Here is a 72,089-nt window from a genome sequence, read left to right as displayed (position 1 = left end):
AGCTCATTAACAGGCTAAAGTCGTAATCACCTAATCAAAAATAATACCTAAATCCACTAACTATGTAGATAGGGAAGTAGGGTCGAATCCACAGAAAAACAAGTCTTTCTATTCCTAATTAATTAATTAATATAATCTAGACTATTAAGTAACCAAAATTGTTGTTATTAAAAGGAACTAAACTAAGGAGATTAAGAGTAGGGAGAAATCAATAATTAAAGACCTAGGGTCACAGGTTCACCAATAATTAATATTTCGGGATAAAACATAACAATCAATAATTAACATTGCACAAATAACATGATTAACAGGCTCTCGCAATTTATTAATCAACATAGATCTAACAGGCTCTCGCAATTTACTAGATCTAAGTTCCTATTGAAAATAGTCTTTAATATTAAATTAACATCTGTTCGATTCATCAATTCAATATTGCTAAACTTTTACAAGCAAATCACATCTGCTCGATTCATAATTCGGTTGTAAAGCGTTAAAACAATTCAATAAGAAATTATCATGCAATATCAATAATCAATAATAACAAATTATCCCTTCATATTAATTATGGATTCCCCAAAATCCTATAAGTAAACTACTCACACAAATTAAATGTAAACTAAACAAAGCAATTAAAGGAGACATGATAAGGATCAAAGCAAAGAAAATAAGTAATAAAGGAGAGAAGAGATAGTACCAGAAGAAATAAATATAAAAATGCATAAATTAAGAGTTTATAGAGAGAAATAAGGGAGAAATAATTCTAAGAGTTTAATTAAGAGGAAAGAGGGAGAAAAGTTAGAGAGAGAAAAAGAGAAAAGAAAACTAAACTAAAACTAATAACAAATTAATAAAACTAAAACTAAACTAATGAATCCTTCCTATGTATCTACTCCTCCTTAAATAGGAAAAATCCAAAGTCACCAATCCCACTCAAACTAAAAGTACTATAAAATAATCAAAAGCTAAAGACAAAAATATCCTAAAAACAAAACTCAATCCTTCACCAAATAAATATTGGAACCGACATTGGCAAAGTAACTGGAGTGAGGCCCAAGGATTGAGCCCACTCGTTGAATCATGCAACATAGTCATCCGATCGGGGCCCGCTTCCTTTACACCCAACAACTTTCTTGCAAGCTTGGATTTGTATGCTTGAGCTAGTTAATTCTTTGGCCCAATTTCTTTCCTTGGTTGGTCCATAATAATAATAAGTTGTGAAATCTTAGGCCTTCTCATGTATCGAGCCCTTAAACACCGAACTAAATTTCTCTAAATCGGCCTTGGGCTTAAAATATACAGTCATAAAATACGATCCGATTCCAATGTCTTTGTAGTGGCTCAATAAACTCGGGAATTATCATGATTTCGCAAATTCCTACAAAATAATACCAACTCTACAAAAACGCTAGAAAACGTATATTAGTAATAAAAATAGCTCTGTAGAGCTCAAATAAACACAAATATGACCGTGGGACGGGGAATAAAAATATATATATATATATAATAGACTTATCAAACTCCCCCAAGCCAAACCTTTGCTTGTCCCTAAGAAAAGCAATGAATAAATAAATCAATACTTCACCCCAAATACAATTAAAATCAATAAATATAAAAGGTAAATTTTACAAACATGTATCAAAGTCAACCAATCAAATCCATCTAACTACCAATCTTCCCTAAATTGTCAAATAAAGCAAACCACAAGATCATATAGAATTCAAGACTAGTGCTCACACACTCGACTCTCATTTATGTGGCGAGTAAAAGATGTACTCGATCCCTCTCCATCCCAACTCCTTTATTGTGAACAATGCCCTCCCAAACTCACAACACTCGTGTGTTTAAAGAGAATAGCACTCAACCTAAATAGTCGACTCGAAACACATCAAGTCATCCCTTGCATTGACAAACAACTACTTTCACATCTACACAATTCTATGCACAAAGGTCAGAAGGTCTTTAAAGCTTGTAATGTAAGGCTAGGGTAAAAGGGTAGGAAACATTTGGGAAAATGTGATAGCAAAGCCATGCTTAAGGGAGCGAAACCTAATAAAACCAAGGTCAAAAATAAATAATGACCAATCATCTCCAACAAAAGTTCACCCAATATAACTCCAAACATAACAAACAATCCCAACGCTTACAATATCACTCACAAAAATATAATAACATAGAACTTGAGTGAATAAGAAAACTTTATTTTCCAAACTCTGATTTTCATTGAAACTCACTTTTTTTTCTTTTTTTTTTTTTCCTTTTGATCAACCTCTAACTAGAACATTTGAACATTAAACAAATTTTTTTCTTTTGCTCTTTTTTTTTCTATTGAAATTCACTTTTTTCACTTTTTTTTCTTGAACCTCTCTTTTTTTTTCATAACATCATACTTTATTTTTCTCAAGAAGATGAAACATTCAAGCTCATCAAAAATAAACTACAATCAAGAACAAAATAACTTCTCAAAACCCACCCAAATTGTGCAAATAATAAGCACACTACAAACTCCCTCACCTCACTCACTAATAGCTCCCCCCAAGCCAAACTTGGGACTGGTAACCAATGGGGCAAAATAAGCTTGTAATGTGGTTTATAAACAACAAAAAGTCAAGGCAACAACATGGGTAGCAAGAAGGGAACAAATGTATCTAAAATCATCTGAAGGCTACCTAAAAGAACAAATACCTTCGTCCTCCTCAATGTGCATAATAATGAGTCATGAAACACTACTCATAGTTGCAATTCAATACTCAAATTCATTGAGATACCAGGAACTAACACACATTCCTAACCAAATCAACTAGTCAAGCACTATATTCACAAGTAGTTGGGCAAAATTACTCATGTTAAGGCTTCAAGGCAATCAAACATCAAATCATGATCAATTAATCCACAATATTTATCATCAATAACCAAGAATCAAAACAATTTCGAAAAATTTTCATCAAGGGGCACAGGGAAGCATGATTTATAATTCATTATAAAAACTAACCTATAAAGCAATAAAATCTATACTAAGCACACCAAAAAGGAAAAAATAAATAATAAATAAATAAATAAAATAAAATAAAAAGAGAGAGGGTAAAAGATATACCAAGCGCACACGAGAACCTCCCCCCAAAGCTAAATTAAACAATGTCCTCATTTTCTTAAAGGGAAGCTAGTAGTCAAGGTGACTACTACTCATCATTACCACAATAATGTCACTAAAGCCTCAAGGATTGCAATGCATCTCTTTGGAACAAATTTGGGCAAGAATGAAACAAAGTGTTAGTAGGAAAAAGTCCAAATTTGAGTCAGGTATACTCTTTCGATCATAACTTTTGATATATAAGTGATAATGTAGTGATTCCAGTTGCATTGGAAACCAGACTTGAAGATCTTTCCAATGATAGGTCACACGCTAAAATCATTTCAAAATGATTTTCGTTTCTTTTGGCTAAGTTTCGGGTCGAAACTAATTTTAAGGGGGGTAGACTGTAATACCCCGTATTTTCATACGTATTTTCTAATTAATTAATTGAGAATTATTTTATAAAAAGGGTATTTTAGTAAATTCATTAGTTGGAGCCAAAATAATATTTGAATTTTGGCACCAAATATAAGTATTTAATCATTTGAATAATTAATTATTTTCGGATTTCTAAAATAGGTTTAATTATCCTTTTTAAGGTCGGTCTATATTTTATTATATTAACTATTTCAAGACAAATATCTAATATACATTATCTATTTAACTGATTTTATATTATCTAAAATATTTATTTATTCAATTATTTTATTATTATTTTCGTTTTTATATTAAAATAAATGGTGAAACGTGATTTGATCATGTTTTGAAGAGTGATTGTTATCACTTTAGTTTGTTAATTATTATATTTTAAATTAACCTCTAATTCTCTTGTTCATTATCTCACTTTGTTCCTATCTTTCTTCTCCCAACCATATGTATATCTATTTAAATTTTCTTATCTTTTAACCCAACTATTAATGTAGACTTAATTTGATTCAAGTACCTTAACAACCCCAAAAACTTATCACATTTTTTAGTAATCATATCACACCTTAATCTCTATCCTTTCTACACCCTCAACACTATAAATAGACCCTTAATTCTTCCCACTTATTCACACCAATTCTCTACTTTTCTTCTCCTCTTTTTACACAAATCATCCCGTTCATCTTTGAAGCCAATTTTCGGGCACTTCTGGTCAGTTTTGGGGTATTGACATTTCACAGAAAATTGTTCCTCTCAAAAAATCATTGATGTTAGGCTCAAGAATTACCCAATTTGAAGTTATATTAAAGGAGTTATGGCCTCTGCAAGTTTTGCCTATTCTTTCCAATGCAAATCCAATTCTTCTCTTTTCCTTTATTTCTTATCTTTTCTTATTCTCTTCTCTTATCCAATTATTATTATTATTATGGGGGATTTATAAATAATTATTATGAGTAGTTTTAATTATATAAAATCAGATTTTTAATAATGTTTATGTTGAAAGGTTCATGTACATATAGTTGGGAGGTTTTAATTCAATTATTTGTGATTATTTGTTAACCTTATATTGATTAAGGTTATTTTTATTTGTAGGGAGTGTTCAATCAAGGTTCTTGAGGTTCTTTTTGTGTGATTTTTCTAACAAGGATCAAGGTACGTTTAGGTGGCTAGATACCTTTGAAAGTAATTGGTTTGAGTAACATGTTTTACACGATTTGATTGGTGATTGAATTAAATTAATTTTGAAATAAATTATGTTTGAAGGTATTTATTTTAATAAAAGTATTTGAATGATTGATTTTTAAATCATGTTTTGAATGGTTTGGATTACTTATCGTGTTTAAATAATATTGGGAACTACTGAACATTAAAAGGATTTATTGAACCATTGAATTATTATTATTAATGCATTATAAGCATGTTAGTAATCCCACTATGCGGATTTGGTTTATTGATAAGGCCTTGGACTTTGTATGACCGGGTCTTTCCTCAAGAATAGCCTTGTTATATAAGGAGACTAGCTTGGGGGGTGTGCACACTTGGGTGAGTAATTGGATTAAAAGGAATTGGTTCTTAATAAAGGAATTGGTTTTATTAACTATTATTTTGAATATTGAATCATTAGAATCGGTTTTGAAATAATGAGTTTTGAATTTATTAGATTAATTATTGGAATTGGTTTTAAAAGCATGTTTGCAAATAAATTGAGTTTACACTATCTTGCACTTATCGTACTTAGCATATTTTGCTAATCCGTATTTCTTATTTATTTTGGTTCGCCCTGTTTACCGTAATGGTAAGTAGTGTTGACTATTTTCAGGTGGAGTCATGAATGAGCATATGGGAGTCCAGGGATTTGCTTCACCTAGTTTAGGAATGTTGGTCTTGTCTTTATTTTTGAGCACTTATAACAATGTTACTATTTTTATAAGTATTAATAAAAGAAAATTGAGTTTCCGCTACAAGTTTTGTAGTTGAGTTAAGTACTTTGAGTAGCCTTGCGTAATCACGCGGCGGTAATACGCCCAAGTCTATCTCTACGGTATAATTATACGTATTATACTAGTATTTCCGTAGAGGGAGATTTGGGGGTGTTATAGTTATTGCCTATTGAAGTTGACAAATTTTGCTGACGCTACGCGCGCCCGATCGGGCGAGCTCTGCCCGATTGAATACGAGTGCAGTTCTAGCGTGAATGAAGACTTCTCTAGCTCAAAATCTGCACAAAAACAAACTCCCACAAGCATAAGTTACACTCTCCTTACCTCTCTAAAAGAAAAAAATAATATAAAATAAAATAAAACACACACACAAAAATAAGAAAAAAAAACTAAAAGTAAAATAAAATACGGGTTGCCTCCCGCAAAGCACTAGTTTATTAAGGTCCCGCTTGACCATACTTCTTCTCTCAATCGGAAGAATTCAACGCCTTGAGTAACTTATCAAACGCTCATGCAAACATTTCATTAAACACTATATAGGGCTTAATTGCAAGCACATTAATCCCTACAAAGAAAAGGTTAGGAGCACATAGAGAGAACTCAAGGTAGAAGGAAAAATCAAAAGAGAGAGATGAAAATACACCACAACATTCTACTTCCTCCGTTATAAATTTAGAATTAATAGAACGAACATGGAGGTAGTCATTGTCTTTATCATCAAATAATGACTTGAAAATTTCACCCTTACGAATAACCTCCTCATCAACAAAGGAATTTTCAACCACCGTTTCTACAACTAATGATTTTTCGATCACCGATTCGTCAACTAATGATTTTTCAACCACAAATTTAGGGTTCTTCATCGTTAATAGCACTCTTATTATTATAGTGTCCATGGACTTTTTCATCAAGATCCTTCCAATAACTTTCATTAGCAACTAATCGTTTCCGAATATGATCATATGTATATAGAAAGACTCTAAAATCATCCGAGGCACACACAAAAAACTCACTATAAGGGCATTTAGGATTTTCATGACAAAGACGATATTGACAACAACAGTATTCAGGTGCTGCATAAAAATCATATAATTCTTGTAGTGGCGTACGCATGGATATTCTCAACTCATAAAAAAAATCTAGACTCTAATAATAATTAGAAATAAAACCGTTTCCCCGGCAATGGCGCCAAATTTTGACAGGCTAAAGTCGTAATCACCAAATCAAAAATAATACCTAAATCCACTAACTATGTAGATAGGGAAGTAGGGTCAAATCCACAAAGAAACAAGTCTTTCTATTCCTAATTAATTAATATAATCTAGACTATTAAGTAACCAAAATTGTTGTTATTAAAAGGAACTAAACTAAAGAGATTAAGAGTAGGGAGAAATCAATAATAAAAGGCCTAGGGTCACAGGCTCACCAATAATTAATATTCCGGGATAAAACATAACAACCAATAATTAACATTGCACAAATAACATGATTAACAGGCTCTCGCAATTTATTAATCAACATAGATCTAACAGACTCTCGCAATTTACTAGATCTAAGTTCCTATTGAAAATAGCCTTTAATATTAAATTAGCATCTGCTCGATTCATCAATTCAATATTGCTAAACTTTTACAAGCAAATCACATCTGCTTGATTCATAATTCGGTTGTAAAAGTGTTAAAACAATTCAATAAGAAATTATCATGCAATATCAATAATCAATAATAACAAATTATCCCTTCATATTAATTATGGATTCCCCAAAATCTTAGAATTAAACTACTCACACATAATTAAATGTAAACTAAACAAAGCAATTAAAGGAGACATGATAAGGATCAAAGCAAAGAAAATAAGTAATAAAGTAGAGAAGAGATAATACCAGAAGAAAGAAATATAAAATTGCATAAATTAAGAGTTTATAGAGAGAAATAAGGGAGAAATAATTCTAAGAGTTTAATTAAGAGGAAAGAGGGAGAAAAGTTAGAGAGAGAAAAAGAGAAAAGAAAACTAAACTAAAACTAATAACAAATTAATAAAACTAAAACTAAACTAATGAATCCTTCCTACGTATCTACTCCTCCTTAAATAGGAAAAACCCAAAGTCACCAATCCCACTCAAACTAAAAGTACTATAAAATAATCAAAAGCTAAAGACAAAAATATCCTAAAAACAAAACTCAATCCTTCACCAAATAAATATTGGAAGCGACATTGGTGAAGTAACTGGAGTGAGACCCATTGAGCCCACTTGTTGAATCATGCAACATAGTCATCTAATCGGGGCCCGCTTCCTTTACGCCCAACAACTTTCTTGCAAGCTTGGATTTGTACGCTTGAGCTAGTTAATTCTTTGGCCCAATTTCTTTCCTTGGTTGGTCCATAATAATAATAAGTTGTGAAATCTTGGGCCTTCTCATGTATCGAGCCCTTAAACACTAAACTAAATTTCTCTAACTCGGCCTTGGGCTTAAAATATACAGTCATAAAATACGATCCGACTCCAATGTCTTTGTAGTGGCTCAATAAACTCGGGAATTATCATGATTCTGCAAATTCCTACAAAATAATACCAACTCTACAAAAACACTAAAAAACGTATATTAGTAATAAAAATAGCTCTGTATAGCTCAAATAGCACAAATATGACCGTGGGACGGGGAATAAAAATATATATAAAATAGACTTATCACTCATCCATCAACCGGGCACTGACCTGACGACAATCCATAGCCCAATCCCGTTTACTAAATGGGGCATGGACATTCTAGGTCCGTATAAACCTGCTCTAGGAAGAAAGCGGTACATCTTGGTGGTTGTGGATTACTTCACCAAGTGGGTGGAGGCAAAGGCGGTCAAAAACATCAAGACAAATGATGTCATCTCTTTCATTTAGAAGAACATCATCACCCGGTTCGGGGTACCTATGTCTATGCTTTTTGACAATGGCCCTTATTTCGAGATGCTTCAGCTCAAGAATTGGTTAGGAGATCAAGGGATCTCACATTGGTTTGCATAAGTCAGCCGACCCCAAGCAAACGGCCAAGTTGAAGCCTTCAACAAACTTATCTCAGATGTTATAAAAAAGAAAATAGAAAGGGTAGGTGGCTTATGGGCAGAGGAATTAATTAATGTCTTGTGGGCCATCCGGACGACTGAAAAAGGGGCAACCGCTAAAATTCCATTTCTCATGGTATACAATACAGAAGCCGTCTTGCCCATCGAGCATTATGAGCCAACTTTACGAGTCATGGTATACGATGAAGAGGCAAACCGAGAGGCCATGCGGTTAGCATTGGACTCACTCCTGGAGTATAGGGGCAATGCCGCCTTGCATCATGAGATTTATCGTCTGAGAATGACAATAGCCTATAACAAAAGAGTACACAAACGACCTCTAAAAGAGGAGGACTTTGTGTTACGGAAAATGGAGGCAAATAGTGGGGCTAATGAGTAGGGCAAGCTAACTCCTAATTGGGAAGGCCCCTACCGGATCTATGAGGAAGTAAGGGGCGGCACCTACCGCCTGGAAACTCCAGACGGCAGGCGGCTGCCCAGAACTTGGAATGTAGACAACTTGAAAAAGTACTACTTCTAAGACTTGTAAAATTTTGTAAATAAAAAGCCTATAAATGAAAAGCTGCTTTTTATTTTCAATTTGGATTGGTTATTTATTTGTTTATACACATGTGTTTTGGGTGTTTTTTTCCCTCGGGAGAGTTACGTCACGAAGTCTGATCCGGCTGAGCTGTACCTGCAAAATAACGGAGACTCCGGGTGGTTGGAGCTCCGCCTCCGACGGTCAAGTTAGTAACTTGAAACGGAATAAAGAGAACGGAAATCTAGGTGGGTATCTGCTTGGATTCCAAGCTCAGGTGTTTCTCTGATGTGAGAGAATGCAAGTGTAATAAAAGGTAAAACGTGCCCTCAAAAAGAGGGACATCTCCCTATTTATAGGGTCCTTGGGAATTGTGCCCCTGATTAGGTCACTGAACCCTAATCATTGGTGGGCCGCGCCGCTTTGCGGCTTTCTCGGGATTTGGGCCTGAAGGCCGCCTTTTTTCCTTAATTTCTGGAGTGACACGTGTCAAGCGGGGATTGGTCCACTTTGGGCCATCCTGAGGCTGACACGTGTCATCCTCTGATTGGACCACGTGGCGGGGTAAAATTACCCTAAACATTTGCTCCTCACAGATGTGACATGGCACGCCACGTGGCATCTGTGACATGTGTCACGCTCCGATTGGCGGTAATTTTACCATTAAAGAGTAACCGTTCACCTTCCGGGTAAATTACGGAAATGCCCCCGTATTTACCCTCTATATATAGCCGTTTTACCCTCATAATTTTGTACGTTTACAAATACTTTCTAGAGAGAAAACTTTGAGAGAGCAGAAGTCATCCATCTGAGTCAAGCGCAAGCAAGAGAGCTCGTTTTCCACCGACCCAGCCGGATCCGCCTAGTCAGATTTCATTTCAAAAGGTACCGTCTCTGCCTCTCTCAGCTCTTTTTCTTTTTTCACCGCTTGTATGTATTTCTTGCAATAAATGGATGCATCACCAACACACATGGCACAGCCTAGGTTAGAGTCCAGCCGGTCACCAGGGACGGCTGAGTCTAGGACTGGGAGTGCCGTCTCGGGGTGTTGGGACCACCCTTTACCTTGGATTCCGACCAGTTATGTGTCTGTGCAGGACACCATGGCTCGGACAATGCAGACGACAACTGATCCAAATTACAAGAGCGAAGGCTCAGGCGGCCAAACGCCTGAGGGAGAAACGTCTGGTCAGGGAGGCCAGACGGCTCTGGAGAGATCCCCTCCGCGCGCCCCTTCAACTCCTGCTAATTCCTTCTTAGAGGAATGCGACCAAGGCGGCGATAATGTCAACTGGATATGCATCCTGCTCTTGGGGAATGTTCTCTTCTGGCTCCTGCTCTTCTCTTCCCCCTCCTTCTCCTTCCTCATCCCATTTTTTTCTCTCCTCGACTTCGATATCCTCAAGCGGGGAAAGGGGGCCATCGCTGCTATCTTCAGAGCTAGACATAGAGGCGGTGCTTCCCTTTTCTCTTCCTTGGGAAACCCCGTCATCAGAGACGGAAGCAGAGGCAGCCATTTCCTCGTCTTCATCTTCGGGCTCCATCTTTTGAAAGCCAACATTGGAGATGACCTCTTCACCGTCTCCCTCCGCAAACTCAGCTAGGATCCCATCACTTGGGGTGCTAGGGATCCTAGAAGAGAAGTCATCTTCTGGGTCAATTTGCATATCAACCCCCTAAACCAGTGTGACCTCGTTCAATGTATCGTCTCTTATTCGCCGTTTGGTGGCTGTTTGTTTGGTTCGAGCCATTGTGTCCTGCACAAACATAGAGACATTCAGTTTAGGGACGTACAATGCTGCTCTATACACCCAGAGCCGACACCTCCAGTCCTAAACTCAGCCGTACTAGGAGACCGGCTGACTACTGACCTATGCTTTTGCCGTGTGTGTTGGCGATGAATTCATTTATTGAATGTAAACGTGCAAACGGAAAAAACAAGAATGAGTTGAAAGGGGTAGAGACGGTACCTTTAGATTTGGCTCTAAAAGGTGTCATGCGTTGTCCTATTGTAACAGGCGGGCAGGAAGCGAGTTTGCTTGTATATAGCACAAGCGGACGTTGATCGGCTAGCAGGCGGACATAAATGAGCTGTTTTTAAATAACATAGACGGTTATCAGACTCTGTCTTTCTACAATCTCGACTTTCACTCTAGACTTTTTGAAAACGTCCAAAATAAGGGGGATAAAAGTCATATTTATAGAGGGGTAAATTCAGGGACATCCTTGTAATTTCCCCGGAATATGAAAGGTTAAACCTAATTCACATTTAAAATTAATCTATAAGTAATAGAGTGACAAATGTCACAGATGTCACATGTCATGCCATGTCACATCTGTGAGGAGCAAATGTTTTGGGTGAAAAATACCCATGCCAATGTAGACAAGGGAGAATTTAACCATTAGCGTGCTTCCACTACTAACCCACGCACACAAACTCTCACCTGAAATCATATAACTAATATATAAAGCTAAACTTTTAGCTAGGTCACGAGGCAACGCCACTTGGCGTTCTAACTTTTCGCCAAGTGTCGCGCCACGTTGGATAGATTAATAAACTTCATAAGATAAAAATAGTCAAAGTGTTGCGCCACCTTGAATAGATTTAGATAGACTTTATAAGATAAAAACGTTAGTTAAAAATTCCATTTTCAATCAAATTAGGTTAGAATTTTAGATTAAGATTGTTGATTAGAGTTTTATTTTCGATAAAATACCAAATAATAAACTTATAATTAGGCCACAAGACAACATCATTTAGCGTTTTAACTTTTCGCCAAGTGTTGTACCACGTTGGATAAATATAGCTAGACTTTGTAGCAAAAAAAATTAATTTAGAATTCTATTTTCAATCAAAATTGAATATAAAATAATTTTATCTTAAAAGTCCATAAAAAAAACCCGGGCATCGCACGGGACACAAAACTAATACCCAATAAAGTCCATTTATCGAGCAATTTGATGTAACACAGGACGCCAACCATTCTCCCAAAAATGCCTTTGGCGCTCTAAACGTCTCCAAATCTCTGAAAAACCTCCTCCTTCACTTCCTACTTCCCGTTAACCAAAGTCTTTCACTTCCATCTCTAAATCTTCACTTTCTCTTCCCAAATTCCACCCCAAAATCCTCCAATGTCACAACCATCTCTTCCTCCTCCCATTCCCCCTCCTCTCCCATCTCCGCCTAATGGCGGATTACTCGGTGGAGGAGCCCCGTGTCAAGTCCGATGTGCCGGTTGCCGTTTGATCTTAACCGTTGCGGCCGGTGTTGCGGAATTTGTTTGTCCTACTTGCCGGTTACCTCAGATGCTTCCTCCTGAGCTTTTGAAGAATTTCCGGCCTCCTCCTCCGATGCTCCCTCCTCTACCACCGCCAAACCCTAACCCTAACCCTAATTCGGTGGGACCATCAATTCCCACTCCTCCTATTCAGGCTCAAGGTATCGATCCGAATAAGATGCAGCTCCCTTGTGCTAACTGTAAGGCTATACTCAATGTCCCTCATGGCCTCGCTCGGTTCAAATGTCCGCAATGCGATATCGATCTCGCCGTCGATGTCTCCAAAATTAAGCAGTTTCTTCTTCCTCCTCCTCCCGAAGAAGTCAATGAGGTTCTTTTCTTCACTTAATTGGGTGCATTTTGTTAACTTTTGATTCAGCTGATTTTTAAGTTGGCTTACCATTATTGATTTGGATATTGCATATTTCGTTAGTCAATAATCATGGAAATTCATTATGCATGCTACAATGTTGGTGTTATTTTCTATTCAGCTGTTCAGGTCTTATGAGTGAATTTACAAAATTATAGCAGTAAGGTAAAATTATAGATGGAAGTTTTATTTTCATATCCAGAATACCTTTATTCGTGATGCGAGGTCCTGACACGATACAAAGACTATTTCTTTCCCACCAAAAACATGCTTGAAAGCTTTCGGGTATTCTGGCTTCATTTCTGTCAAAAGGATATGACATATCTTTTGAAATTCAATTTGTGTTTAGAACACTTTCGCGAGTGAATCAAGGAGCTAACACAGTACCAAGACTACTTCTTTCTCATCATATTGCAAAATTGCATATATCGTTAATTAACAATCATGGAGATATATTATGCATGCTACAATGTTGGTGGTAGTTACTGTTTAGCTGTTCAGATCTTATTAGAAGTAAATTTTAGCACTAGGGTAAAATGTATCTATGTAAGTTTTATTTCCATGTCTAGAATACCTGCATTTGTGACACAAGGTCAGACATGGTGCAAAGGGTATTTCTTTCCTACCAAAAAGCATCCTTGAAGACTTTTGGGTGTTCTGGCTGCATTTCTGTCAAAAGGATTTACATATTGTTTGAAATTCAATCCATGTTTAGAACACTTTCATGAATGAATCAATGAGCTAACTCAGTACTAAGACAACTTCTTTCTCATCATAGCAAATTACTTGAATAATTCCAGGTAAATGTAACACTCCCTCTTTTTGGAAATATATTGAATGAATGAATGAATGAGCTAACTCAGTACTATTGAGGTAAAAGTAATGTTTGTATTCCTATCATTGAATCAATACACTAACACTCCCTCTTTTTGGAAATATATTTTCACATAGTATCATTAATGACGAATGTTAAAGTATTTAAATAACATCTATGTGTGAAGGCTTACAGCCCCTAAGGCCATGTAGTGACGTCGAGGCCAAGGTGGCAAGGTCATGTAATTACAGGGTTATCTCAAGCTGCAACCCTATAGGCAGTGAACTTTGGCCAAGAGATCCTCTTATAAGCTTTGTCCAAGGTTGTATGGACCCGTAGCCTGTAGGGGTACTGCAGAGGTTGGGGGAAAGTGGCTTACATGCATAATTTACCAGCTACTGAAAGAATTCACCTTGTGTTCCACAGTTTTCAACTTAAGGCATCTTTGGGTACTTCTGTTTGCCATCTGGTGCCTACGGAAATAACAGCAGAGATGGTTTTGGAAGATGAGCCAGAAATAGTTCTGGAATTAAGGATATTTTGGACGTTTATTGCTATAATGGACCAACCTTCCAGTTTTAAAGTTACCTGGAAGGACCTCATTTCAGCTGCTTTATGTTTTCTTTCTTTGTACCTTAAGATTTCAGACTGGGCGAGGGGTAATGCAAAAAAAATTAACCCAGGTCCCTATCTATACATATGCTTAAAAAATATCAAGGGAAAAGAGGAGTGGGGTGGGGAGAATAATCTCTTGTGTTAGTTACAGGGCAGTTGCGAATTTACGGTTTGTTTGGATAGCAAAGAAGGAAAGAAAAGAAGGGGAGGGAGAATGGAGGAAGGGAAGGGAAAAGAAAGGGAGGGGGAGGTGAGCTCCATTTTCCCTCCAAATCTCTCCAATTTTGGAGAGATTATGGTTATTATAGAGAGAGGGAAAATAGATCCCTCCCTCTTCTTCCCCTTCCTTCCCCCAATCTTTTACCCAAACAAGAGATTTTGTCCCCCTCCATTTCTCTTCTCTTCTTTTCCTTCCATTTCTTCATATCCAAACAAAGTGTTAATAAATAAGTAATACTGCTGATAGTACTGAGCAAGTTAGTCATATACTGAATGAGTAACGAATGGTGAGGAGGGGATCATTGTGAAAGTGATAACTAATTCATAGTGTGGGATAGTTCCATTCCTCTTGAATGATTGGCTAGGCTGTAATTGATGATTATCACCTGATTCATTTCTTTGACACTTGTTCTGCTAGTGTATGCTATTCCATCTATGGTGTTTTTGCGTAGGCTCCCATTCAATAATCATCTGATAGAGGCTCTGCATCTGACACCCTAATAAATGTATTTGCTGATTTTAAATTTGTTTTTTTCTAAATTATGTATTTATGAGTGGTGAGAAGGTGATTTTTGTAGTTGGTTGTTTTGGATAGCGAGTGTGCTTTTGCATGAACTTTGCAGGTTTAGTTTTGTGTGTGTGTGTGTGTGTGTGTGTGTGTGTGTGAGTGTGTGTGTGTGAGTGTGTGTGCGCGCGCGTGTGCGTGTGTGCGTGTTAGAAAAGCTTCACTGTGGAGATTAGCACTCTTGGTCAACCTTGGATTTTTTGGCTGGAAGAGTGTGTTTTCTTCCATTTATTTTTTTTAGTGATTCTACACCCTCTTTTGGTTTTTCTCCTTGTTCTAGAAGCATCATCAGTTCCAATCAATTTCTAATTTGAAATTTGCAAAATATTACCGAGTCACAAATTTCATGGTAGACATTTCAGGTCGGATAGGAGTAATATTGTATTATTTCTGATAGGGGGTAATAATATATGATATTGAGATGCCTTGTTGTTGTGCTCTTGTTCTCCTTTATTAGGTTGTAGTGAGGTGTGCTGATTGCCGTGGAAAATTTATGTTATGACTTTGGATCTATTACATTTCACTGTTTCACAATACATAGTATTATTTTGACTTTTATTTCCCTACACATAACATTGACCACTTTATTTATTTATTTTTTAATACACCTATAAATAGAAAATTTATCTTTTTAAAATATGCATTGAAACTAATCACACAAAATTTCACATAGTTATATAAAATTTTAAAATATCAGTAAAACATAGTCAAAGCCTATGTTACTTGAACTTGGGTACCCATGTCCGACACGGATATGTGTCCAAGTGTCCAACTCATCTATTTTATGAACAAACTTCCATGATTTTGAACTAAAATGAAGTTTCTAAGTGTCCTACCCATGTTTTATTGTGTAGGTTGGATTGCGATGAACAGCTTGAATAACATAAGTCAAAGCTCATAAATGAAAAGTGTAAAAGGCCAAAATGATGAACAGCCTGAATAACATAAGTCAAAGCTCATAAATGAATAACATAAGTCAAAGCTCATAAATGAAAAGTGTAAAAGCTCATAAATGAAAAGTGTAACATAAGTCAAAGCTCATAAATGAACAGCCTGAATAACATAAGTCAAAGCTCATAGAGATGAACAGCCTGAATAACATAAGTCAAAGCTCATAAATGAAACGTGTAAAAGGCCAAAATAATGCATGCATTGTGAAACAAAGGAAGTATATTTACTTTGATCATTTTGCTTCTTGGAGTTTATGTACACATCTTGACTGCTTATTGTTTCAGGTAGCTATTGAAGTTGAACAGGAGGAAGGTGATGGTGGAACAGTGGGAGAGACGTTTACAGACTATGTGAGTGCTTTGTGAATAATTAACCTTCATCTTTTGAGTTATATTTTCTCATTACAATTTATAGCATGCGGAATCTTCTTTGTTCAGGTGTTAAAACTTGAATAGTTCAAAAGTAATTTTCTTAACATGCTCATGTTCAATCTGCAGCGACCCCCTAAATTGTCTATTGGCCCCCCTCATCCTGATCCAATCGTGGAGACATCATCCTTGTCTGCTGTGCAACCACCTGAACCAACTTATGATTTGGAGATTAAGGAAGAAATTGTGCATTCGAAGGCGCTGTCTTGCTTACAGCTTGAGACATTGGTTTACGCTTCTCAGGTTGTTTTTGTTACCAATTATACATGTAATATGCTTATAACTTGCTCCTTTTCTGATCAGAAAAATTTAGTTCTTCAACAGAGACACTTGCAGCATCTTCCAAATGGTGAGAGGGCAGGATTCTTCATTGGAGATGGTGCTGGTGTGGGCAAAGGTCGTACCATTGCAGGGTTAATATGGGAAAATTGGCAACATAGAAGGAGGAAAGCATTGTAAGTTAAAGGTTGATGTGTAATGTGTGATGATTTTAGATTGGTTTTTAGGGCCGTGTATGGGGTGAGGCTTCTTTCTTTTTTATTTTTTATTTTCTTACTGTTTGGGGGAGGGGGGCTGAGCATCATACTTCTAGAAAGATGTACATTATCTACATGAAAGAAATCAAGTACTCCGGCCATATTTATAGAGTTTTTCCACTTTAACATGTTGGATTTTGTACATTACCTACCTTGACGTTTTAACTAATACATAAAAACTAATGTTATTAATTATGAAATTATGATGTTATATTTACCTGAAATTATAATATTGAAATATCATCTTTCTATAATTTTTATTAAAAGGCAGTAAAAAATATTAATAGTTAAAGTTGTCAGTGACAAATCTGCCAACTGTCTAGTCATATTGGAACAATTACTAAAATTGAAGGGAGTAGTTTTTAAGTTCACGAATTTTGTTTTGGCGACAATTGGCAAAAACTATACTCAAGCATGACATTTGAAATTCTTAATATGGGCACTTTTAATGCTCTTGCACTATTTTTAGGTATAGCATCCATGATTTGTGTTTCATTATCAATTCCTTGGAAGAATCAACATTTTTTGGTCTGACAATTATAAAAATAATGGAGCATATACTTCAGTATTGTAATCCTAACAGTAAAAGAAATTATTATTACTGGCAAGTAGAAAGCTGATGAAGAGGGGAAGTAGACTTCACATAAGGTGTGAAAACCATGTTGGATACTTCTAAAATCACATTATTAATATTATTACTTTTACATTTTTTATTAAGTATTAAAACCCCGAGACAAGGAGCAATCTATAAGCAAAATGGTACAAGTCAATCTTAATTAAATGTTGATATTTTGGGAGAAGGGGAGAGAGAGACAGCAAGGAGGCTACAACTTCCCGTGTTTTCTGAAAAGATGTGATAGAATTGATTTATTTATTGTTTTCTGAAAATAGGGATAGATGAAAAGCAGCAAGCTCCGCAACTTTCTTTATGTGTGCTATTTGTTTTAACTTTAAGTGTTTGCTTCTTAGTTCATATATGCTTCTCAGAAGAAACAATCACATTCTGCTCATGTCCTGTATTTGTTTCCTCTGAATTTACCATACATAGGTGGATATCTGTTGGTTCTGATTTGAAGTTTGATTCGCGAAGAGACCTGGATGATGTATGTGCAACATCTGTTGAAGGTATACCATTCATTTATTTCTGATGGAGTCTTCATTATCATAAACATTCAAAACAGAGTACACTTAATTATGATGATTAGTAGTTAGATGAAATATATGTATGTACATATAGGAGATTATAGGGTCCATTCACGGTTTTTTTTTTAATGAAATTTGTTTCGAGATGTGGCTTGCCCACATTAAACCCTGGCATGACAGTAGTCCTGCTTTTTCATTATGCAATCTTTATTGCTTGAAAACAATACTAGTCAGTCTATACCAATTCATTATTTAAGGTCTAAGCCCAATTATAGGCCAAATGTTCTCCCTTCTATTTCAAGTTCTCATTCAGATATCCTCTGCCTCCAATAGAAATAAGGGAGTGGAAGTGATGACTGATGAATGATGATCAAAGTAAAGAGCAAATTGTGCGTCTTTCATTATCTTTACTTGTTGCTTCACCTTTTGATCCAGGAGGCATCATTCCCTACTCTCCCAATAGCTGTCTTACTATTTTTGCCCCCAGGAAGATTCAACTGTTTATGGGAAAAACCAGCAGATGTTTTCATAATTGGTAATTATTTTTTAGTTTCTAGATTTACCAATATCGATACATGAGATTTTATAAAATGCACTTGATTAGATACCCGTAATATATATTACATTTAAGCCCATTGAATAGTAATCAAGGGTAACTTTGGGAGTTAACTAAAAATAATTTTTATATTAAGAAAAGAGTAAATTATCTGATCATACCAAAACTAAAGAGGAAGGATTTTTATTAGTATGCAGAACCAGTAATATATTAGAAAAAAAATGATTTTTTTTTTTTAAAAAGGGTATAATCGTACCAGTCAAAGGTTAAACAAAAAGTGGAAAGCTGCAACACCTCTAATTAATAAATGTGTGGTGATCTATTTATCCCTCTGTTACACCACAAATATGTAGATTGTTATATGTGATGAGTTTTGAACAATTTCTTGATTTTTCAGGGCATTTACGTAAAATTAAATCATTGTCTGGTCTTAATATTTCGGTGTTATTTCTAATGTCTGAGAAAATTTTCAAGAACAAGTAATCTGTATTGCATCAGTATAGGGGAAGGGCACATTAAGATTTGTAATTATAATTAAATTAGAGTTAAAATGGGGAAAATCAATTAGTTTATAATTAGAGGAGGTTAAGGAAAGAGAGATCATAAAGAAAATTAATGAGTGTTCCTTAGTTTTGGTTTGTATTTGAGATAGTATCAAGCCTCTTGAAACCTTGAATTTCCTTAAATTTTCTTTATCTCTCTCTCTCTCTTCATCCTCCTCATCCTTTAATTTCTGTTCAATATAGAAACTTAATTTTTTGTCCATATTAAAATTGTTAGATCCTTTAACATTTTCATATTTTGTCACATGTTTTTCTCCTTGTTTACCGAGACTTTTCACCTTTGCTCTTTGTTGAACCTCTCAACAATTCCACTTATATTGAACCCATAGATTCTAATAAATTATAATGTATTTTCTTAACATACCTCTTTCATTCTCTTACCACTTTCACGATTACACTCTTACTTTTTTACCTTTTTGTTACACCCACCCACCTTTTTACTCTATCTTGTTTATTATATTCACCTTATTTTCTTACAACCATTTTAAAATATGGTCAAAGATAGTATATGAATAAGGTAGAAGTCAAAGTGTTGCAACTAATATAAAATGGAGGACGTATCCGTTTTCATATGCTAGTAAAACAAGGTGGTCAAGGTGTGCTATTTAAATCTTGCAAAAAGTCAGAATGGAACAAATTAAATAAATTATTGGTCTACTCGAGGAAGTAGAATGTATGTCAATTATCTAATAAAATATAGGGCATGGAATAGATGTGGTGACTCTAGTATGAATCTTACTACATGACTTCCAACATCTATACGCATGACATACTGGAAAAGCAAAGAATGAGTAGGAAGTCATGGGTGGGTGAAATGTTTGTATGATACTACCTTCGTTAACAATTATTTGCAACATTTACTAAAAATGGGTGCTAACTATTATTTGCAACATTCCCAAATCTTTCCATTTTTAGAAACTTTTTTTAAATGAAATGACAAAAACACCCTTACTTAAAACTTTATAACATCAGTTACCTACATAAAACATAATTGATTAAAAACTAATCCAATCTAATTAAGCTTATTTTATCTTTCAATAATCATCAATCCATATTCATCTATTCATGTTCTCCATTATCTTTCTCTCTCCTCCTCCATCATCTTCTTCCTCTTCCTCCTCTCCATAATCTAATATCTCCATCTTTATTTTCTTCAACATTAACTTTCTCTCTCCTCCTTCAACCACTTTTCATGAATGGAAGAAGAAACACACTCAATTAAGATTTGGGAAAATGGTCTTGGTTTTGCGGGTTTGTGATCTGAATTTGTGGGTTAGTTCGCCTTAGTGCAAGGGTGTTGGTGATTTTGGTGGTTCGTGGGGGTGATTTTTGTGGTTGGGTTCGTTGAGTTCGTGGGGTTGGTTTTGGTGGTAGTCGAAGGGTCTCGGTGGTCCTTCGTTTATTTTGGTGGTTCGTGGGGGTGGTTTTAATTTGGTGATTCGTCAAAGGGAACCAGTGAGGGGTGGTTTTTGGTGGGTCGTTAAAGGGTTTCGATGGGGGTAGTTTTGATGGATCATCGAAGAGTTTAAGGGGTTCGTTGGTGGTTTTTTTTGGGTTCGTGGTTGGATTTCGGTGGTTTTGGTGGTGGTTTTGGGTTGTGGGTTTCGATGGCTTTGGTGGTTCCGGCGGTTGGTGGTCGGTGGTTTTGGGTTTGGTGGTTCTGGGTTTTGGGTAATTGTGTTTAAATTTATTTATTTATTTTTTTTGGTAGTCGTAGGATTGATACTTAAGGCCTTAAGCTCATACCCTTATTTTTCAATAATCATACTTAAAAACTTTTGCCTAGGAGTCCGCGCAGACCCTAGGGGTGAAAGTTCGGTATTCGGTTTGGATTTTACACCAAAACCGAATTAATTCGGTTTCGTATTTTTGAAACTAAATCCAAACCGAATTTGGATTCAATCCAATCCAATCCAAACTGAAATAATTCGGTTTTGGAAATTAAATCCAAACCGAACCGAATTTTTGTTGGGCCTGTTATTTTGGGCCTAAATATTGGGCCTGATAATTGGACCTATTGTTTTGGCCTTTATGTCCTAAATTTTGTACCTTGAAATTTAAAAGAAATAGCTTAATAATTGTCATGAATTACAAACTTTTATAGTTCAGTCCATAATAAGTTTCTTTTTAAAAAAATTCAGTCCATAATAATATAATATGTCTTGAGGCTTGATATTGGCCAAATTTAAGAAATAACATAATAAAAAAAAATTGTTCAGCCATTAAAATTAAGTTACAAACATAAGAAAGGACTTAAAATTTAATAACAGTAAACATGGAAACTTCAAGCCTTCAATCAACTTGGCAGCTCCAAGCTCCTCAACTTCCTGTACAACAACAAAAAAACCAAGAAAAATAGAGTGGTCGGAGTGAGTGAGGTGATGAGGGAGGATTAGGGTTTTGGTGAGGAAGGTGGTAGCCGCATTGGGAAAAGATGAGGGAGGATTAGGGTTTTGCTATATATATATGTAAGGGAATTGGGCCGAGATTCTTTGGGCTTTAAAATTTCGGTTTGGATTTCGGTTTTCGGTTTTTTGGAACCCAAAACCGAATCCAAACTGATATATTTCGGTTTCAGTTTTTTGGAACTGATCACCGAAAACCGAAAAAAACTGAACCAAATTTCTAATTCAGTTCAATTTGGATCGGTTTTCGGTTTTTGTCCAAATTACTTGCAAATACTGTTAACGTAGGTAGTATTTATACATTTATGTTTGCGCATCCTTATGAGATTGATAATAAGATTCATTTCTTTGATTGTACATATAGTTGCATCTTTATGTAATTGTTATTTATTGTATCGACATACTAAATGCAATTTGATACATAAAGTTGTACATCCTCGCCAACGCACAAATTTAACATTAATATCTCTTATTATCGATAAGCAAAAATTATAAAAAGTTGATATTATGAAAATATATATCGTGACGAATCTAACAAGATCCCACATGACTATGTTTTTCAGTAAGTAAAAATCACAAAATACGGTAAAAGAGAATTGTGTGAGTAGTGCTTAAGTCAAGACGTGTTAACTAATAAACACTGGATATGCGGGTTCTATTTTCTTCTCTCTCTCTCTCTTATTTAATTACCAAAAATATATAATTCACTCAAATTAACCCTCTAAACATCATATTGAAGAAGAATGAGTAGGAAGTCATCAAATGTGAGTAGGTAAAGGTTACAAAGAGTGCAAACCAGTGTTTGAAAAAGCGTGTTGCTGAGGCGCAAGGCAACCCGAGGCATACCAAAAGCACCCGAGGCGCACATGAGGTGCACTTGATGCAAATTTCAGCCAAAATTTTTTAACCGCCCATACAATGTGCCTCACTTCAAAGAGGCGCACTCACCTAGGCCCAGCAGAACCCCTCTCACTTCAGTGCGCCTTAGAGCTTTTTAATACATTGAATGCAGTATGAAGCCACTTATCTCGAACTTAGCTGTTCGTACTGGAATGCGATGACTTGGATTGCTGGCTGCCTCGATCATGGTTCTTACGGGTGAGCAAACACGGTTCATGCTCTGTAACTTTAAATGGCTTGCTTCCCGACAGTTTCAATTCTTTTTTCTCCCTCTCATCTTTCACGTGCATTCATTCATTTATTATTATATATTTTTCTCTCTCTCCTCTCTTCTGTGTCTCACGTGGCAGTTCAGTGATGTTAAATTGTTATTTTAATTCTTATTTATGCTACCCTATGAAGCGTGGCAAATAGGTTTTCAGTTGGTGAGTGGCTTTAAACTCTAACATCAACGTGGGGTTTTTACATACTCTATTTTCTTTAGCAACCCACTTGCATGCCCATATTGAAAATATTCTAATAAAAATATACTATTTATTTCATGGAAAATTTGTAAATTACCACCCAAATAGTAGACTTGTTTTGAAATTACCACTCATTAATTATTTTATTTTATTTTACCCCCTCTTAAATTTAAAAATCACTGAGATTCCAACCTTTTTCAAAATTCTGGTGGGTAACCGTCTGCGGGACCCACCTAACTAAACTCTCTCCTTTTATTTTATTTTATTTTTTTTCTCTCGACTTAATCCTCTCACTAATATATTTCACTCAATCTATCATCAATCTTCTCCCTTTTTCTCAACACTCATTTCTTCAATCTCCTTCAACACCCAATTTTCTCATCCTTTCCCCTCTAAATCGTTGCCATTACATATTTCAGCAAAACTTAAAACCCTAAACCCTTTCTCTTTCCTCAAAACCCCTCTTTCAATTGTCGTTGTTGCAAAAACAATCTTTTTCTCTGGGTTGGGATACAGCAGGTCCTTAACTGCAAGAGCTGTACACCGCCTATGGTTGAGACGTCGGAGAAGGGAGAAGATGTAAGTTTCAGCGACGAGAGAGAAAAAAAGTTGGAGGAAGCTGTTGCGGCGAACCCGAATGATGTTGAAGCATTGAAATTGTTAATGGAAGCGAGAATCAAGAACAAGAAGCTTCCATGGAGGTATTAAACAGGTTCATTAGCAATAGGAACCCTTATTGTTGAAAACGCCCAATTGAATTGTCCTAAGAATCCTAATTCCCAAAACTACCTATTTACCCTAATTATAGTGGAATTTGGTGAAGGAAATGCGAATTGAAGTTGGGAGAGTTGTTTTAAAGAGAAAAATCGGGGGACAAAAGGGTCAAAATAGTGGTTAATAGCCGTTAGGTGGGGCCCATAGACGGAAAACCAACCAGAATTTTGAAAAAGGTAGGAATCTAAGTAATTTTTTAATTTAAGGGATGGTAAAAAAATAAAAAAAAAATAACAGTTGGTAATTTCAAAACAGGTCTATGGTGGTAATTTACAAATTTTCCTTATTTTATTTTCCAAAAAAAAAAATTTGTCAATGAAAAATCATCTACTTATTTTATTAATTTAATTATTTTGTGCCCAATTATACTGGATTCACCACTAGTAGCGTTCCGTGTATCCGTTTTTGTACCACGTTTCAAATCTTACCGCTTCCCATCTAATGTTGGGTGAGATGTTTGTATAGTATCTACACATTTAGGTTTGCTTATCCTTGTGAGATTGATGATAAGATTCATTTATGTAATTGTACATATAGCTGTATCTTTATATAATTGTTAGTAATATAATGATATACTACAGACAATTTGATAGTATAATTGTACATCTTCGTATGTGGGTTTTTCTTCTCTCTCTCTTTATTTTTTGCATTTTTTAATTTACGTTTCCCTTTATTTTGGCTAATAATGCTTTGTGAATTACCAAATAAATATATAATTCACTCAACTTAACCCTCTAAACGTCATAATTGAAGTTTTCTAAGCCTGCATTAGTCTTACTTATCTTCTAGGAAGAATGTTTATTTATTCTATTTTTGTATGCTTTTGTAGTACATGCTCTGAATAAGTTGCCTTATGGAAAGCTTGATTCAAAGTCCGTGGGAATCAAAGAGGGTGTTTTGTTTTCGACATATAGTAGTCTTATTGCATCTTCTGAAAAGGGGAAGTCTCGCTTGAGCCAACTTGTTCAGTGGTGTGGTGGAAGAGATTTTGATGGTCTTGTCATATTTGACGAGGTATCAGTTGTCATCCTTGCCAATATATGGAATGCAGGAAATTGATATGTGTCTTTTTACTTATAAGTGTGTTTGCTTTCTATAACAGTGCCACAAGGCTAAAAATTTGGTTCCTGAAGCTGGAGGGCAGCCTACGCGTACGGGTGAAGCAGTTCTAGAGCTTCAGGTATGTTCTTGAATTGGCAGTCAGATCACAGTATTTAATCATCATTCTCCTCTTCGCCTTATTGGCAATTTTCTACCAATAGTATTATCTTGTTTTATTTATTCCTCATGAAGTGCTTTGAGTTCAAGGTAGGTGTTATGTGATTGTGTACTACTCGAGTTATAGCTGTTGCATTTTGCTGTCTTTGCAATATTTTTCAGGACAGAGGATTATTTTGACTTGAATTTTTTTGGACTCGTGACATCTATTAATTTATTTTTTAAGAGCACTTTTCTTTTTCATTCAGCCGTTTTTAGCTTGTTGTTCACATTAGTATCACACTATCACTTTGAGGACAGAACGTTGAATGGTTGGAGGCCTTGGAGCAATATTCTTCATTATGAGAGTGAAGATGCTATTTTTATTGCTATGTAGAAAAGTTTAACTTTATTATTGCTTTGTGGACTGATTAGCTTCTCAATTTCTCATGCAGTCATACTTTTTTTTTATTTTTTATTTTATTTTTATTTGTTTTTATTGATTTAATTTTTTTTTTTAAAAAAGAAAAAAATTTAAGATTGGTTTACACCTTTTCAGGCCTAGAGAATCCTCAATTGTGAATATATCGTATATCAATGATATTCTCTTATGTTGTAGAACTGCATAAAGTTTTCCAACGTGTTTATTGAATATGGTTTATTGGTGAGCTTTCGATTGTTTAATTCTTTTGTAATGTAGGTGGATATATAACTATGAGTTGTTATTTTTCAAACACAACAGGATAAGCTTCCTGAAGCTCGTGTAGTTTATTGTTCTGCCACTGGTGCGTCTGAACCACGCAATATGGGTTACATGGTTCGTCTTGGTCTGTGGGGTGCTGGTACATCTTTTTTAAATTTCAAGGATTTTTTAGGTTGGTATCCTCCAACTCTAAATTGATTCCTGTTTTTTCCTGATTATTTTTTTTGTAGTTACAGTCTTTGTGCTCCATAGTATATGCTGTATGCAATTCAATGCTCTAAGGAGCTTAACAATGGTCAAAATCGTTTTTTCTGATAAGAATTACATCACTCAAATTTGTTTATTTGGTTTCTGAATTTAGTTTTGTCATTGATGATACTGTCTTTCCTTTTTTGTTGATCTTGTCTATGTGTCAATTATCACATTTGTTATTGTGGCTGAGCTTAATGGTATCATTTAACTTTTTATGTTGTACATGTGCAGGTGCTCTAGAGAAAGGTGGAGTTGGGGCTTTAGAACTGGTTGCCATGGACATGAAAGCAAGGTAGTGTATTTGCAACTTTGTAGTGTAGTTGTGATGTAAGTGATATTGACATTCCCTCTCTTTACCCATCAGGGGCATGTTTGTTTGTCGAACACTTAGCTATAAAGGGGCTGAGTTTGAAGTTATTGAGGCACCATTGGAACCTAAGATGATGGTATGCAAAGCTGTTATTTTATTTTAATTAACAATGTTGGTTCTAGACTGATTTGTCTCTAGTGTTCTTGAATAGTACATATATTTTTTCGTTCCACCCCCTCCCCGTTCTTTTCTTTAGTTTCTGGGAGTTGTATGCTAACTAATGTTTGCATGGAAAGGTGAAAATAATCATGTTCTTAGCCATTTTCTGGCTTGTTCAGTACTTTTTAAAGTTCTGTAGTGTTTATTGAGTCGCACGGATGTCTTACTTTAGCTAATACAATTTTAAATTTTCCACGTTAGTGCTGTTATAACTTCTAGCAGATGCCTTTGCTATGAAGCATCTCATAACCTGGGGTTTGCTTCCCTAATCTTCTGCATCTCTGTTACTTCTGAATTATTGACCTCTGGCAATTTGTTTATCAAGTGTAAAATAATCTATAAAGGCATATCCTTGGCCACCCAAATTGATTTCTTGCTCTCTTTTTTCAAAGAGTGCAAGTCATACATATGCATTATAAATGTCAGTCATTTGCTGTAAATAATTCTGCAAATAAGTTTAATGTACAGAACATGTGACTTAGTATTTCTGATTTAACAAAGCAAATAAATAAAGATGATAGTGGGATGCTTTGATTGATAATGGCGGAAAGCTTACAAAGGTAGTAGATCTAGCCTACAAAATCTCGTGTTAGCGACTTGTGGCTACTACTCTCCATTTTCAATAATCCTGTAATAGACTAACATTAACAAGGGTAGTTTGGGAATTTTAGTACTTTTAGGTTAGTAGCCCTTATTCCTAACTAAGCCTTAGTATAAATAAGGGATAGTGTATGCATTAGCTATCATGTGAATTGTGAGGAAAAATGTTGAGAGTAGTAACCTCAAGTTACTAGGAGAGTGATAACCTAAAGTTATCAAGAGAGTGATAGCCTTAAGCTATTAATCTATCCTTTTGTATCCAAATTCTGCCATTATTAATCTAAATTATCAAGCTTTTATATCTTAATTAGTCCTTAAATTAGAAAATCCTAAGTCAGTCTATAACAAATTGGTATCAGAGCAGGCGGTCTTGTGGGCTGCCGTTGACTGGAACCACCAGTCCGTACCACCGCATTTAAAAAAAAAAAAATAAAAAAAAAAAAAATGCAGTTTGCGGGAACAGATGGCGAACGACTCATGAAGAAATGGATTCATGAGGAATTTAAATACATTTCCCTTAAAAGGGAGCAAGGAATTTCAGATCCCGAGGAAGAGAAGATAATCCGGCAGGAGCTTCAAATTCACGAATTTAATGGAAGAAACTCAGATGACTGGATCTTCCAAATGGAGGATTACTTTCATTTTTTCCAGTTGAATGAAAAGGAGAAGCTCAAGGTTGCCATCATCGGGCTTTGCGGCGAAGCGTTACAGTGGTTCGAATGTGAACACAGGTGGCAGATATTGAAGGTTCAGTTGGTCCGCCAGTTCCGTTCAACGACGACACAATCTGATTACTGTTGTGGTCCCTCGTCAGCTGCGAGGTAGTACACCTGAAGAGTCAAGAAGTGCAAGACCCGGTGGCGTGTGGATCTGGCAGTGGGGTGAGAACTTTATCAGAGGGTTTCACACTCAACCCAACTGGAGTTGTATGCGAGGCAGGCCGGGATGGGAGACATGGTTGTTCAGGAAACTTTGACGGCGAATTGGGTTGCGGATTTGAGAGCTTTGCGGGAAAACATATATCTGGTGGAAGGACTGGTGATTTCGGTGATGGGTTTTCCGGTGGAGGTACGGGTGGAGTCAACAGCGAATTTGGCGGCGAAGCTCATGCAGTTTGGGTGGATTTTAGTACCGTGCAAAGGGCTGAAGTTGAGGTGTTTGTAGGCAATGGAATAGGAGGATTTTTTGAGAAGGGTGGCGCCAACAGTAGTGGATCCGGCGGTGGTTCAGGAGCGTTAACCGGAAAAGTTGAGAGTGATGGTGAGACCGCCGCTAGTGGTGGCCTGAACAGAGACGGAGCTGACTTCGTGAAAGGCGGGTCAGCCGCAAGTGGGTCAGGTGGTGGCCCGGGATGTTGGTGTCGGGCGTGTGAACAAGGGATTGCTGGTGGCCATACGAATTTGAACAATGAGCTGCAAGGTAAAGAAAGGGTAAAGAGTGGCGATTTTTCCGATGGGTTTACTGGTGGTGGTCTCTTGGTCGGAGGTGGCTTGTTCGAAAGTGGACTGGGGTACTTTGCAGGTGGTGGGATGAATGAGTTGTGGATATTTGGTGGGTTCCGTGGTCTTGCTGGTGGTGTTTGCAACGAATTTGAGGGGGGTCACAGTGGAGGCGAAAAATCTGGTGGAGGTCTGTGTGGCTGGTGTGGTGGTGGACATGGGTGGCTTGCCGGAGAAAAAGGTGGGGAATGGCGCAGGAACTTCCATGGCAGATGCGGTGTTGGTCATGGTGGCTACACGCAGCAAAAACGTGGAGATTTCGCGGGTGGTTTTACCGGCGGTGGGGGTTTGACCGGAAGTGGAGCAAGAGAAAGGATTCAAGAGGAATGGGTGATTGGTGGCTTCTTGAAGTATGCAAAAAGAGCAGCTTTTGGCAGAAATGCTTTTGGCAGAGGGTTGACTGAAATTTTCATTGCCTTGGAGCAGAAGCCAATTATACAAGATGGGGTTAGTAAGGGCAAATTGGTCAATGGGCAGCTAGTGCTACGTGCATATATGGAAAGAAAAGAGCTACAGGCTAACCCAATTCAATTTGATGAAGCAATGCAAATTATTGGGCCCACTTACCCTTCATGTTTTGGGCTTGTTAACTCTAGGCCTATCCATCCAACATCAGCTATGAAACCCAACTCTTATAACCTTATACATTCAAGCCAAATTTCACATCCTTCATCAACCTTGACAGATCATTGTTGTCGCCGAGAATCGAGTGCCGATTATTATCCACCTTGAGGACAAGGTGGAAGTTTAGGGGGCCGGTAATGTAATAGACTAACATTAACAAGGGTAGTTTGGGAATTTTAGTACTTTTAGGTTAGTAGCCCTTATTCCTAACTAAGCCTTAGTATAAATAAGGGATAGTGTATGCATTAGCTATCATATGAATTGTGAGGAAAAATGTTGAGAGTAGTAACCTCAAGTTACTAGGAGAGTGATAACCTAAAGTTATCAAGAGAGTGATAGCCTTAAGCTATTAATCTATCCTTTTGTATCCAAATTCTGCCATTATTAATCTAAATTATCAAGCTTTTATATCTTAATTAGTCCTTAAATTAGAAAATCCTTAGTCAGTCTATAACAAATCCAATTCATGCCTACCTCTTCCTTTCCCCCTCTTTATTTATACTAAGCTTAAGACTACTAACCTGATAATACTAGACAACCAATAATGCCCCTCCTTATGCTAGTCTATTATATAAGTATGCTATAAACTTTATGCTTAGCGCTTGTCTTCCAGCAAGCTTTATTAGCGAACTTTTCTCCCTGTCAAATCCCTGGACTGGTGTATCACATTGGAGCAACTGCAGAATTCTGTGCCAAATAGCAGCACTAAAAAAGCAACTGAAAAATAGGTGCTGTACAGGTTTTGCTCGCACACCACATAAGAACATACACTAAAGCACTTATCTTTTCTGCTTATGCTTTTAGTAATTACTCCCTACATACTTTTTTTTAAATTTCTCCAGTTCGACTATTGTCCTATTCACGTACAATAGTTTGACTAATGTTTATGCTATATACATAAGATCAAACATTCATATAGATACTTGTTGAATTTTCTCAATATTTTGAAATATCAACTTTATATAACTTATGCTTATTGCTAATTAAAGATATTATTGGTCAAAGTTCCGTGTAGACAAATACGGTCAGACTGGGGCATTTTAAAAAATAGAGGGGGAGTATATTGTTATTTGTTTGCTAAATAATAATGCCGACATGACACTACATATGATTAAGCTATGAATCAGAAAAAAAAAGTGCTACATTTTAATGATTTTAAGAGGAATAGACTACGAGATTAAATGGCCATTGAAAATATTGTTGCCAGTGTCGAAATATTATCCAAGATATTTAATGGTCGTGACAGCACTAATCACTCGTTGATTGTGGATCTTGTCGCGGTTTTTGCGTAATGAATTTGATTTCAAAATATGTTTTTTTTTTTAAATAGTAGTTGGATTTACTCTGTAAAGTGGTAAATTATTTTATTAGTTTAACTAAAGTATTATAGATATGGTCAACATCTAGTTAATGTTAACATGTGGGGTGATGGGTGATTTGTAGTTGGAACATGTGATTTGACGAGATCATGGGTTTTTAAAAAAAATCGTCAATTGAAAATTCTGTTTGTTATGGCCCAACCGAAACAATGCAGCCATATTGTTGTACCATGACTTTGGTAAGAGAATAGATAGTTTGGTGATCCAGGTAATTCTTGTGGATGAGAAAACGAGAAATAGAGGCAGCATTCTTTGATTGATAATAATTGGTAGGTAGTGGGGGCAGAAGGGAAGTTTGGATTTTTCTTTTATCAAGTAAATTCGTAGGATTATGTTTTCTACAATTGGAAATCTCTACCTTATGACAATTTTGAATATCTGGGTGTAAATAGGAAATAGCTTAGAAACTATCCGATCAAATTAGTATACCACTTCCGTTAATAAATGATTTAAATCCTTTTTTGTTTGTTTATGGAAGCATGTTTGTGGTTTAGAGTAGATCACACTTGTATCGTCCAACATTAATTTTATTGTTGAAAATTAATAATTTATCCAAGCCTTGTAGCTTTGTTGAGCTACGGTTTCTTACTAGCAGATCAATTATTTTGATTTCCGATAGTTAAACTACAGCGATATTCTTAATATAACTGCAATCAAGTCCTTAAAAATCAACCATTGGAGATGCTCTTAGGAGTTCATGCAATCAAGAGAGGGATAAAATAGAGGAATCCATGTGATGAGGAGTGCATAAGTTATTGAATAATGGATTTATTCGTATATATCATATTAATATATTTCTAGTCTGAGTCGATGACTGTGCGTGTCTGTGTCTGTGTCTCTGTGTGTGTGTGTATTTCTTGGGTCAGTTACTCCATAACAATTGTACAGTAGCAATCATTAGCCCTATCCATAAGGCTCCGTTATTTCTTGGGATATAGATTGCCTTAATCTGCATTTGCTTTTTAATTTTGCAGGAAATGTATAAGAAGGCAGCTGAATTTTGGGCTGAATTGCGTGTTGAGCTACTTACAGCTAGTGCATTTCATGCTGAAGAGAAGCCTAATTCTAGTCAACTGTGGCGATTATATTGGGCCAGTCATCAGGTCTTGGAAGCTATCTATGCTTTTGTGGTTTGATTGCTGTTCCAAAATTCTTGTATTATCATCATATTTATATTGTGCTTATCTATGTATGATTGTCAACTTTAGCGATTCTTCAGACACCTGTGCATGTCAGCTAAAGTTCCTACAGTTGTAAAACTTGCTAAGAAAGCATTGAAGGAGAATAAATGCGTGGTCGTTGGCCTTCAAAGCACAGGAGAGGCACGCACTGAGGAAGCTATTTCGAAATATGTCAGTGATCGTTTATGGCATTTATTTACCTTGCTATTGATTATAATTAATCTAATTTTTCTATTTGTACTATTTCTTAAATAGGGCCTTGAACTTGATGACTTTGTTTCTGGGCCACGTGAGCTGCTACTCAAATTTGTTGAAGAAAATTATCCTTTGCCTGAAAAGCCTGAACCACTTCCAGGTCTTTTGATGTACATTGCTTTTTTTTTTTTTGGTCTTTCTGTGTTTAGTAATCTTTATGTGGGGCAGTAATTTGATTCGTAAATGAATCATTTTCAGTAGATGATGAAGGTGTGAAGGAACTTCCACGAAAGAGACACTCAGCAGATCCTGATGTTTCATTCAAAGGGCGAGTGAGAAAAGCTGCCAAATGGAAGGCTGAAAGTGACGAAGATAGTTTTGGTGAATCTGAATGTGAGCTTTTAAAACCTAAACCTTAAACTGTAATGTTTTATACTCCGTCCTTTTTTTTTTTCACTTTGTCAAGACTTGGGCCAAAAAAAAAAATTAATTGAGTTGGGCTTTTATCTTTTTTCTTCAATAATTAATTATGTATGGAGGAGAAACATGTGAGGATCACAGGCCAAAAAGGTTTGGGGCAAGCTCAAAGGGATGAATCGAAAAAGAAATTGGTCGCATACTACGAGGGATGGAGGGAAATGGAGATGGTTACCTTGTTACTCATCAGCCCTTTTTCATGCTTTGATCTGCTCATCATTATTCATTTCTTCTAAAAGGGAAATTTAAATGAATGACAGTATTATGAGAAACTGTTGAGTGATTACTTTATTACCCCGTTTGATTTTGTAGACATTTTTATTTGGGAGGTGAGGATATTTGTCTAAGCTAGTAGATTACATGACGGTCAAGGTCTATGTGGTAGAGTGTGCATATTTTTACTTTTCTATTTGTTTACAGCAGCTAGATTTTTATTTTATTGTTTGTTGTGAGCTTGTGCCACCTGAATATTATATGGTGTTATTCAAAAGATCTCTACTAATTCACAGTGGAGAAAAAGTTGGGTTTTGGGAAGGATTGGGTGGCAGAGGTTGAAGAAAGAAGAGAATGAAAAAGGATTGGGGCATAGCAGGAGCTCATAGCCTAGCCACCTGCCGTACTTTCCCCAGTATGGCGCTGCAGTGTACAACAGCCCGCAACGGAGAGAAAAGGAAAAATAGTGAGAGGAAGAGGGCAGCTGGACATTTAAGTAATTTACGTAGGTTAACCATGGTTAGCATTTTGATGAAAACAAATCAATTAGGTCTCATGAATGCCATAAACTATGGTAATCGGACATGGCTAATATCGCGAAGTGTCCGTGTCAACACGACACTTCACAGACACATGACACGTGTCCGATCCTTAACTGTGCTCTCGGACACTTCCATTTAGAGAGTAGAGGAAAAAAGAGAAGAAACATGAAAGAAAAATATATCTTGTTCGAAAATGACCTTTGATATAGAGAAGATGGAGATAAGCAGATTGCCATTTATTAGGAAAATTTTCCGAGGAATGAATTAAAAATAAAATAAAATAGGGGTAGACATAATGAATATTTAAAGCTTTTGTAATAAATAATATATTTATATAAATTTAATTAACGTATTGACGTGTCCCTGTACCCGTGTCCAAATATCGGACAGATTCCCCGTGTCCTAAAATTTTGGAACTTGCCGGATTGGAAACTTGGACATGTGTCTGTGTCCGACACCCGTTCCCAAGTCCATGTAACATAGGCCACAAGTCAGATCAACTTTTGTTTTTGGGCTGTATTTCATAAAAAATGTGAATTAAATCAGGGTAGCAAAAATAGTAGATCATTGCTCAAAGAATTTTATTTTCATCTGTCCATACTATAATAATTACCCTACTTTGTACTAGTTCCAAGCAGATTCATCTTTACTTGTATTAATATTCTGTATGAACTGGGGTGATGGAAGGAATATCTGTTTAAACACCAGTACTATCTTATATGGTTGGCAAACAACTATTTGTATAGTCCTTTTGTTATTATTTTTGTATTTCATTCCTAGTTTAATTGAGTCTTGAGTGGACACTTTTTCAGTTTGATCTTACTCCAATTACATTTTTATCTCTTCTCTAGTATTAGTGATTCATGGGAGGAGACACTTTCAGTTAGTTCTTAATTTGTCTGCTTTGTTACATGCAGCTGATAATGATAATGAATCTACTGAATCTGATGATGAGTTTCAGATCTGTGACATTTGTAATGGTGAAGAGGTGAATCACATTAAATTCTTATATATTATGCAATTTTGTGAATATTGTTTACTCATTTGAATTATTTGAAACAGGATAGAAAGAAATTACTTAAATGTGCCTGCTGTGGCAAGTTAGTACATCCTTCTTGTTTAGACCCACCTGTACCAGATGTATCTGAGGAGTGGACATGCAATTCATGCCATCAAAAAACAGAAGAATTTTTGCAAGCAAAACGTGCTTACATAGAAGAGCTCACAAAGAGGTATTTAAATTCATCTGTCTTTCCTGCTGCTGTTTTTTTTCCTTCTGCTTCAATGGTCCTTGCATATATGTCTTCCATTTTGACAGCCCCTCCTTATTGTAGTGTAATTTCTGTACTTTGGATATGCATTTAGGTACGAAGAAGCTGTTGAACGGAAGATAAAAATTATGGAAATTATTCGCTCTTTGGATCTTCCAAACAATCCACTAGATGACATTATTGATCAGGTAATCTCAACGTATTTCCCTTATTGTTCTTTGAGCATTTTCTTATCTCTGTTATTTTCATAATTTTATTTCCCCTTTTAGCTTTTTGTTAGTGCAACTTCCATTTTTTCCTTGGCCTAATGGCTCATAGCTTGCTATCTACTAATATATTTTGTTAAATTTTACTCTGTAGATGTTAATGTCTGTTGAAACTTAATGTATTACTATCATCATATTCTTGTTTGAAAATGAAAAAAAAAGTGGTGAAAGAGCTAATATGCTTGTGCAAGGGTTACCAGATTTATTTTTAACTTAATGTGAATGTGCAGCTTGGTGGACCTGATAATGTTGCAGAAATAACTGGTAGGCGGGGAATGCTTGTTCGGGCCTCATGTGGTAAAGGTGTAACCTACCAGGCACGGAATACGTAAGTTCGCATAACTCTTAGTTTCATGGTACATGTTATCCCCTTAGACACACTTATCACAGGATATGAAATGAATTGATTAAGCACAAAATGTATCTTTGAAGGTGCCTTTGGATTCCTAGTTTTTATTATATTTAAAATAGTCAATAAAAGACAAAATCCTATCTTTGAAAGGGTGTGTTACTCCCTATATTAATTACAAGCGTGTTAACCAATACTTTTGTAGTCCCTCTGTCCTAAAATAGAAGCCTTGTTTTCTTTATCAAAGTTGTTAGGGGTATTGTTGAGTAAAGTTGAATAAAGAAGGAAGATATTGGGAATAGTTTAGGGGGTTTTGTAAAAGTGAGAAAATGGACCCCACCAAATTGAATAATGGGCATTTTATCTACTCACAAAGGGAATATGTCTGTCTTAGTAGATCTGGCTGGGTGTTTGATACGGGTTTAGATCTTGGTTGATTAATTATTGATATATCTGTTATGCTTCCATTTTTGAGGAGTGTTTGGGTTGTTTGTCTTCCTCTTTGTATTGTCTTAAAATTCTGATTTTTTCCTAAATCTTTTCTTTTGTTTTATTTATTAATTAATTTGTTTGTTTATTTATTTATTTGTTTGTTGTTGTTGTATATATATATATATGTATATTTTTTTTTTTTTAGGTATGCATTTTGGTGCTGAAATGCTGAAATCTATGTGCAAATGGAATTCTGCATAAAAAACTTCTGTTATTACTTTTAGGTTTGATTTAATTATTTATTTATTTTTTATCTAGGAAAGAGGTGACTATGGAAATGGTTAATATGCATGAAAAGCAGCTTTTCATGGATGGTAAAAAGTTTATTGCTATTATATCTGAAGCTGGGTCAGCAGGAGTTTCTCTGCAAGCTGATAGAAGGGCTTTAAATCAGGTAAAATAATGCAAATACATTAACTCTTTCATAAGCATCTGGGAATGACAACAGTAGTATTGCCTTCCCTGTGAAGCTCATTTTAAAATCTGCAGGACTACATGATTAACTGTGTCATCTGATTTTGACTTTCATCATTTCAGAAGTAAATTTGTGGATATCTTTAACACCTCCTATTCAATTTCTTTTTTCTATCAGAGGAGGAGGGTTCACTTAACTTTAGAACTCCCATGGAGTGCTGACCGAGCAATTCAGCAGTTCGGCAGAACTCATCGATCAAATCAAGCCTCTGCTCCTGAATACAGGTTTTTTTTTTCCTTAAATTGTCTCCTTTTGTTATGCTCCCAGTTTTTTTTATAAACGTTCTATTGTTTTTGAAATGAAGAACATGATTCAATATGGCTTTGGTGTTCAAGTTGTTGCATATGCTTAGAAGAAAAGGTCAGTCGTAAAAAACAGTAAGATTTTATTTATTATCAGGAAAATAGGACATGGAAACTGACAAGTTTAAGTATTGCAATGTGCACTATTGCAGTTTTGCTTGATTAATTTATCATTTGTTTCATTGTCTCCCCTAAAAAATTAAGGACTCTTTGTCATCTCTATCACTGATTTTCCACCTGTAATTAGTGCGTAAACTGATTCTAGTATTGGGTTTTATAACCTCCCTGTGTTCTTAGACAGATTCAAATTTATCAAATGAATACAAAAAAGAGTTTGTCTATGGATAAACGCCCAAGCATGGTATAAAAATGCAGTTTCGGTCGCGATCGTAGAAATGGTTGCGGTGTCACGGTAACGATATTGATGGGTTGATAGTGGACCGGGTTGTGGTAGAATTTTATTTAAAAGTTATTAATCCAAGGTTTATAATTAAAGTATTTTGAATAAATTTTTATTTGGGTTTTAAGTTGAATTATTTTCAAACCAAAACCTTACGTAGTTACGTACTCTGTATTACACTATTACTCCAAAGCTTGTTTGTGTTTTATTTACCCATTGACAACAGTAAAGATAAAACCAAATGATAAAAAACAAAAAAGGCCACCTGTCATTACAAGTGACCGCTGGCCTTCTACTGTCCCACCAACTTATTACTTGAATATAATAAAATAAGATAAATTAATAAAAATTCCCTACCAAACCTATTACTTCAAATCTACTTGACTATCTCGTTTCAGCTGTCCCACAATTTACTTTCACTCTTCTTTTGGTTTAGATTTAAGAACTCATCGGTTTCAATAGAGTCTCTCCATTTCTTTTCTCTTTGTCTAAAAGTAACTCTTCTGAAAATTAAACTGAATTTTAGTCAATAGTGTTCGATGCGGATGAGATTCAGTTCATACCGGTTGTATTGGCCAGAATGTCGTCCTTTTGTAACATGTGCTAAATCGGGAAATATCGGTTTGGTAAGTTTGAAATCCATTACAAACCGGCCGGTTTGCGACGTAATGGGCGTATTTTTATACCATGCACCCAAGTGCACGCAGACCATAAGTAGCTGGTGAATGGCCAGATAGGTATCCATCTGGGTTATGTTTTGGGGAAGAGTTCTAATCATACAATGCTTTATTCTACTTATCTTCATATGGCCACACCCTAACTATCTAACATGAACTAATGCTCTCCTCACAGCCTGTCAGTACAGCTCTCTAAATCCCATGCACCCTAATTGTTACGTGTCACCTTCGTTACTAGTTAACAAATGCTCTCCTCACACCCTGTCAGTGCAGCAGTCTCTAAATCCTACGTACCCTGATTATTATGTGCCACCTTGCACCCTGTTTATAGTTTCTGGATCAAATTCAGAACCCTTTGTATCCTCTCTCTTGGCCCTGCATCTATTTTATGTCAGCCAGGAAAGTAGTACAATCAAGTGATTTAGGAAAGATCAAAACTAATCTTGAATGTACATGGTATGAGAGTGAGGGTATGTCTTTAGATTAAGAAAAATACCTAAGAATTTTAGGCTTACGGATAGGGAATTGTTTTTTATTGTTTGATTTAAAGAATATGATTTTGGCACTACTTTTGAAAGAGGTTTTCAGTGCATTACTCACTAGGATTGCCAAAATATTATTAGAGTGATGTTCCAATGTGTCTAGAAGGTTTATGCTTCGTGTGAAGTGTGGTAGATAAGGATGTTAACTTAATATGTTGTTTGTCTATCTAATCTCTTTTATGTAATGTTAAGCAAAATAATTTTATGATTTATTTGTGCAAAATGAATTTTAATACTTGTATGGTGTGGAATTTAATATTAAGCTATGGACTCTCCATATTGTTATTGTTTGTTTTAATGTATCCTTATAATTCTTGAAGAGTTTTTTCATGATAAAGCTAAATTTTGTTGGTTTATTCTTGCAACTTGGTGTAGTCTACAAATCATGTAGTGGTGAGATTAGAATTTTGATTTACTCTTTAAATAATAAGTTTGTAATTCAACTTAATTTTCAACTTACTTTTTTGCAACTACTTTTGGTTTGAAGCTGAAACTTCTATGTCCAACTATTGGTATGAGGGATGCTGTGGGGAGAAAAAGGATAACTAGTTTGTATCTTATCTATTTATTTTATGGAATTGTTTGTCAGCTGCATTGTAATTTTGTTTGGACAATTGGTTTCAAACATGTCAACTCTTGTAAGCTAAAACCATTTTTACTTCTAAGGCTATTTTCCTATTTAAGTAATTTCCTTTATTTTATGTGATGATTATAATTTTAAGCTAACTTTAACACCCCCCCCCCCTCCCACACACACACACACACTTTTTCCAAAACTTCTTTATTGTTAGCATCAATGAACTGATGTCTCTAGTGCTTTACTATTGGATTTTTTTGTACTGTTGATGGTCAACTTTTATACTTGTCACTGTGCCTTTGTATAATGGAAAATAATGATAAACATAGCCCTAAAGGCTATGTATAAGAAGCTAAGAAAGGAAATATTGATAATAAATTAAAATTAATTACACCGATTTACACATGATTTTTTCATGAATTCCTAACTTAATTCCGTTTTAGGAAGTATATTTAATGCTTATATATAGCCATAAGGGCTACATATGTCATTACCCTTGTATAGTATCTCTGTTATTGGCATATGCTCTCTATGGGAAAATATGTTCAGCAATTGATAATTATGGAGTGTTATATTATTCATGAATTTATCTATTTTCTTTTGCTTACAGACTCCTCTTTACTAATCTTGGTGGTGAACGGCGATTTGCGTCTATTGTTGCAAAGAGGCTAGAATCTCTTGGAGCATTGACACAGGGGGACCGGAGGTATATAAAATTGCTTTTCTGCCGTCTCAATGAACCGAACATTCTCTTATACACTTGCTTTGTCTTGCAGGGCAGGGCCATCATTAAGTGAATACAACTATGACAGTGCTTATGGGAAAAGGGCTCTTATGGTGATGTATAAAGGAATTTTGGAGCAGGTTTCTGTTGTCTCAGTTATCTATGTAGCTATACTTTAGGTTGACTTTGATCCTTGTTACCTTAATACTTTGTGATGTTTTTTTTTTGGAATAACAGGATTCATTGCCAGTTGTACCCCCTGGATGTTCAAGTGAAAAGTCCGAATCAATTCAAGATTTTATAACCAAGGCAAAAGCTGCTCTGGTCTCTGTTGGCATTGTTAGAGACACAGGTAACTTTTTCCTGTTTTTGGTCTTTGGTAACTGATGATTTATTCCATTTCACCTGTTGATGTATGCAGATCTAGATTAATAGGAAAAAAAAGGGCTTATGGCATAGTTGTGTATGATACTTCACTCGGGAGATCTTTAATTGTTGTAGCTGCATATAATAAAGTGTTATGCTGCTGTAGTGCTGAATGGGGTTAAGGAGTTTGATCCTTTGATGGAACTCAGCCTTTGCACTGAGGCAACTCTGAGACAATATAGTATGAGCCTTTGGGACTTGTTTTACTGTTGCTAAGTTGCATAGTTCTTGAATAGATTTCCTTAATATTGGCATTTCATGCGAAATGGACCTTACATTAGATGAGTTAGTATTGAAATTAGATTGTCTAACTACGACTAGGTGTCTCCGGGACTCTGGGTGAGAAATAGATTCTGTTATGTGGCTAAATTTTTTTTGTCTTGGTGGAGCAATTGGCAACCAAGCTTTCGGAGAAAAAACTGGAAAGCAGTTGTTTTTAAGTTGTAGTGATCTTTAATATTTGCTCTCCTTCATGATTAGCCTACTTCGTTCTGATATTTTATAAACAAATTTATTCGTATGTAAAAATGACAATCTCAAACATTAAGAACTGTATTTGTCTCATAAGTAGATGGTTCAAAACTGAAAGCATATAGGATAATTTAACAACTGTGATTAGTTTCCATAAGCTGTTCATTCTTTAAGTTGTGTCAAAAAAATGTGAACAAGTTTCTTTGTTTGCAATTAACCCTTTATAACTAGCACACATACTAGCTTTAATTCATGAGAAATCATATGCCAAGGCTGGTCCTTACAAATTATCGATATTGTGTACTTAGCTGAAAACGGCTAAGGAACAAATTTTGTAGCGATTTTCTATCAGCTGTACAATCATTTGAACATATGATTGTGCTATCATTTGGAAATATTTTCATATTCTAATCTAGACTCATCTATAAAGCATTTATTGTGGTCTTAGTTATTCTCATCTGGCAATTTGTATCATATATGAGGAGTTCATGCTCACCTGATTATGTCTTATATCACACATGAGCTCTGACAACTTGCACCCATGACACTCTTGCCTAGGCAGGATCAATGTTTTGTGAGCTTATAGAAGCTAACAATTGCAGACAGTTGGACACCTTCTGCAGTGGCACCAATATTGCTAATTATTGTATATGTCCACTTTCCTGATAATTTTAATTTTACAAGATACATAGTGAATTCAGGATTGTTTTGTTTTCACTGTATTATGGACTTTATCTGTGACTCTCAATGTATCTAGGATGTTCAGGAAATGTGGATCCACTTATCTGTATTTGATGAAGCATTTAAAGGTAAATGTTGTGCTGTATGAGAGATACGGACCAAAATTTTCGCAGGAATGCATTCTTGGCTAATTTATGCAGCATGTTGGAAAGCGATTGATATTCAATAGTCTTATGGTTAGAGTTGTATGTAAATTCAGATATCTCTTGTATAAAGCCATTTGTTCTTACTTCATTAACTTGCAATTTTCCGCCGTAGATCTTTTCTTGTGCTAGTGTTTCATGACTTTCCTTGGCAATGACTTTATAACCTAACAATATACTCAATTTTTGCGAACTGAATTTGCAAATCTATTAATGGAGCTAACTATGTCAAATAGATGAGGGGAAAAGAGAAGAGGGGGTTGGTGGAATGTTGTCTTAAATTTTAAATTTTCATTGACTTTGACTATTTACTTCTGAAGTTAATGGAAAAGAATCTGGAAAGATATCCGCACGTATAGTTGACTCGGACATGCATGATGTTGGTCGTTTTCTTAATCGACTTCTTGGACTGCCTCCTGAGATCCAGAACAGGTCATATATTTATCCATAAGTACTTGTTTGAGTTGTACTTTTTATATCTGACTATATTTGTAAATGATGAGTAATTGTTTTAATTGCAGGATATTTGAGTTATTTATCAGTGTTCTTGATGTAATAATTCAAAATGCCCGAACAGAAGGGAATCTTGACTCTGGGATTGTTGACATTAAAGCTAACATTATTGAATTACAAGGAAAACCAAAGGTTTCTATCTCATACATTTGTTAGGGCCACCTGTTCCTTTGATTTGTATATCTAGTTATTGACCATTATTTCTTTCAGACTGTGCATGTGGATCAAATGTCTGGCGCATCAACAGTGCTATTTACCTTCACTCTTGATCGTGGATCCACTTGGGAGGTAACCTCGAGCATCTGTATGATAAGCGTTGTGTTTGTTGACAACTGTTGATGTCTCACATAACATTGTTGTGTGCAGTTTGCTTCTAATTTGCTCAATGAGAAGCAAAAGGGAAGTCTTGGCTCAACGCATGATGGATTCTATGAGTCCAAGAGGGAATGGCTTGGAAGACGTCACTTCCTTTTAGCTTTTGAAGGGTATTCATGTGAATCTGATTGAATGATTTTCAATTACGTCCTACTTTGTCCGTCTTTTTCTTACTTTTTTCTTTTGTTGTCTTTGTTTTCTAATTTGTTATTTGTCTGGCTTAATGGTTAAGTTGAATTCCTGGTATAATTTGCAAGATAAAACTCCTTAAATTAATTCTTTTTGTTTGTTATTTTGCTGTTTATTCAGCTCTACCTCTGGCTTCTTTAAGATAGTCCGTCCTGCTGTTGGGGAGGTGATAAGGTAATTATGAATCAGAACATTGCTTGTACCTCTTACTTTAAGAACTATGCATCAATGACACTTGTTTTGTTTGTCCAGAGAAATGCCTTTAAGTGAGCTTAAAAATAAGTATAGAAAGATTTCATCTTTGGAGAAGGCTCGTAGTGGTTGGGAAGACGAATATGAAGTTTCATCAAGACAGGTGAAGTGCAACTGGTCCATATTCGTTCTGACTTTTATGGCATTGATGTAGTAGAAATTGTTATGTTTTTGGTGTAGAGAGAGTTGGAAGGGTTATGATGTAGACGGGATTGACTTTAACTAACTAAGCAAGTTGGCATCCAAATATGGTAGAAATTGTAATGTCCATATCAATCAATCAATCAATCAAAGCCTTAATCCCAAAAGTGGGGTCGGCTAACATGAACCAAATTTGATTATTCCGTGTAGTCATCAACATAAATCTTTCTCCTCCATCCCTTACGATCCAAAACTTCATCCTCACGTAAATCCATGCACTTCATATCCTTCCTCACTCCTTCCAACCAAGTCATCTTTGGTCTCCCTCTTCCTCGTTTAATCCCTCCATGGTCCCACTCTTCCACTCTTCGCACCGGTGCACCCTCGGGTCTCCGTCTTACATGTCCAAACCAACGCAGACGATTTTCCCTTAATTTATCTACAATGCCCGCCACACCTACTTTCTTGCGAATAACCTCATTTCTGATTCTATCTCTTAAAGTGTTTCCACACATCCACCTTAACATGCGCATTTCCGTAACCTCCATCTTTTTAATATGCTCTTTCTTAGAAGCCCAACATTCTGTACCATAGAGCAACACTGGTCTTATGGCAGTCCTGTAGAAATTGTAATGTCCATCTGCTTCAGATTTTTTATGGTCAAGATATTTCATTATGTTTAATTAATCTTAATAACATAAATTTCTCAATTTAATTAATCTCAATATAAGTAGTTAGGAATGGAGCACAAGTGAATCGTAAACCATTTTACCGATTTAGTCAAAGAAATTAACATGAATAAAATAATAAAACTACTCCCACTTACCCGACTAAACATGTTTGCCCATGCATAACCATTAGTACCTTTAACTCTCTATTAGTAAAAATGTTGGAATTATAATATTGTGAAAGGACACATTATGGTAAACCCATCACCGTACGAACTAAAATTTGTTTCATATATTAGCGACAGGGTAAAAAGTCAAAATGATGCAAGTAATCAAGGATCGAGGGAGTTTATAATATTATTATTAATTCCTATTGGATTAGTGAAAAAAAGAACAGGAGATTTTGTCATATATTGTATAAATATTTAGCAAATTAAGAACTTGTTCTCTTCACCTAAAACAAGGAGATGTGGTCTAATTTTAATAAGGTCCTGATGTGATTTGAATTTTTATTATCCTGATATAATTTACCATAGTGGATTGTCCATGTTTCAGCTTCTAAATATTCAGGAATTGCCTTTCCATATCTAGCTAATTCAGGATTTGCTTTTGCTTAGATAAGTTAGGAATTGCTTTTTATATCTACTTATAATAGGATTTGTTCAGTGGTCAAAATTTGACTAAGTCAACTTATGACTCTTAACTAATTTTAGGATTATATTATTTTCACAGTTTATGTGTGATTAGGACATTGAAATCTGATTTGTTAGGAGTTAATAACCCTAAACCTATTAGGACCTTTGTAGGGTCCTGTGTTAAGCCTATAAAAAACATGCTTAGTATTCGTTTAATGAAAGTGAGCTTTGGCATTTTTAGTTCCGTACTTGTTTCTTTGCACAACTTATGATTTGTGTGAGAACCCTCCCACATTGAGATTTGAGAGCTTCTCTCTTTTTGTTTCTTCGCTTATTTTTGTCCTAATTCTCATTCTTGTTTATAAGATTAAAAAAAAAATTACAAAACTGAAACTCTTGTTTGTTTATGCAACTTCTTATGGGAGTCTGATAAAAATCTGATTACTGATAAAATAGTAAATAGTTTTTTTATTTTTATTTTTATTTTTTTATTTTATTGTTAATAGTAAATTAAGTACCAAATACAACTCTGTGAAGTATGAACCAAACCCTCCTCCCCTAAAAAAAAAAAGAAAAGAAAAAAAAGTGAACCCAACCCTCCTAAAAAAAGCCCATTAGGTGAATTCTATGTACAAAAGAAGGGAATATAAAAGCCTTTCAAAATGGCCGCACAACTGAACCATCTTCTTCCTCTTTTAATTTTATAATTTTTTTTTTCTTTGAAGGATTTTCCTTCGTATGTTAATTTGCCCATCTAAATTCCCAACCTCTGTACTCTATGTTAAAACTTCCTATCATTCCTATTCTTGTTTCTACAATTCATGGGTATTTCCTTTCAAATTTGATCGTTTAATTATGGATTTTACAATGGAAACTTAACATGCAATAGAAATAGGAGGTAAGAGAAGAAACTAACTATTTGATGATATTTTTTGTTTTTTTTTAATTAACACATGTGTTTAGGGTAAAAATACCCCATGTACGTGGGCCAATCCCGTAGCGACACGTGGCCCAGTTAAAGGGAGACACGTGTCACTATAGGAAGATGACACGTGTTTAAGGCTCAAAAGAGCACCTGAAATCAGCATTAAAAAGGGACTTCTTACATCATGGCCCAAATCTCGAGAGATATTCATGAAAGGCGCTGTACAAGAGATATTCATGAAAGCCGCAAAACAGCGCCCCCGTATTACACGTGGCACCTCCTGATTGCGCAGCCAATCATGTCACAGAAATTTAGGGTACAAATCCTAGTGAGGTACAAACTCCCACCCCTATAAATACCCCAATCATTTATTATGGGAGGGGTGGATTACACATTACAGAAAAAGAACATTAAATAGCTCCAACTTCTCTCTACTTTCTCTCTCTAGCCTTTTCCGTTCAGATCTCTAACTTGATCGTCGGAGGCGAATATTCCGGTAAAGGAATATTCGTTTATTTTGCTGGTGTTCGAGTCTCATTACCCGGAGAGCGCGACTAGTATCCGAGGAAATCCAAAAAATACCCGAAACATTTGGTGCCGTCTGTGGGGATACTTGTCCGTTATGGCAATAGATTGTAGGACGGTCATATAGAGGACCTAGTCCCTATAATTCATTCCAGCAATCCATTGACCGCCTCATTTCAAGATGCTGATGATCCTCCTATTACTGCTGCTTCCTTACAGACCGCACTCAACAAACTCTTAGCTTCTACTTCTACGCAGTCGCCAATAAAGATGGGGAAAGAGCTCTAAAGAAAACTCAGAACGGAGCAACCAATGCAACAAATGCTAGAAATACCCCATTTCGCCGGTCGAATGGAAGTTCTCCGAGGGTGCCACGGACGAATTTGTCTAGTCTGTTGGAGAAAACCCAGTCGGCTAGGGGGAGGGGCATACAGCCTCGAAGAGAGGAGACAGAGCCGTCTCCACACGGGAAGGACACAAGAGACTACCTTCGGCATAAACAACGGGAATGTGCCGCTTACTCGAACAAGACTTCAATTCCCACAATGCCGAATGAATTTCCTAACCACTCTCTTTCCCAGCATAGTAACTCGGCCATCTCCAGTAGGAGTCAAGAGTCAAGCTGTTCGTACTCCAACCTTTATTCCAGTACAACCACTTCAATTCCCCAGGGTTTCAACGACATTTTGCAGCCAGCCCCAGGTCTTCGGATAATATGGGCCGTTCGGCCAGACTCCCTATTTGGCCGGATAGCCCGTGCAACGTCCGCCAATTGATTGGCAGATGCGCTTACTGACTCTTGGAGACAAGCCGCCTCTGTTTTCGGAAGAAATTTTAACTGCTGCTCAGCCGCCGCCGAAGCTGAAAAATGTACTCGTGGACGCCTATGATGGTACGGGCAACCCCGAAGAACATATCACTTCATACAGAACATGATGTACTTACAAAGTGTAGATGACGCTACCAGGTGCAAATGCTTCCCGACCACTTTGAAGGGTGTGGCGTAGGATTGGTTCAATAGCCTTTCGGTCGGGTGTATAAATTGCTTTACCACACTCAGTTTGTTGTTCGTGGGGAACTTCTTTTACAATATACCACATCGAAAGACAAGTCTTAATTTGGCAACAATTGTGCAAGGAAAAAATGAGGGCCTACGTTCGTACGTCCAATGATTTAACCAAGAAAAAGCTCTGAATTTCTTCCGGGATTAAGGAATAATTGTTTTAAGTTGATTTGGTAAGAAAAAAAGGTTCGGACATACGCAGACGTTCTGCGGGAAGCCAAAGCCTATATTGAAGTAGCCACTTTTGTTCGCTTACAAAAGCAGTGGCGCCGGCCAAGGGGGCCGAGAAGAAGCAATCTACTCAGCGAGACTCGGCCAACAAAAAGAAAGAAGGAAACAAAAGGAAAGAAGTCTGGGTGGCCGACGGTTGGCAACCCTAGTCAAAGAAAGTCAAGATGTACGAGCCTCAGTACTAGTTCAACAAGGATTGGTACTCGATCCGGATGGAAATCAAGGATAAGTTTGAGTTTGAAAAGCCCGTTAAGAGGCTCGGCCCAATACAAGAACAAAAACAAGTACTGCCACTACCACAAGGATGTGGGGAATGACACGAACGATTGTATCAATCTGGAGAGACTATTAGACAAACTGGCCGAGAAAGGCATGCTAAACTCTTATGTGATGAAGTCCAAGTTCACTTATACACAAAGAGACAATACGTCCGAAAAGAAAAAGAAGAATGACAAGGAAGATGATGGGAATAGTATCGATTCGGGCTTTGTGGCCGTAATATCAGGCAGCCCCACCATAAAGGGAATTAAGCAGAATGCCCGGAACTTGGGAAAGGTGATGCAGGCGGACGTTGTGAAGGCCAAACCCTTCCCCGAAGTAACCGTTAGCGAGGCTGATCGGGAGGAGGTCAAAGCCCTGCACAACGATCCTTATGTGTTTATCATGAAGATAGCCAACTTGAAAGTGGGCTGAATACTGTTAGATACGTGCAGCTCATCCTGAAAGACATCACTCTCCCCTTACTGAGATTTGGGGGAAACATCATTCACCCAGTCGGACAGATAGATTTGTTAGTCTGATTTGGGCAGAAAGGAGAAGGGAGGGACATGATCATCCGATTCTTATTGGTAAAAGAATGGAGGGACGGGCTATAATGTCATACTCGGCCGCCCCACCCTAAATGCTGCAATGTGATCGTCCCCCATCTGATGTTGTTGAAGTTTGAGCAATCGGACGGAAAAGTTGGTTCGATTCAAGGAAATAAAAAAACAGCAAGAGTGTAACCAGCTAGCTGTTAAGCTAACGATTCGCGGACATGAAAAGCCGTTCGAGTCGAAAGGGGAAGAATCCCCACTCCAAGCATACCAGTCGGCCAAAAGTGAATGCAGGCCATGGCCGACCAGGCATAGCAATTATTGACCGTCGGCTAGCCTGAAGACCGAGACTCCAGCCGGCCGGCAATCATCAAGATGTAGTGCTTGATCCCGATCAACCAGGTCGGACGGTCAAAGTTGGCACTATAGCTATGGGTCTGCGTGGAGATGAGTTAGTTCAGCTGTTGAGAGAATTCAAAGATGTATTTGTGTTCGAAGTTAGTGAAATGCCGGGCATAAGCCCTGACTTGGCCGTGCACAAGCTGGCTGAGAGGAACCAAGTGGCCGCAGGTAAAAAAGCTGCTGGACGCTGGTTTCATTCGGCAATGCTATTACCCCGATTAGGTGGCTAATGTAGTCCGTGTAATGAAGCCAAATGGAACTTGGAGGATGTGCGTGGACTATATAGATTTGAACAAGGCATGCCCTAAGGATAGCTTTCCCTTGCCTAATGAGCTTTATGGACGCATACTTCGATTTCCATCAAATCCCTCTATGGGAAGAAGATCAAGAGAAAACTGTATTTTTGACCGAGTAAGGGTTGTATTATTACAAGGTTATGCCATTCGGCCTCAAGAATGCCCCTGTAACATTTCAGCGACTTGTCAATACGGTCTTTAGAGATCAGCTCGGCCAGAACATGGAGGCGTACATTGATGACATGATTGTTAAGTCAAAGGAGCCGACTGACTATCTGAATGATCTTCGAGAAATATTTACCGAACTCAGGAGATATAAGATGTGTCTTTGGTGTTGAGTTCGGTAAATTTTTGGAATTTTTAATTGATTAACGTGGAATTGAGGAAAAATTTCAAGCCGTCTTGGACATGAAGTCTCCAAGAACAATTAAGGAGGTGCAAAGACTAACTGTTAAAGTCATCTGCATACATTGCCTCGGTTTGTCAATCCACTCAAGAATGAGAGGTTGTTCATTTATTTCGCCTTCTCAGAACACTCCTTAAATGTCGTCCTGCTTGTCGAAATAGATGGCCATCAGATTCAGTCTACTTTATTAGCTATGTACTACACAACTCCGAGCTTAGGTATCCCCCCGTTGAAAAGTTTGTCTTAGCACTCTACATGGCATCTAAAAAGCTGCCGCCGTACTTCCTGGCACATTCAATTGTGGTTTACACTGATTAACCACTCAAGAAGCCGTTTGCAACTTTAAAAGCTAGTGGTCGCATGCTTGAATGGGCCTTAGAATTGAGAGGCTTTGACATCACGTTCGAGCCCAGAAAAGCTTTTGCTGATTTTTTGGCTGAGATGACGTGGCCGGACTTGCAGCCGACTGGAGACCAGATGTGGAAGGTATATGTAGATGGTAGTGTAACAGCGACCGAATGTGGTGCCGGAATTGTTTGTCAATCTCCTGAAGGGGACAAGTTTAAGTATGCGCTGAGATTGCAATTTCAAGCCTCTAACAACGAGGCCGAATATGAAGCCCGCTTGGCCAACCTTAGAATGTGTAAGGTGGCAGGAGCAACAAAGATTGATGTGAGCTCGGATTCCCAACTAATAGTTGGCCAAGTGAACGGTGATTTTGAAGCAAGGGAGCCGACCATGATGAAGTATTTAAAGAAAGTCAAAGAAGATATCGATAGCCTAGAACATTTTACTCTACAACAAGTTCCCCGTTCGTCCAATAAACAAGCGGATGCCCTCTCCAAGTTAGCATCCTCAGCATTATGTGATACTCCCACATCAGTGTTTTGGGAAGTAAAAGAAAAGAGGAGTTTTGATGCGTCATTGATAGAAGCTCAACTTGGATGGACGGAATCATTTCCAGAGGGATTGATTGCTCACGGCCGATTCTAAAGAGAGTTGGTTGATGAAAAAGAGAGCAGCCTGATTCGATTCGAAATAAAGCAGGGGGAGTTGTTTAATAAAGTTTTTGTGAAGCCCTATCTAAAGTGTATTACCTCTGGGAGGGGATATGATGTGCTGGACGAGCTCCCACATTGGAAGACGAGCCCCTAAGAGGGGATATGATGTGCTGGACGAGCTCCCACCACATTGGAGGACGAGCCTTGGCTGAAAAGGTCACCCATTTAGGATACTACTTGACGAGCGTGAAATCAGACGCCATGAAAATGGTAAAGAAATGTGACAAGTTCTAGAGGTTCGCAACCCTAATTCATCGCCCAAATAACAGTTTGTTGGCCATAAGTAGTCCGCTCTCCTTTGCAAAATGGGGCATGGACATCTTGGGTCCGTATACGCCAGCGTCTTGTCAAAGGCGATTTGTGTTCGTAGCAGTAGACTACTTCACAAAGTGGGTTGAGGCCGAGGCCGGATGTGTCAGCTTTCATATGGAAGAACATAATTACTCGCTATGGAGTACCTCAGTCAATGGTGTTCGATAATAGGCCCCAGTTCGAAACACCCCACCTCAAGGGATGGTTAGGAGACCAGGGCATAGCTCATTGCTTTGCTTCAGTCGGCCGACCATAAGTAGAGGCCTATAACAAGTTGATCTCCAATGGTATCAAGCGCAAGCTTGAAAAAGCAGGCGGCCAATGGGCCGATGAGTTGGTTAATGTGTTATATTTCATACGAGCAACAACAAAAAGCTCTACAGGGGAGACCCTATTCTTTTTGGTCTATGGTGCCGAGGCAATTCTCTTGAGATGTACGAGCCTACCTTCAGGGTGATCTTATATGACAAATCGACCAATTGGGAGGCCATGAAGACCGCCGCCAGGGGCAATGAAATTTATCGCTTGAGGATGACAAGGGCATATAATCGCCGAGTGAGAAAAATGGAAGCTGTAGGCCGAGCAAATGAGGATGGCAAGTTAACCCCAAACTGGGAAGGGCCGTATCGAATCAGCGAAGAAGTTCAAGATGGTACTTACTTTCTTGAAGCCCTTGATGACCATCCGATGCCACGAACATGGAACACGGACAATCACAAAAAATATTATGTTTAAAGTCTTTTGTAATTAGCCAAAAAGCTGTATATACATCTAGGTCCTAATGACCGAGCAATGTAATTAAAGCCGTACGACCCCGGCAATGTAATCTTGACATATTAATGAAAGTCAGGCATTGTTATCTTATTGAGTTATCTTATTTCTTTTGCATGTGCTTTTTGTTATCTCAGCTGAAAGGTTGCGTGAAAATCATAACGATGTTGCTTGCAACATAGCAACACGACCTATAAAAGCTGAACAAAAGTATCTACGATATAGCAAAATGGTCACAAAGTAATATACGAATGATACCCGAAAGTCACAGGTAGACGTCCGACCCTCATCGGGACGGTTGATAACGGCGTTAGGTACCCTAACTCTGTCAAGGTCATTTACCTTCTTAATGGAGGCAAGGGCACACCTAGGCATAATAGCCCAGCCTAACTTAGAAATTTTCGAGTTGAGATATTACCTTAAATTTCCCGAGTACGTTCGAGCGATAGATTCAACGGATGGCTCACATAAGGATCATCAAGCGGCCGCGTAAATTGTTAATTCGGCTGTTCACCTAGTCCAAGGGCAATCATTACTATGATTTTATTGACTCGCTAGTTGCCATACCCTTTAAGTCATAAAAACTACCAAGTCAATCAAATCACTCTATGGATTAGGCGAATGCCGAATAATGGGGCATATCCCCTAGGTTCGTACGAAAGCATAAAAGTGTAAAAATGCGCAAAACTTTCTTAAGTATAGAACAGGTAAAATGGTAAAATGAAAACCGCTCAGAAGGCGACAAAATTTGCATAAATTAAAACTGCTCAGAAGGCGGTAAAATATGTAACAAAGCCACTCAAAACAGGCGTCACCAAATAAAAATAAGAAAATTGTTCACCAAAACAGAAGTTAAATGCTGAAAAGCTTGAATTAACGGATGACCGGAGGACTTGGGCTCTAATAAGCCAAGTCTTCGTCTTGGACAGGTTCCTCGGAGGCAGGAGCGGATGCACCATCAACAGGCTTCTCCCGGTTTCTCTTCGTTCTCAGCCTCGTCCGCCTCATCCTCATTTTCCACCTTGTCCGCCTCATCCTCATCATCCTTCTCGTTTGAAGTGGCCGGTGTAACGACCAGTTCGGGAGAAGGCTTACCGACCTTCTTAGCCTCTTCCCTGAGGCAAACGAAGTTGAGACGCTTAGTGAAGTGCTCCTAATAATAGGCGGCCTCCCCTTCCTCCACTATGAGCTCGAACGCCTCAAAGAAGTGGCTCTTCAACCTCTCTTCGATGTTGTGCTCCATGCGGACGACCTCCTTTGGCGGCCGAGGCGCTTTTAGCTGTTCTGTTAGGTCCGCAATGGACTTCTTTAAAGTCTCCACCTCGGCCCTGGAGCATCCGCCTCATCTAAGGCCTCTTTGAGGTTCTGTTGGGCAAGGGCCACGTCCCCCTTCAGCTTCTCAGAGGCCTTGAACCCCTCCTTGCAGCGTTGGCCGTCTAGGATGGCCGCATCCCTCTCCTGCCTCATAGTATCCCTAGCCAAAGACTCTTATTCAAGAGCCTAACCCAGTTTGACTAGTTCCTCGGCCTGCCGCGCTGCCTTTTCGGACATCGCGGTGATCTGGGTTTCGAAATAGGTGAGTTGGAGTGCGGCCCTCCCAATAACATCTTGGGCCTTATGGACTTCATTCCAAGCCCTCTTCAGCCTCTCATTTTCTTTCTCCTTCCATTCAAGGAAAGCGTTCAGGCGAAGGAAGAGCTGCGTACAAGATAAAGTGAGTTAGCAAAACAATAAAGGAAGTACTCTAAGTATGAAAGAGTAAAGTGTTGTAAAATGTTACCTCGGCGTTGCAGTTAATCATAGGGCCGAGGAAGCCCTCATGAATCCTCCGCAACTTGTCTCGTTGCTCGGCGGGGACGACTCTGGTCATGGTTTCCCGCATAGCTTTCCTGTTCGCGCCAGTAAGGGACTGGCCGGGTAGCTTCATGTTAACCTCCTCCGCAATATCTACACACGATTGCAAAAGGGTTTTAGTTTGAGCAATAAGACTTCTATTAAAAACGAGATTGTATAAGGTTATTTAAACTAACCGTCCGAGAAGCTCGGAGGAGAAAGAGTGTTGAAGGTGAATGGAGGAGGCGGCATAGGTTCGTCGCTCTCCTCACCTGTGCGGCCGGGTTGATCACCAAACGGCTTGAGAATACTTAAGCCAATCAGATTTACAAACTCTCTCGACATGCGAAGTCGAGATAAGGCCGGTCGGTTTAGCCGGCGTCGACTTACCCCCGTCGTTCGTTTTCACGGACTCATTATGGACCGACTTAGCGGCCGGATCCACGGACTTGGAGACCTCGCTATCACACAGCCGGGGTGGCTCTCATCTAGACTGATTAGAAGCAGTTTGCGACTTAATCTTCGCCGCCCTTGCGGAAGGGGTCTTGGATGTGACCGTCTTCCTTTGTTTGGACGCTTTTCTGCCCTTCCCCTCCTTTGCAGCCAAGGACGATTGTTTCCGCTTAGCTCTAGGGGTGGAAAAAAGCAAGTAAAAGTTGGTGAAACAAAAATACAGAAATTTGCCAGCGTCCGTGTAGACTCAGTTAGGAGGCTTCTCCCAAATTGTCCGTGCGAAAAAGGGAAGGAGCCTTCTCCCAGCCTATTAACACGGACGAAAGATGGACGAAAGACCCATAAAAAGAAATTTATACCTCCTTGTCTGCTCGTACATCTTTTGACGAGCCTTGTATCTGGCAAGTCAATCTCCGCCATGTCTATCTCCCCTTTTTGCTCTTTGTTCAGCATGACGTATGCTTTCGCTGCAAAATAGAAAAATTAAAATAGTTAGAAAATTTTCAGAAGAAAAAACAATGTGCGTACAAGAAAAATCTAAGCATCCCACCTCGAGGCAAATTCTTGTACAGGCGTAGGCCGACATGAATGTTGGGTCCCTAAGCCAACTGGACAAAGGAACCCAGTTCTTAGGCACGACCACCATTTTGTCGTCCCTCTCCACCTTATTGACTCTAAAGTAGTCAAGTTGGGGTGAACGAGCGGCTTGTACGGCTTGTGGTCCCCTCGTCCAAGCTGGATCGGCTTGGCTTTGAATTGGTTCATCCGCAAGTTAAATTCAACATCTTTAGTTTTGATGCGGTAGAAACGATTCTTTCAGTATCGCTAGTTGGAGACGCGGTCAAGCACCACCATATAATCCTTAGTGGTGCTAAGGATGAACCAGCCGTCCATGTGCTTCTCCAGCTTGGTGCATCTCACAGAAGATCGGAAAGTCCGGCTTAAAGCCCTTGTGGATGCACGTCACTAAGTACCAAAAATGTTCAAAAAGAGCAATATTGTATTCGTCCAGGACGGTGCGGACGAAGGGGTGAAGGGGGAAGCGGAGTCCAAACGTCTAAGGTTTTGCGGCGCGGCCGCTCACCCTCCCATAGACGCAGAAGGCTTTGCGGCGCGGCCGCTCATCCTCCCATGCAGTCATGGAGTGAGATATCCTTGGCGCCACCGGCTCAAAACCCTCTCCTAACTTCGTGTACTCATTGAACCCGTCATTAAGGTAGCCCAAGGCTGTGCCACCCACTGTACAATATTCATCTTTCCCACCTACATAATTCAAACAGTTATAATTTGAAAATTTAACCTAGAATTCAAAACAGAGAAAGAGACGGTCGAATAACGGCGCGTCTAAATAGACGGTCTAAGTAAACAAGATTAAGGTCTCCATCCTAAAATCCAGGCGTCCGATCTCTTTCCCGAAAAATCAGGCGGCATGCTAGTTAGCCAGCCCAAGACGGCCAATTTAAAAGGGGGGAACAAATCTGTGCACCTCCTCAGCAGCGTGCCCAATCTCCATATACCCGTACGCCTCAAGACAAGCGAAAGTTTAGAGGAGGTGGCCGTTAGCGTACGAGCCACCCCCTATGAGGGGCAAATGTTTAGGGTAAAAATACCCCATGTACGTGGGCCAATCCCGTAGCGACATGTGGACCAATTAAAGGGCGACACGTGTTACTATGGGAAGATGACGCATGTCTAAGGTTCAAAAGAGCACCTAAAATCAGCATTTAAAAAGGCCTTCTTACATCATGGCCCAAATCTCGAGAGATATTCATGAAAGCCGCAAAACGGCGCCCCCGTATTACACATGGCACCTTCTTATTGCGTAGCCAATCATGTGTCAGAAATTTAGGGTACAAACCCTAGAGAGGCACAAACTCCCACCCCTATAAATACCCCAATCATTTATGATGGGAGGGGTGGATTACGACATTATAAAAAAAGAGCATTAAATAGCTCCAACTTCTCTTTAGTTTCTCTCTCTAGCCTTTTTTCGTTCAGATCTCTAACTTGATCGTCGGAGGCGAATATTCCGGTAAAGGAATATCCGTTTATTTTGCAGGTGTTCGATTCTCATTGCCGAGGAAATCCAAAAAATACCCGAAACAACATGCATATTTATAGATGGAAAAAATTCCATGAAAAAAAAAAATTACTTCCTCCGTTGCAACACTTTCCTAAAAAGGAAATGTCACAATATTTGCAACACACCATAAAAGGAATTTTTTTATTTTTTTTTTATTTTTTTTTTAAATTATACCCCTTATTTACTTCATTAACTGCTAAACACCCACCCACTACCTAACATCAATTAGGAAGGATTACTATTACTAATCTTTTCCTCCCTTTTATTAACAAACAAACTGTATTTTCAACTAATCTTTTATTTTTGTGGATTGTTCACCTACTTTCTTCCAACTTCACATGAACATTGAAGAACCCTAGTATCATTATCACACTTTCTCTCTCTTCCAAAATTTCAGATATGGCTCGATTTTCCCTCGTCAACTCTCCCTGAATTCCCGTCATTTGGCCCTTTGGCTTCATCGCGAACCAAGGCAAGTTGTGCTTGCGAGCGTAGGAAACCGCAGGGCAAATTCTCGTCTACACGCTGACTGCAACACTCACCTTGTTTTGCACTGTAATCTTTCAATTTCTCTTTCTGTTCTTCAAAATCAGATTACCATAAGATAGGAGTTGGCGAAGAAGAACAACGGCGTGGAGACCATGCTTGAAGGTTTTCCTAATTTAAACTACTGGGCATGTTTTAGCTTAAATTAGGATGCAACAAGTTGAATTTTTTTTTTTCTTTTTACTTCGATTTGTATGCATTTGACTTGGGAATAGAAATTTCCTCAAAATTATATTATGCACTAATTTGTGGGTAATATTTTTATGCGATTGATTTTAATCTACAATTTGAAAGAATCAATAAATTAATTTGGGGATAATATTTTTATGCGATTGATTAACCTGACGTGGGAAGCACTCACTTATCAATTAATCTTTGATTAGACTCATTAACATTACTTGGGGGACCATGTGCATATGCTGTTAGCTTACTTTCTTAATTCCCGTGCTAAAGGGTGTGTTACATGTATAAAAAAACGGAGGAAGTATGTGTTTTTGAATACTTATGGTAAATACTGATTATTTTCTTTTTTGTTTCAAAGTTTATTATGGATTTATTAATTGTTATTCTTCATGTTTTTTTGTTTCTTCTGTAAATCATTAGTTCATCGGTTAATTAATTTGTTCAATTATACGTAGTATAAAATGTGGACAAGAATGTAATTTTAGCAATTGAACAAATCCTCTCTTTTGAAAATGCTGATATGAGGAGCTTTTTTTAAATCAGCGGATTGAGTCAAATCTGCTCTTCCCAACCGCCAATCCAAACACTTCAAATTAGCGGATTGAATGGTTAAACCTTTAATTTGCCGTCAATCTGCTTAACACAGCCTGTCCGAGGTTCAAGCAGCCAATTCTCACACCCTTCTATTTTGTCTTTTCCCTTTTCTAAACCTTTTTCTTGTCAGTATAGTTGTTTTAGACTATAGATTGGAAATTTTTGTAGCTCATTTGATAAGTTTTGATTTCCTTATAAATCATAATCTTAAATTTTGTTGAGAGGTGTTTTTGGCATCACTGCTGTATTTTCATTTGAAGTGTGTCTTTGTCTAGTCTTTATTCATCTTCCAGCATGATTGAGACACATTTACAATGTTTACTTGCAAATGGTTGCTACATTGTTTCTTCGCCTCACTCTCTTCCTTTTATGTTTGCTGTTTGGTTTCATTTTCTTGATCACTTCTTTATATGCTTAAGATCATAGCCTCATAACAGGGGCTCAGATGTACTCATGTACACATTCTTAGGGGAAAAAGTGTTTATGAATCACGAAGCTATTACAAGTGCCTATTTTGATTAATTAATTTGTTTTGTTATATTTTTTTTGCAGTGTATGCATGGCCCCAATTGCAAGGTTGGTAGCTATTGTACTGTGGGAAGAAGACTGCAAGAAGTTAATGTTTTGGGTGGCCTGATCCTTCCAATTTGGAATGCAATTGAGAAAGCCTTATCAAAACAGGTACTGATTTTCCTGAAAGTCATAGACATATCAACAATGCAAAATAGAGAAATAACTAATGAGTTGCAATCACCTATCACACATTATTTACTTTAATACCTGTGTATGCACATACACTCTTCGGAATTTGACCTGAACATATTTGAGCTTCAACAAACTTCATGGTAGTTTGTAAATCATTCCCTTTTCTAGGTTTCACATATCCAAATTTTCTTACGCAGTGATGACTTGTTTTTGTTGTTGAATTGTCACCTACAGTGTGTTTGGATAGAGAAAGGAAAAAGAAAAGAAGGGGAGGGAGGGAGGGGAAGGGAGGGAAGAATGATGAGTTTTCCTTCTAAATCTCTTCATTGTTGGAGAGATCAATTTCTTACAATTTAATCCTTTCATTTCTCTCCCCTCCTATCCCCTTCCTCATTTATTATCCAAATGAAAGATAATTCATCCCTCCATTTCCCCTTCCTTTCCTTTTCTTCCATTTTCCTTCAATCCAACAAAGTGCTAGTCATCCTGAGGTCCTAGATTTAACTGCCCCTCTTGAGCAATTAAAGATAATTTTGAGAATTATAAACACTCATATGTATTGTTGATATGTTCCATGGAAGTAATAGTGGTTTGATGAGAGAAATTTTATTGATTAAATAACATATGCCCCATCGACCCTTTGAAAAGAAGAAAATACAGGGATTTTATATGGTTTTGTGTTTCTAAACCAAGTTGCACATTCCTTTTAATCATTGCTGATTGAGAATAGACTCAGTTATTGGGTGGGTCGGGTGAGGTCGGGTAAAAAAGGATCGCATTATATGGTCAATAGCGGGTCGGGGCAATGTGGGTCGCGGGCCAGTAGTGTATCAATATTAGGCAGGCCAACAAAACATCAATTAAAATAAATATTAGAGAAAGCCATTGTTAAGAACATATGAATACAAATTTATCTATGTAACTATTTTTGCGTTATTTATACTCCATCCGGTTTCAATTATGTGCAACAAAGACAACTTTTACGGACTCCTAGGCAAAACTTTTAGGAAAGTTTAATGACAAGTTAGGGTGTTTAATTAAGTTGGGAAAAAGGAGGGAAATAAGAGAGAGAAAGTAGTGCATGTGTCATAATTTTGCATGTGGGTACATTTAAGTGGGAAAAAGGAGAGAAAAGGTGGTCCCCTTTTTTTTTTTTGTTGGAAATCTGTCACCAAAAGAAGAGGAAAAGTACTTCTCCCTCTCTTTTTTTTGGTGTGAAAATTTCAAATTTTCACATTTCCACCCAAAATTTCAAATGTTTCAAAATTTGGTTCAAATTTAAATATCATTCAAATTTAAATATCATTCAAATTTAAAGCTAACCATTAAACCTAGAAGTGCCTCATATAAAAAGGCAGCAAGCATTCAATGTGCATTCATTACAAACCAAGAGCCACCATGCCCTTCAAATTCTAAAATTCAGTTTGTTCCCAAAAAAAAAACCCATTACATGCAAGTTAAATTAGTCCAAAATATTTACTGCCTACACTAAGATTAGTCCTAAACTAAGGGCAGCATTAGGGTTCCGCTTCCAGCAGCACTTCACAGAAACATCAGCGGCCACAAAAAAACTTAACCTTTCTTCACATCTGCAGAAACAGGGAAAAAAAAAAAAAAAAAAAAAAGGAATCCAACCACGTGGAAGAGAACAACTACTAAATGAGGGACCATTTAAGTACATAAGTGAGGATGAGAACATGGAATATGATGTTACATTGAAGGGGATGTACCACAACAGCAACAACCAACAAGCATAAAACAACTACAAAAAGGCAAATGGATGATGACATTTCACTCAACATGTAGGAGGGGGAACTTAGAAGGGGATTCTGTCAGACATGGGTAGAAAATATGGGATTCACAGAAGTACAACACTTAGGGTCTGGAAATTTTGTAAAGCAAAGTATAGCACAAGGGAATGTTATTGATGTCCGAAGCAAAAAATTTGGAAAAACAGGTCCAAAACCAAAGGACATGAGTTCTTGCAGTGTGTGCCATTATATAAAAGGCCAACAGAAAGGAGTTATGCAGCAGCTCTCAAAATTTCACATTCATTTCTCCATAAGTTGAAAAAAAAGGCAGGTTAAGAACACATACAACAACAAACTATCTAGCACTAACATCTAACCATAAAGTGGCAAGGCTAAAGTGGGCACTACAGCATCTTCACCCAATTCCAGCAGTTAGTAACCTAACTTTCATGGATATGTAACAATACATACACATTGATGAGAAGTGGTTCTATATGAACCCTGAAAAAAGGAGGGGTGAGGGGTTTTACATGTTACCAAAGGAAAAAAATCTCTACAGATGCCAACAATCAAAGAGATACTAAGTGAAAGCCATGTTCATGGGGGTCATTTGGAAACCCTTGTATGACTGCAATGAACAGATGTTGCATGATGGGAAGTTTGATATCTTCCCATTCACTTACCAACAGAGGGCTAAAAAGAAAAGCAAATACAGAGATGTAGGGGTTATGGAAACTAAGGCTGTTCTGAGTGTGAACAAGGATGAAATCAAGAAAATGCTACTGTACAAAATCATTCCAACAATAAAAAGACAATTGCATCCTAGTTTTCCTAAAGACATATTCATCTAGTGGGACAATGCTAGGCCACATCAAATTTCTAAGGATGAGGAATTCATTGCAGCCAGCACATATGATGGTTTCAACATTCAAATGGTGTTTGCACAATCCCCGGTCTTTTCAAGGTCATACAATCTCTACAATATCAGTTATTCCTTACTACATTAGATGAACTCATAGACAAAGTGTATGAGGCTTATGAGTGGTTTGATCCTATACTAAACAAGTATACATGGATCACTTTGTAAGGGGGTCATGATGAAGATTCTGGAAAAGGAGGGAGGCAACAACTTCACCCACCACATATGGGCAAGTACAGAAATTTTGGAATGTGAAAGGGGACTCATCCAACAAGCAGTTGACCAACTAAACACACTTTTCATTCCAGTAAACCAAGATATCCCACAAAACACTCAGTATGAGGTGGATGTAGACTAAGGACATACAAGACAATCATTCAAGGCAGGCATGACTTCCACACATAACCAAACAAGTACTCAAACCATTATTTCCGTCAAAGTAAACTATTGTTTTTTGTTCATGCTTATTATGGTTTGGTTATGTGTATTTTGGTAGATTACCTGTTTTTATTCTAAGGCAGTCATGTATTGAATGATTAGGATAAGGGACTTGTAGCCTTTAAATATTTTGTGTTCAAATCAATTTAGTATGAAAATGCAGGTTTAAAATTAATTCCATCTGTAAGTTTATTTTCAGTGAGATGTTGTAGGTTGTTACCTCAACAACATCTGTATAAGACAATTGTTTCAACTAAACCACCCTAAATATCCCAATCAAACTGAGTCCCTTCATCATTTGGAATTTCGCAAATCACATAGCATTGAATGAGGGACTCAATCATACAACACTGAATGAGGGACTCAATCACACATCCAAAGGCATAGACTAAAAAGAACTCTAAGGCAAATATACATGGGGACCAACACCAGCCTCATCATACATCAACATACATTCCCTTGGCCAACATGGGACTCAAACAATCATAAAGACAGAAAGATGCATACACCAGTAATGAACAATGGTAAACAAAGCCCAATCCAACATGAAAATCAACATACACAAGGTACAAGCATGTAGTATACAAGCAGAACTGTATGCACATGTAAAACCAGCATATTAATCACCAACCAGTATTGTACACAACCAGAGGGTACACAACCAGAGGCTACACAAGTAGAGGGAATACAAGGAGTGTATGCAGAAGCACACACAAATCATCAAGAACCATAAATTACATGCCAATAGCATTCAAAAACCATCAAACAGCAAAGTGTACACAAGGGTAATAAAACCCATTTCAACATAAACCCACACAACATTAACCATCCAAAAAATAACCAACAGGGTAATTAAACCCATTTTAACATCAACCACCAACATCAACATAAGAAAGCAATAAGTTAGGGTTAAGGAATGGTTACGCTGTGCTCATCGGCTGTTGGGAGGGAAGTCATTAGGGTACTTGTCCCTAAGGTAAGCCATCTAGCAAGGGTCCTAGTCGTTGTAGTCCAGAGTAAAGACACATCTGACCGTAGAGTTCCTCCCACCCCAGGCACGGGGGAGTCAGGAATCACCACCACTTCAATAGGGGGTTGAGGAACTTCAACCTCCACCACATCAGAGCCACGAGAGGACTCCACCACAGCAACAACGTTTAAAGGCCCGTCAACACCCACCGCAGTTACAACGGGACCCATTTCTCGAGCATTACCCTGTTTTTCGGCCATATCTGGATCTACTTGACCCTCGTTAGCACCCGTCTTCTCCTCGTCCTCGTCACTTGAAAAGTATTCACTTAATTTCGCTCCGATCTTTTTTAGTGTAACGACAGGAAAGAGCAGTGCAACGGTGAACAGGTTTCAGAATACCAGTGTCTCTTTGCAACTTGTAGAGGGTAACCCTCAGATCTACGCTTAGGGGTGGTGTTTTTAGGGGACTCATTGTTATTTGGGTTCGTGGTTGTTGAGAGGGTAAAAAATAACCGAATTAGGGTTTCATAGGAGAGAGAGAGAGAGAGTGAGAGGAGAGATAACAGGAGAGAGAGTGAAGGAAATGAAAGAGGGGGGGATGGGTTTTGAATAATTTCCGGAGAATTCTCCAGAAATGATGAATGAAGGCAGCAAAATCGAGACATCTTCAATGAAGATCAATGAATGAGGTAGTTGGGAGATTAAAGGGTTTGGAAGTAAGAGGGTATAAGGGGGTTAAATTTTGGTGTGAATCATTAGAGTGTTTTAGATATAATTATGTAAAATTAAGATATGTTAAACAAATTTAAAACAAAAAAGTAAGGGTAAGGATGTCTTTTTAAATTTTACTAAAAATAGAAAAAAAAAAATTTGTTGCAGATAATAGGTAGCACCCAATTATGGCAAATGTTGCAGATAATTGAATGCGGAAGGAGTATATTAAATTGGAAAAACATTTTGGCACTATATTGACTCTACCCATTAAGGATCCTGTCCATTAAAGGCTTTTTCCATTAAAAGCCCTTTAAGTTGATCTAACTGAGAAGAGGTATAACTTCTTCGTGATACACATGACTCAAATTCAGCTTTTTCACCATAATAAAAGCCATAACTAAATAAGAACCTCAATTAAGCTTAAAATAACAAACTTTTTCGATTTTCCTAGAGCTGTGCACATTGGCTGGAAAAAACTTGGTCACAACCATACCTTGTATGAAATGGAGCTTGTAAGTGTTAACTTAAGTGGAATAAGGTTATCAAGATTAAGCTTTTAATCAAATATAGACATTTAGGATCATTTGTAGTGAAATAAATGTGGGCTGCAAGGATACACATAAGCTGTAGGCTGTAGTGGGGAATGGAAGAGGGCATATTCAGTAAAATTAAGTCTTGGTGCTGCTTCAGTGTCAGCTACACTGTAACATTGCCATGTGATGATATTCAAGGTGTGTTGCTAGCATTTTGCTGCAATGTAGATATTCTACTACACTTTTGATCTGTATTTCCTGAATTTAATCAAGCTTCCAAAACACTTAAAAGAAGTATTGTAGCCATAGACACCAAGACCAAAGCAACTTAAAGCACATTACTGAGAATTTGAGAGTATTCCAACCATTATTTGATGATGCTAAATGCTAATGAAAATTCATCAAGTAATTTGAAGGGCCTTGCTATTATTTTGAGCCCATTTTAGGAATCTTATTTGTTTTTCACTTTTATTTAATAATGATTTTAATATGGTTATAGTTGAATATTAACCCCGAGACAAGATTTTTATGGTGCCTCCCCTCCACTCATCTGCTGTTTGTTGGTGCAAAACAAATAAGCACATTGGGATGCGCAGGTGAAGGGAATTGATGGAAACCTGCTCAAATGATTTTTATTCCTTGCGAAAGTGGAATCCTCAATGCTTCAATTGGACTGAACACTGCAGTGTATGTGTAATCTATAATTGTAAATGAGGGTTCTTATAAGGCTCTAAGATGGAAGGCGCACAACTTAACACCATCTCTTGGCCATGTTGAGGGGCTATGGTGTAAGAACTGCTCCCTGGGGACCTACCTCAACTTGTAAACCAAAGCTTTCATTTATTTATATTTTTAAATAACAAGAAAATATGATGCCTGATATGAAAATCAAAATCCTATTTTATTCTTAGAATATATAATTAAGACCCTAATCTATTATGCAATCAAACCCATAACAAACTTTAGCAAGGGGTGTGCCCCCACCTCTCGTATACTGCCTTGGGTTGTATTCCTTGCCGAATACTTTTAGTGGCTTTTGCTTTGTAACAAGCTACACATTTCCAATATATTGTTGTATATTATATAAACAGACTGATAAAATTTGTTAAAATTGTCTCAAGTCACTCCACTGCTGAACTTCAATTACATTGGCACTTTTAACTGTGGCATTATAATCAACAGGCCCGCCAGAGTCATAGACGGGTTCGTGTTGTGCGTATAGAGACAACAACAGATAGCCAACGAATTGTGGGGCTCCTTATTCCTAATGCGGCTGTTGACGATGTACTTGATGGTGATTTTTCTTCTCTTAATACTTGCTGAATCCTTTCTTTTCCATCTTTTAGCTAATTATACTAGGTGTCATCACGTCCACTGATTGGGCTCTGTTTCCTATGCTGTCCTTTTGTGTGCATTCCCTTAAGGTATAGTGTGTGAATTTTTGTAATCTACATATAATTTATAGTACTTAAATAATTGGAACCATAAGTAGCTAGGAATGACTTGAGAAGTTGATTTGTCATAAAAGTGGATAAAATAATTACCCAACCATTGGAGTTCTAAAATATATTTATGGTAAAGCTCTTGAACATACTTCAAATTAGTTAGTCAAAGTGGAGGATTGACGGATAAATTTTTTTAATATTTTACTAAGGAGGCTTGGAAAGTATAATACTACCTCCGTTACAGGTTATGTGCAACGATTAGACATTTTCCCTCTCTGTCAAATCGTTGCACATAACCTGTAACGGAGGTAGTATTTTGTTTTGCTAAGCTTGACTTGTTTTGTGGCCTTACCTTTTTCTTAGATGGCTAAATGGGTTATGTAGGCTTGGACAACATAAGGCATGGGTTCATGTCTACATTTCCCTCTCTGCTTTATGTCAAATCGTTGCACATAACCTGTAACGGAGGTAGTATTTTGTTTTGCTAAGCTTGACTTGTTTTGTGGCCTTACCTTTTTCTTAGATGGCTAAATGGGTTATGTAGGCTTGGACAACATAAGGCATGGGTTCATGTCTACATTTCCCTCTCTGCTTTATGTCAAATCGTTGCACATAACCTGTAACGGAGGTAGTACTTTGTTTTGCTAAGCTTGACTTGTTTTGTGGCCTTACCTTTTTCTTAGATGGCTAAATGGGTTATGTAGGCTTGGACAACATAAGGCATGGGTTCATGTCTACATGTCAAACTTGACTATTACATCAAAATCTTCCATATGTTTGGCATAAATTAAGTTTTGTAGTGTCCATACCAATGTCATTGTGTTTTAGAAATTTTACTAAAGAGGCTTAAGAAGTATAACGTAGAGTCCAAGTAGCATAGCAACGTGTTTTAGGAAATCGAAACTAGTTGTTTTGAGCATAATCTTTATTTTTTTCAATGTTGCTTATGAGAGATTGAATCTAATTTTAAGCTAGTCTTGTAATTAAAATATTACTCTATCCTTAGTTGGCCTAATTCATTTACAATCCTTTCATTATTCTGTGTTTTGTTCAGTGACTTGCGCAAAACCTTCAACTGTTGTATGGAGACCTTCCCTATAATATAAAGCAAGTGTATTGGAGATAGGATTTAAAACCTGAAATTTTTTGGGCTCTACTCTATTCACCTAATTTCATATGAGATAAGTTTTGAAAAAGGTTGATAAGGATTACCTAAGTTTAAGTTACAACTAAAAGTTATAAATGGTTTGATATAAGTTTGAATTAGATAGGATAGGTTTTATCTTGTGAAAATCAAGTGAATAGAACGTAGACACACGCTTAAGTCTCCCTTTGGCTAAGTAATTGTGAAGAAAAAAATGAACAAGGTTAACATGTACCTCTACTCATCGGGGCTTTTGTCAGGGGCAAGGAGTACAAGGTTATGCTCCACTTGGTGTCTCTAATTAGAGTTTAACCTGTGTAGAGCTTGAACTGAATTTCTTTCTCCATTCTTTCCGGGTGTTCAAGCATGTTATACAGATTGGCAATTTTGGGGAATTTCATGTCTGCTCAAAATTTTTTGGTTAGGTTTGTTCTTTTCTCTTTAGTTGTGGATTCATATATGACAATTTAACCGATGTATTTGCAGATTTGGCTTGGAATCGAGGTATTGATGACTAATTCATATTCATCGAGCCATTTTCTACCAAATTTCATGATTGATTTAAGTGTCGCGTCGTCAACTCAAGCCGTTGGTAGCAAGAAATGGATCCCGTGCTAAATACCCAGGAGTTGTACATACAAGAGCAAATTTTTTGAATCAAAGCTATATCATTGTTTATCAACCCATGATGGGCGATCTCATCCTTGTAAAGCTTCAGTGTAATTATAGAGCACAGAATTATAGCGTCACTGATGAACTAGACTCGGTGATTTTAGCTGCTAACTATAAATATGTAAACCTTCTTCAAATAGTTAATATCCCTCGGTTCATTTTATTGGTTACATTTTGATTCTTGACCCTATTTATTAAAGGAGAGAATCTTCTAATTTATTAATATATGAGATATGTTGTAAAATAGGAGAAAATTCAAGTTAATCTATGTGATAAACTTGAATAGTTTATCACATGGCATTTCTGTAATAAAAATGCCTTGGAATCCGCCAAAGCACAATAAAAAACTATTTTATCTGTCCAAGTGGGTCACTTGACATGCAAAAGCAAAGTAACAGTAAAACAAAGGAATTCCCAATGCTAACTCGTACTTCACAACCTGTAACTCAAGGTGAGATAACTAGTCATACAAAAAAACTAAAATAAAAAATCCAACAAGCTACAGTAAACTGCGAATGGTTCTTGCTTGACTAGATCGAAAGCTCATCTTCAATGGTGAATCAATGGGGAAGGGAAATATCAATTACCCTTTAGGGTTAACCCTACCCTAAATTTCTCTATTTTTCGTAGGGTTTTCGTTTGATTTGGCGGCGGAGCCGCCATTAATATCGGTGTTGGTGTTAGTGTAAGGAGGAAGATGAAGATGGATTAAATTAATCGAAATCTCATGATAGTGGGTTTGTAATGCAAAACCTCACAAATTCAGTAATGGAGTTTTTGCTGAATTTGCGGAGTGGTGGTTGCAAATAGCAGTCAAATTCTATCGCAAATATTATTGCCTACCCTATGAACATCGGAGAATTGAACCCAAAGTGGTGGTTGCTAGATCTGACCAATTGAACCAAGTGAAACAACCACAACAACCCAGAAGAAAATCGACCAACTGCCGACGAAACGACATCACCCACTAGAAACACTTGAATTGAAGAAGATACACATGAAATTTTTCGCTGAAGTGTCGATGTTGGGTTTGCAAAGGTAACCATAGTTAGAGAAGGGGATTTAACGCTTTGTTAACAGCAGAAATCCGTGAAAATTTGTTTGACAATTACACCCTTTACTTTCCACGCGAAAATACCTTTTTACCCCGAGATAAACAACCCAGGTTTATCTCTGAGATCAACCTGGGCCAGCTCGTAAAATAGTGTATGTTCATCATCACTTGGTAGTTACTTTTGTATATATAAATTACTTTGGATGATTAAGGAGTAGACAGTTTTTATGATGTTCTACATTCTCTCTATATCCTCTCTCTGCCCTCTATTCTTTCATTCTTCTTTGTACTTTTCATAATATGTTATCAACCTCATTGCCTATAATTATCATTATCATCGAACTGAAATTAAGCATAATCAGAAGAAAGAGAAAAAAAAAATAACAAGGGGAATTAAATTCAGCAAAGATTATCATGTAAGTTAAATCTGTGGTTTTATTTTACTAGCTGTTTAACTTTATGATATATACTTAGATTTTGATTGGTTGTTATCCTATCTTGTAACATCATGCTCATTTTTACGCAAATTAGATTTAAGATATCATATCATGATCGTGAGGCAGCGACACTTGGCGTTTCAACTTTTCGCCAAGTGTCGTGCCACGTTGGATAGATTTAAGTAGACTTCATAAGATAAAAAAATTAGTTTAGAATTCTATTTGGATAGAAAAAATTGTTAGTTTAGAGTTTTATTTTCGATAAAATATTAAATGTACAAATTGAATTATAATTTTATTCAAAAAAATTATTAGATTATAATTCACAAAAATTATCATATAAATTTATTTTTTATATTATACAAGTAATATTTTTTGGAGTGAAGGAAGTAGTTCAAAGAGTAAAACATCCATTAATATATACTTCACAATCTAATAGAATTTTATTAATATGTAGATCTGTCAATTAGGGTCGGGTCATGAGTGATCTCGGATTGGGTCACTTCAGGTTATGAGTCAAAAATTGTTCAACCCTTGCCTAAAGTTTTGGGTTCGGATCAATCCAACAGGCTTTGAATATTTACTTTATTAAATTTTTTTTGCTAATTTTTTTTTTAATTTTTAATGTATTAAATCGAACATTTCCACCAATATTATTTATTTTTTTAATGTATTAAATTGAACATTTCCACCAACATTATTATTAGTCATTAAATGCATGCTTACTAGATAGCAAATTGCCACAAAAGAACATCAATTCCTAACTAATTTTGTATCAATGATATATTTTAAAACTTGACAAATAGATTAAAATTTTATCTTAAAATTCAATAAACAACCCGGGCATCGCACGGGGCACAAAACTAGTATAATTTATATTTGTTGGAACTGCAATTCAACGTGTGATTGTTACATCAAAGTGCTTGCTATGCAAGTTATTTTCCAGTTATTATATTAATCTATGAATAGGATATATATTGGCCTTTTACTGTTCAATATCACTCCACCAATTAGTATTATGTGCAAAATGGTGCACCTAGAAATAGGTGCACCACGAATATACTTTTGAACATTTAATAAAAAAAATTAAACATTTTGCAAAAAATGAATATTTAGTAAAAAAATATGAACACGTCACAATAATTGAACATAAACATGCAATTTTTATGTTCATATTTTATTAAAAAATGTTCATTTTGTATACATTAAATGTTCAATTTATATTACTAAACTATTGAATTATTACGAGTTAGTTCAAAATTTGTCTGACTCGTAATAATTCAAAATTTGCGATTGTTCAGATTTTTTTATTATATGTTCAAAATTTGTTATTGTTCATATTTTTTTACTAAAAGTTCAAAATTATAGGCGTGCTGCATTGCGATTGTTCAGATTTTTTTTTACTAAATGTTCAAAAATGGCGTTGTTCAGATTTTTTAACTAAATGTTCAAAATTCTCGATTGTTCAGATTTTTTTACTAAATGTTCAAAAGTATAGGCATGATGCATTGCAATTGTTTAGATTTTTTAACTAAATGTTCAAAATTTGCGATGTTAAGATGTTTCTATTACATGTTCAAAATTTGCAATTGTTCTGATTTTTTTTACTAATTGTTCAAAAGTATAGACGTGGTGCACCTATTTCTAGATGCACCATGGTGCATCTTAAAATTTGCCTTGTGTATTTGTAATTTTGTATGAATGTATGATTTATAGTTTTACTCTATCACTGTTGTATGATGATTTTATTTATTTGAACTTTAAAGTTGTGTTTAGATATATATTATTATTACTATTACTATTATTCTTATTAGTATTTATGCCAAATTGGTTGTAAATTTTAATTTATTGTATGTATTTTTGCCGGTTTTATGATCACTAGTTTATTTATTTTCACCACAATATATGCTACTTTTTTTTTAATTTTATCGGTATATTATAATGTGAGTGGTGTAGCAATTACATATATTTTGTTTATTTTGCCATTGCATGTTTGATGAGTTGAGCACCAATAATCATGTTTTTATAATCTCTGATTTGAATATTATCTTGTATAATAGGAAAAGGTCAAATCTTGCCAAATTTGAATTTGTGGCCCTTGATATTACCGGAAAGAATTATTTATCATGGGTGTTAGATGTTGAAATAAACCTAGATGCTAAAGGGCTTGGTGAAACAATCAAAGAGGGTAATTGACAGGGTAAAGTCGTATCCCCTAATCAAAAGTAAATACCTAAATCCTCTAACTAAAGTAGATAGGGAAGTAGGGTCGATCTCCACAGGGAAACAAGTCTTTTTACTTCTAATTAATTATTATAATCTAAATTATTTAAGTAACCAATATTTATAATTAAGTGTGAGACTAAACTACAAATAATAAGAGTAGGGAGAAAACGATATATAAAGGAATCTAGGGCATAGGTTCACCCATAAATAATACTCCAGGGTAAAACATAGTAATCAATCATTGACATTGCATAAATAACATGATTAACAGGCTCTCGCAATTTATTAATCAGCATAGATCTAACAGGCTCTCGCAATTTACTAGATCTAAGTTCTTATTGAAAATAGCCTTTAATAGCAAATTAACATCTGCTCGTTCATCAATTTAATATTGCTATACTTTTACAAGCCGCAATTGTAAAACATTAAAAAAATCCAATAAGAAATTATCATGCAATACCAATAATCAATAATAGTCAATCATCAATGCATCAATTAACCAGATTGTAAAGGGCTCTCGCTACGTATTACAATCACACAATTAATTTATCGGTATTAAATCTCATCTCTCGAATCTTGACTTAACCATTTATAAATTAACTTGCCTATTGAAACTAGACCTAAACATTAATTCTCATCTCTCGATTCTTGAATCAATATTGTCAAACTCATGCATAAAAGATAGGCCTAATCTAGTCACAGAGCATTAATCCAATCAATAGGAAATCAATCTAGCATTGATAATCAACAACAATATATTACCCCTTCATATTATTTATGGATCCCCACAAACCCTAGAAATTAAACTACTCACACATATTAAAAACTAAACTAATCAAAGTAATAAAATAAATCATGATGAAAGGAATAAAATAAATAAGATCAAAGGAAGAGAAAACGTTACCAAAATAATCAGGAATTAATGAAAGAATTAAGAACAAAAGCTTAGAGAGAATTTAAGAGAGAGAAAACTAAGTAGAGAGAGAAATTCTAAGAGAGAAGATCGATTAAGAGAAGAAGAAGAGAGCTCCCCCCTTAAGCCTCCTAAAAACGTACTTAAACAAAACTAAAAACTACTCCTAATTAGAAACTAATTGCTCGCCAAAAGACCCTTCCATAAACACGCGCCCGATCGGGCTAGAGGCCGCCCAATCGGGCCCGCCTTTTTCCTCGCACAGGTCTTCTCACAGCACCGCCCGATCGTGCTAAGCCTCGCACGATCGGGCGCGCCTGGCTTGCTGCGCATCTTGCCCTTGCGTGCATCCGCCCGATCGGGTCTATGCTTGCCCGATCGGGCCCAGTCTTCTCCTTCGAGGCTTGGACTTCGATTGGGCTAGATTTCTCGGCCCAATCCATATTTCCTCTCGGGTCTCGAATACATGGCCGAAATGCCTCGTGATCCAAATCACCGAGCCCTTAGTCACCGGCTCGATGGCTCTAGCCGGCCTTGGGCTCCAAAAATGGTCGTGTTCTTCTAGCTTCCGTAGTTGATCCAATAAGGCCCGGGAAAATGCTCCAAGAGTGCAATTTCCTGTAAAATATAACTAAAACTACGAAAACACTAGAACACACAAATTAGTAATAAAAGTGGCCCGAAAGAGCCAAAAACACTACTAATAATGACCACGGGACGGGGGTAAAACACTATATAAAATAGACATATCAAATTCCCCCAAGCCAAACCTTTGCTTGTCCCTAAGCAAAGAGCTCATCAACGAACATATAAACATGCCTCACCCCAATATAAAAAAATCAAGCTCAAACAATTCAAGGTAAATCAAATAAACATGCTTCAAGGTCAACCAATCAAATCCATCTAATTGCCTTTCCTCCCTAACAATTGTCAAAAAGAGCAAACCACAAGAGCATATAGAATTCAAGACTAGTGCTCACACACTCAACTCTCATTTTATGTGGCGAGTAAAGAATGTACTCGATCTCTCTCCAACCAACCCCTTTAATGTGAACAATGCCCTCCCAACTCACACTCTCGTGTGTATAAAAACATTGAACGCTCATCCTACTAGTCGACTCGAAATATGCCAAGTCATAACTTGCATTGAAAAACAACACTTTCACATTTACATAACTTCTATGCATAAGGTCGGAAGGTCTTTAAAGCTTGTAATGTAAGTTTAGGGTAAAGGGTAGGATAAATTTGGGAATAAGTGAGAGAAAAGCTATGCCTAAAGAGAGCAAATTCTAATAAATAAAACCAAGGTAAAAAATAAATAATAACCAATAAATCTCCAACATACTCAACTCCACCAAAAATTCACCAAATACAACTCCAATCATATCAAATAATTTCCAACACTTACAATAATCACTCATAAAAATATGATAATGTAGAACTTTGAGTGAAAAACAAACTTTGAACTCATTCTCTTTTTTTTTTTTCTACTTGAATTTTTTTCTTCTTCTTTTTTTTCTTTTTCCTTGAACAACCTTCAAATAGAACATTTGAGCATTAATAAATTTTTTCTTTTGCTCTTTATTTTCTTTTTAACTCATATTGGAAAATTACTTTGAAACACAATATCAATATTTTCCAATCAAAAATCAAAGAACAATAACTCTTCTTTTATTCCCACATTGTGCAAATAATATGCACACCACAACTCCCTCACCTCACCAACTAATAGCTCCCCCAAGCCAAGCTTGGGACTAGTAACCAATGGGGATCATGTAGGCTTGTAATGTGGCTAAATAAACAATAAAAGGGGCACAAGCAACAACATGGGTAACAAGAAGGGAACAAATGTATCTAATACTCTGAAGGCTACCTAAAAGAATGAACGCCTTCGTCCTCCTCATGAGCATAATAATAAGTCATGAAACACTACTCATAGTTGCAAATCAATACTCAAATTCATTGACATACCAGGAATTATGGAACTATCACACATTTCCTAACCAAATCAACTAGTCAAACACTATAATCAC

The 72,089-nt window shown here is 36.9% G+C and overlaps 1 protein-coding gene across 3 annotated transcripts; it reads left to right on the top strand.

The window, feature by feature from the left end:
* Window positions 1-12,021: 12,021 nt before the first annotated feature.
* LOC145641812 (protein FORGETTER 1-like) lies at window positions 12,022-65,776 on the top strand. 3 transcript variants are annotated; one of them, XM_081692779.1, is made up of 32 exons: window positions 12,022-12,642; window positions 16,130-16,195; window positions 16,343-16,516; window positions 16,598-16,728; window positions 17,858-17,934; window positions 24,444-24,628; window positions 24,717-24,794; window positions 25,554-25,686; window positions 25,998-26,058; window positions 26,131-26,212; window positions 31,372-31,500; window positions 31,606-31,749; window positions 31,834-31,933; window positions 32,035-32,166; window positions 33,923-33,993; window positions 34,068-34,237; window positions 34,371-34,464; window positions 34,773-34,870; window positions 35,642-35,777; window positions 35,976-36,082; window positions 38,967-39,062; window positions 39,133-39,220; window positions 39,318-39,432; window positions 41,182-41,293; window positions 41,383-41,506; window positions 41,585-41,662; window positions 41,741-41,859; window positions 42,059-42,112; window positions 42,191-42,293; window positions 56,686-56,814; window positions 63,348-63,459; window positions 65,241-65,776. In XM_081692779.1, the coding sequence occupies exons 1-32, from the start codon at window positions 12,166-12,168 to the stop codon at window positions 65,270-65,272; spliced, it is 3,807 nt and encodes a 1,268-aa protein (XP_081548905.1). In that variant the 5' UTR covers window positions 12,022-12,165; the 3' UTR covers window positions 65,273-65,776. The 3 variants fall into 3 exon arrangements, with proteins under 3 accessions (XP_081548905.1, XP_081548904.1, XP_081548906.1); XM_081692778.1 differs by having other exon boundaries at window positions 32,032-32,166; XM_081692780.1 differs by lacking the exon at window positions 63,348-63,459 and having other exon boundaries at window positions 32,032-32,166.
* Window positions 65,777-72,089: the final 6,313 nt, after the last annotated feature.

Source organism: Chenopodium album, chromosome 8 (genome assembly GCF_948465745.1).
Source record: "Chenopodium album chromosome 8, dcCheAlbu1.1, whole genome shotgun sequence".
NCBI classification, from domain to species: Eukaryota; Viridiplantae; Streptophyta; class Magnoliopsida; order Caryophyllales; family Amaranthaceae; genus Chenopodium; species Chenopodium album.
Note: the sequence above shows the minus strand (reverse complement) of the source record. Positions and strands in the feature narration are given on the sequence as shown.

What these genes read in the sequence shown, in the direction of transcription:
- LOC145641812 (XM_081692778.1), top strand. Translation starts at nt 12,166, where the DNA reads ATGTCACAACCATCTCTTCCTCCTCCCATTCCCCCTCCTCTCCCATCT. An exon ending in TTGACACAGGGGGACCGGAG is followed by an intron (nt 39,063 to 39,132) that starts GTATATAAAATT and finishes TTTGTCTTGCAG; the next exon opens with GGCAGGGCCATCATTAAGTG. An exon ending in ATAAAGGAATTTTGGAGCAG is followed by an intron (nt 39,221 to 39,317) that starts GTTTCTGTTGTC and finishes TTGGAATAACAG; the next exon opens with GATTCATTGCCAGTTGTACC.